We start from the raw sequence: 72,089 nt of genomic DNA, 5'->3' as shown, positions 1-72,089 counted from the left end.
CCTCCTAGCGCCCCTGTTTTCCCCCTGCTCTGCCTTCCCTGCTCTTCTGCCGCCGGCGTAATGCGCCGCCCCTGCTCACCGCCGGCCATCTTCTGCTCTCCCCGCCCACGCGTCGCTCCCCTGCTCCTCACCGCCCTAGCCCTTTGCTGCTGGCACCCCACCCGAGCGCCACGTCCTCCCTCGGCCGCCAACACCGCACGCCGGAGCACCTGCCGCCGCCGCATTTGCCACTGGCTCGCCTTATCCCTTCCTCTCTTCTGCTCCGTAGCGCCGGCAACTCCAAGTCAATCTATTTCCCCCGCTAATTTGCTCGCCAAACCCCTGTCCTCGGCCCGTTCCTCCCCTTTTCTTCTTCCCTGTGTCACCGGAGCCGCCCGCTTCTCTCACCGGCATACGCCGCAACCACTACACCTCGCCCAAATTCCGCCGACCCAGAGTCTCCACACCTCCTCCCCTTGCTCCCTGTCGCGATCCAGACCAACCCCGGCCCTCCCCCTCGCCGGATTTGCTCCACCCCGAGCCGCCCCTCCATTGGCGCTGCCGGGCTCGGCTCCACCGTCGACCGCCCGCCTCGCCACTCCTCCGACCAATTCATGTAAGGGAATCGCTCCCCCACGTCCCAGTGGTGCTCATGCGCGCGCTAGGCCCCCTTGTTCGCCGGTTGTTCACCGGGAACGGCGTTGCGCCGCCGCGGCCGCCGCCCCTTCTCGTCGTCGGCCGGATTTCTCCTCTGTCCGTTGGACCCCGTCTTGTCCCTTGTGTTTGCCCCTTTCCCCTGGTCATGCTTGACCGGCCCCTCACCGCCGGCAACCTCGCCGCCGGTGAGAACGCGCCGGAGGCCGAGCCTCCAGCCGTGTCGAGGCCGGGCAAGGGCCTTTTTGTGAGAAGAACATATCTTGCAGGGACCCCAGTGCAAATATTCGAGACCCCCCCCTTAAGCTTCTATTATTTCATGTGAATATGATTCCCTGTCTTGTAAAATTCATAACAATTCACAGAAAAATCTAGAAATAGTGAAACCAAGTTTGTTAGAAAGTGGATTTCAAACTCTATGACTTTTGTTAGTAGAGTTTAGTTTGAAACAAAATATTTCTACCTGTATTTTAAATCTAAAGTTAAGGGGTAAAATACACTTAATCTTGTTATTTCATGTTCTTTTGTTTTTCTTAGAGTATAGTATGAATGTTTAGTGATTTCTAGTTAACTTGTGTAAAGTTTCAAACTCAAACTTGTTTTAAATTTAACTTCTTTTATTTGAACTCTCAAATTTGAAATATTAAATAAACCTATTATATAACCTCTTCTAAATTAACACTATTGTTAATATCTAATGTGATGTTTTATAATCAAATTTTTGTAATCTTTTATTTAAAAGTTTTTAATTCAAATTTTGGTTCATTTCAAATTTAATTTAAATGTTTTAGTAAATTCTACCATAAATAGTATTTCAAATCCAAACCCTCTTTATTTATGCATGTTTGTGTGTTAATTGAATGAGTTATAATATTTGAAATGTGGATTGCTAAATTTAAATTTGCCTTGTTAACTTATTGCATTTCATATAGAATCAACGACACTCGACGACGGAGATTACGAACTGGTCTTAGGGCAAGACCAAAGCTTTCCAGAAGATCCAGCACAAGTCGTCGAAGGACTAACTGAAGTTCCGAACCCGAGTTCGGAAATCTCTGACTCCCCTGCCCCCACCCCCACTTCCGAAGGCAAGCCCCGGACATATCCCTTTACTTTATTTACACTGCTATCTATGCTTATTTATATTAAATGTTGCATTAAGTCTAGGAGTTGAAGTGAAACCCTAGATGCATGAATTCTAGGAACCCAATGTAATGCTCCCGAGTCCTTATCGGATAGATGCTCCGCTAATAGGGCCGGTAGAAGTCGAGTGATTTCCTGTCACTCGCGCGATATAGGAGTTGCATGTTTACATTCCTGCAACCACTATAAGGATAACGGACAGGGTCATGAGTTGTAACATGACCTGGAAGTTTACCCTGTCTGTTTTGATAAAAGTTTTAAGGCCGAAATGTATGGTAGTGGTGGCTAAGCGTTTGAAAAGTACTAGCCACATGCCGCGAAATATGGTAAAGCGGTAAGCCTAGTAACCGATCGGCCCGGCAAGTGGGTATATTTCCACCACTCGATCTTTACGTTATGTTCACACGCACCGACCTGTGGGAGTACGTTCTGCATGGCAGACAGGAATACGGGTTTTGTAGTCGCGCTACAGACGTATGTCCTGCACGAGTGATGTGCGTACGGTCCTGCAAGTCGCTTGTGGTGGCCTGCCCACGAGTCGGAATGAAAGGTAAACGGTTGCTTCGGAACGCCCTGCCGGTATTCCCAAGCGTGTGTGTTAGGTTTACCTTGCAAGGTTAAAAATTCGATTCGAATCGTCCGCCTCTCACGATGCTTGAGATTGCTTATCCCTTTTACCACATTGAGTAAGAAGTGGAACTAATGACAGATAATCTTGTTGAATGATAATCACTATCTTGCTTGCTTAGTGTAGGTGCTAATCTAGAATAATTACTTAACTAGAAGATGAAAGCTAAAACTTGAAAATAGTACATACTCTTTGTTACTTTTCAGCTGAAAATAAACCTAGAGCCTTTACAAAACCTGCATGGGTCTAGTTACGGGCTAAGTATACCCAGCCCCGGGTAAGCCTTGCTGAGTATTCGAATACTCAGCCTTGCTAATGTCTGTTTCAGGTATAACCTTTGAGAATCCCACGGACAACCTTGTGTGGCCAACGTCCGTTCCTTTTGGCTGGTCCGTGGAGTGGGACCCGTCCCCGGCCGGCACTGACCCTCCGGAGTGACACCAGGCCCTGGGCTAAGCTTGGTGTTCGCCTTCGCGACGTGTGTAGTCGCGTAAAAACTTTTTCTTCCGCTGTGAGTTTAGACAAGTTGTTACGCTTGTCAGTTTGAACATGGTTTGTATGAATTTACTTATCTTTGAACTCGGTTTGTAATAATGTATGTATGGTTGTAAATTAAAAAGTTGATGAGCTATTCTGTGATGTGAACTCGCCTTCGTGCGAGGTAAACCTGCTTCGATCCTGCTGAACCGTGGTTGAATCGGGCGGAGACCCGACAGACCAAAGGATTGTTCCGTTTGAAGTGCATTAAGCTGATTGCAGTTGTACGGCGATCAATAGCGCACTTGAGCCGGAATAATTCGAGCGGTTCTGCCACAGCTGGTATCAGAGCTGTAGGTTTATCTTTACATCTAGAATAGCTCTTAAAAGGTGTTTTCGGGATAAAAGTTTGCCAACAAATGAGTTTACAAAATACGTTGGATCCGTTAAGGTTGTGCTTAGAACGTAAAGCCCTAAGGGTTTATATGGGAAAGTATCAGGTGGCTAATGGTATCTATATATGTATAGATAGATCTGACTTGCAGCACTACTTTCTGTCAAAACTTAAATTCTTGCACAACCCAACCTTACTTCCTGTAACGACATCTACGTACGGAGGTAAGAAGGTAAGGATCCTCAGCCAACTGAGGGAGCTTGGCCTTCCCGTCGGTGATGCGAACCGAACGCTGTTTCTCAAGCAGTGGCCTACTTGAGATGCTGCCAATATACCAACTTAGGTTGATTATATTGGGAGTATATGGTTCGGCGCAGGGTATGGCGATCGCTGTTCATACCCCCGCATTTTGCGGTACCCCCCGTGAATACGTTGTTTCGATGACGTATGTTAACGTTGTCTGTACGGCGGTAATTGTACAGATGCTGTTTCTATAGTGAACAGTAATGCTTGGGGACGCTTTCATGTCGTGCTGCCATGAAAGGTTCATGAGATATATATATCTGTGTATTCTTCTGCAGGTACACTAACCACGTTTACGCTATTAGGATGCGTAGGGTTTACCGACTAGTTATATATAGTGAGAGACGTATGGTTATGCCACCGAAATTAACTACGTAAGTCCGAAAATATTCGGCAGTTGTTTTGGTTGTGAGGGCGAGTAGCGCGTGCATGCATCTTTTGCCAATAAAAGAATTTCATATATGATGGACATGTTGTTTGTTTTTTTTGGAATGGGGTAATGAAGAGTTAGGGACAGCTTTAAGTTGGGTATCTTATATGGGATCTTAGTCCTTCATCTGATTTCCAGCCTTTGCTGTTAACAGAATTGGTTATCTTGATCTGTTTATCTTGTACTTTCCTAACAAGATAACAAGTTTTACCATTTGCATCCTGGTCGCAGATGGCAGCACCTTCCAATGTTTTCTGGGATCCGGAAGGGCATCTCCACACTAATGCCCTTCACTGGGAGGGTTTTCCCCCGCTTGCTATGGGAATCTTTGCAGGCTTTCCATTATACAGAACCCCCTCAGTACGACGCTGTTGAACATGTGGAAGACGGAATCCATAGGGCCTATGTCAGGATGAGTATACCTCAGCATCCTTTCCGTTCACGATGGCAGCCTATTGAGATCAGCACGACGGGCTACAGAATTATGGACGCCATTGAAGCAGCGGCCCTAGAAGCCATTTATGCTTTTTGCAGCCAACACCCCGAGGAAGTTGTAGGACAACCTATAGGTTTGTTCGCCACAACAGATCCTAGTGAAGTGGAGCGAGACCTTAGAATAATTCCTGAAAGTCATAGGCTGGAAGGTCCACCAGAAGAAGTAGTGCAAGGAATGAGGCGTTATACGGGCGTGCAATACCACTATCACATGCTGCTACGCCGTGAGATAGGCCATCTGATTACTGCCGCACGAAGTTTCCACGGGGATGCGGCCAGATACTTCACCCAGGCAGACCAACTTCAAGCAGTGATAATTGAGAAGAATGGAATAATCGCTACTCAAAACGAGACCATCCATCATCGTGAAGATCAGATCAACGAGAGTGATCACATAATCACTCAGCGGGATACTGTTATTGAATTTCTACAGGCACAAGTTCAAGATCTGATCCTTGCAGTGGATGATGCTCAAGCTCAGATTGAAGAATTGCAGCAGCCCCCGATTCCTCCTGTTGCACCTGCAGCACCTGAAGCTGAAGAAGAAGATCCAGAGGAGATTGAAGGAGTCTCAGAACTTGATTCTGAGCATGGAGACCCTGTCGTCAGTCCCCATCATTCCTCTTCTGGAAGCCAGTCATCAGTGGGCAATTTTGATGACTTTTAGTTTTGGTTGACAGGGTGATGGTTTAGATGTAATAAATGTATAAAATGTAATATAAGTAGTGTGTAGAATATCTAGCTATAAAGCCACTTGTTGTATATGTGGCATGTACTTTTGGGTAAAAGTTTGTAACCTTGGGAGTGTACTGATGTAAGATAGTAGTATCTTTATAGTAATCCAAGTCCTGAGTTTCGGTTATCCTACTCAACATCTGTGTACCCGTTATAAGTAGATTGAATGGAGCATATGCATTACATTTCAGCTGGATAAATTGCATATTATCTGAAAATGGAGCAAGATTATGGTTGATAATGGATATCTTCTTTATTTCAGATGGTTGGAGCTACTCGAGGAACCCCGGAAGGATTCCGGGCAGGACAACCTGGTAGTTCCCAGCAACCACCACCGCCACCTCCAAACCTGGCCGAGGTTATGGCCCGGCAAACCGAGCTTCTAAATCAACTTGTACAAGCTCAGATGGGCCATTTCCAGCAGCAACCTCGAGGCCGAGGTGAACCTCTGTCGGCCAACTATCAGGACTTCCTCAGCACCCAACCTCCTTTATTCCACAAGGCCGATGAGCCTCTGGACGCAGATGCCTGGTTGCGGACTATCGAGTCTAAGTTCGCTTTACTGTCAGCTCCATGTTCAGAGGAGAACAAGGTGCTCTTCGCAGCCCAACAACTCCGAGGCCATGCACGTCTTTGGTGGGATCAGTTTCATGCAATGCAACCCGCCGAACACGTGGTCATTTGGGATGAGTTTCGGACTGCCTTCCGCGCACATCACATACCAGCTGGACTCATTGAGCGAAAGCTTAATGAATTTTTAAATCTAACCCAAGGTACCCGCACAGTTACGCAATATGCACAGGTTTTCAATCATCTGTGCCAATATGCGGGATCACACGCGGACACAGATGCCCGCAAATGTGATCGTTTCCGTCGAGGCCTAAACACCAAACTCAAAGAATGGCTGAATCTGGTGAAGGCCGAAAATTTCAATGAGTTGGTCAACATGGCCATTACTCAGGAAGATTGCATCGCCGCCCATAGAGCGGAAAAGAAACGAAAAGCACCCACAGGGCCTGCAACTCCACAGTCGTCACGATATCGGTTGGTTCCAAGCAATACTCTTCGAGCTCCGCCTCGAGGCAATGTACTTGGCAGATGGGTAGCCCGACCTCCCCAGCAAGCACAATTCAATCGACCACCCCTGCCCCAAACTCGACAACAACCCCAACAAGGTCTGCGGCCGAGCTTTCCGCCAGCTACTCCAGGAAACAACAATAATCGTTGTTTCAATTGTGGAAGCCCGTCCCATTTCATTAAGGATTGCCCTCAACCTAGGAAATCATTCCAAGGGCAAACATCTAATCCAAACTACAAGGGCAAGGGTAAGAGGCAAGTGGTGCAGGTCCGACAAGGGAGGGTGAATCTCACTACACTCTCCGAACTCCCTGAAGGGGCACCAATACTGACGGGTACATTTTCTATCAACCATTACCCCGTTATTGCTCTTTTTGATACTGGTGCCACCCATAGTTTTATCAGTATGGACTGTGGGGCTAGAGTGGGTTTGGAAATTTGTGATATAAATGAAGCTTATAGGATTATAACCCCAGGTGGTAAGACTCTGTCTAATCAAATCTGTAGAAAGGTACCGATTCAACTGGGTAGCCATCTAATCAGAACAGATCTATTAGTTTTTGACCTAAAGGGGATGGATGTTCTTTTGGGTATGAATTGGATGACCCAGCATCATGTGTCCTTAGATATTCCTTCCCGAACAATAGAAATAAATTCACCTGAGAGTGAGTCAACCATTCTCTATCTTCCACAACAGCAACACTTCACCCCTTGTACTTATGCTACCACTGGGGTCCAGTTAAAAGATATCCCTGTCGTCTGCGAGTATCCGGATGTTTTTCCGGACGATTTACCTGGAATGCCACCAGATAGAGATGTTGAGTTCATCATAGAACTCCAACCTGGTACAGCCCCTATTTCTAAGAGACCATACCGTATGCCTCCTAATGAGTTAGCTGAATTAAAAATCCAACTCCAAGATCTCTTAGACAAAGGCTTTATCCGTCCAAGTGCATCACCATGGGGTTGTCCAGCCTTATTTGTGAAAAAGAAAGATAATAGCTTAAGGCTGTGTGTTGATTATCGTCCTCTCAATGCGGTGACTATCAAAAATAAGTACCCTCTACCCCGCATTGATATTCTCTTTGATCAATTAGCCGGAGCTAAGGTGTTTTCTAAAATAGATCTTCGTTCCGGCTACCACCAAATTAAGATTCGGCCCAGTGATGTTCCAAAAACAGCTTTCTCCACTCGATATGGTCTATACGAGTATATTGTCATGTCGTTTGGTCTCACTAATGCCCCAGCTTATTTCATGTACCTCATGAATTCTGTTTTCATGCAAGAGCTCGACAAATTTGTCGTGGTCTTCATTGATGACATCTTGATCTACTCAAAAACTCTAGAAGATCATACTAAGCATCTCCATGTCATCCTTCAGCGATTAAGAGACCACCACCTATATGCCAAATTCTCTAAATGTGAGTTTTGGCTAGATACAGTCAAATTCCTGGGTCATACCATTTCTGGTGACGGAATATCCGTCGATCCCAGTAAAGTACAAGAAGTGATGGACTGGAAACCTCCGACCTCCATCCATCAAATTCGTAGTTTTCTCGGTCTAGCTGGCTATTATTGCCGTTTTATTCCTGACTTTTCCAGAATAGCCAAACCTATGACCGAACTACTGAAGAAAGGTGTAAAATTTTCCTGGGATCAAAAATGCGAAGATGCATTTCATATTCTCAGAAATCATCTTATGACTGCTCCAGTCTTAGCTCAACCAGATGTCTCAAAACCTTTTGACATCTACTGTGATGCATCAGGAACTGGACTTGGTTGTGTACTTATGCAAGACAACCGAGTAATTGCATATGCATCACGAGCACTTAGGGTACATGAACAAAACTACCCCACCCACGATCTCGAACTAGCAGCCGTAATTCATGCCCTAAAGATCTGGAGACATCATCTGATGGGTACGAAATGTCATATTTATACTGATCATAAAAGCCTCAAGTATATCTTTACCCAGGCAGATCTGAATATGAGGCAAAGACGCTGGCTAGAACTAATCAAAGATTACGACTTGGAAGTACATTATCATCCGGGCAAGGCCAATGTCGTTGCAGATGCTCTTAGTCGCAAAGCACATTGTTCTTGCCTATCCATTGAAGCATTCGACGAAACTCTCTGTTGGGAAATAAGTAAGCTCAACTTAGAGATCATTTCCCAAGGTGACTTAAACCATATCTCGGTTGAAGCCACACTCAGAGATAATATTGTTCTAGCACAACAACGTAATGAAGGGGTCAAAATCATTAAACAAAAGATAACCCAAGGTGAAGGGAAGTACAAATGCTTCCGAGTAGATCCTGAAGGAGTTTTATGGTTCAACGAACGTATTGTTGTACCAAAAGACCATAAACTCCAAAAGCAAATAATGGATGAAGCCCATTTATCTAAATTTTCTATACACCCCGGCAGTACGAAGATGTATCAGGATCTGAAACACAACTTTTGGTGGACTCGTATGAGGCGAGAGATAGCCAAATATGTGTCAGAATGTGATATCTGTCAAAGAGTCAAAGCCAGTCATTTGAAGACTGCTGGTATCCTTCAACCTCTACCCATTCCCTCGTGGAAATGGGAGGATATCAGTATGGACTTTATTGTTGGCTTGCCCAACACTTCTCGGAGGCATGACTCTATTTGGGTAATCGTTGATCGATTAACCAAGACTGCACATTTCCTTCCCGTGCATACCACGTATATTGCTAAGAAGTATGCCGAGATCTATTTGGATCAAATTGTTCGACTTCATGGAGTACCTAGAACGATCATTTCTGATCGTGGAGCACAATTTGTTGCCCGGTTCTGGGAACAGCTTCATGATGCTCTTGGGACTAAATTAATTCGAAGCTCTGCCTACCATCCTCAGACAGATGGGCAAACTGAGCGAATAAACCAAATTCTGGAAGATATGCTCAGAGCTTGTGTACTCCAATTTGACAAAAATTGGGATAAGTACTTGTCACTAGCAGAATTCTCTTACAACAATAGTTATCAGACAAGTATTAAGATGGCCCCCTTTGAAGCATTATACGGTCGCCGATGCCGAACTCCTCTGAGTTGGTCACAAACCGGCGAGCGTAAAATTTTTGGACCCGATCTGGTTATAGAAGCAGAGGATAAAGTCAAGCTTATCCAGGACAATCTAAAGGCCGCCCAATCTCGACAGAAAAGCTACGCAGATATACGAAGAAGACCATTACAGTTTTACGTCGGAGACTTCGTATATCTTCGAGTATCTCCCATCCGAGGTGTTCAAAGATTCGGTGTAAAAGGGAAGCTTGCTCCTCGATACATCGGACCCTTTAAAATCCTTGAAATTTGTGGACCTGTAGCTTACCGTCTCCAACTTCCACCTCAGTTAGCGGCCATCCATAACATCTTTCATGTATCCCAACTCAGAAAGTGTATTAAGATCCCCACCGAGATCATCGATTCTCAAGCTATTGAAATCGAACCCGATCTAACCTATACGGAATATCCCATCAAAATCCTTGACACTAAAGAGAGAAGTACCAGAAGAGAGACCACCAAAATGTATAAGGTTCAATGGAACCATCACACAGAAGAAGAAGCAACATGGGAAACCGAATCTTATCTTCAACACAACTTTCCCGATTTCTTCCAAACCAATCTTCGAGCTTGATCTTTCTGTCCCATCCTGCTTCAGAATCTCGGGACGAGATTCTTTTTAGGGGGGAAGGCTGTGACACTCAGGTAATTAGCTAGGTCATACCTCAGAATTTAAGTAAGCTTGTATGTTCAAAGTTTGGCAAAAATGTATTTTTACGTATGTAATGCTATGGAAGAAAGGATGTTTATATAATTAACATTAACTAAAGGTCCTTTTATGCAAAATGGATGGGGATGAGGGAAAAGTTTAAAAGCATAAGGGTTATTTTGCAAAAAGTGATATCAGTGGTTAAATTTCAAAAATATGTATGAAATTACCACAGGGTATATGAGTAAAAGTAATTTTACTTAAGGATTTACACAAAATGTGAAATTATTACTAAGTCCATGTTATCTCCAAAACTATTGCTCAAATGCAGGTGAACCTTAAAGGGAAGTTGTAGAGTTTGAAAAACCATGCACTTTTGATTTTTGGACCATCCTCATTTGAGCATTGGTTTAAAAGTTACAAGCCCTTTACAGTAAGGCCCCTGTCTTTCTCTGTTTTCTCAGATCAGTCCCTGGATCAGTTCATCCCCTTCTCCCTCCTGGCGCCCCTGTTTTCCCCCTGCTCTGCCTTCCCTGCTCTTCTGCCGCCGGCGTAATGCGCCGCCCCTGCTCACCGCCGGCCATCTTCTGCTCTCCCCGCCCACGCGTCGCTCCCCTGCTCCTCACCGCCCTAGCCCTTTGCTGCTGGCACCCCACCCGAGCGCCACGTCCTCCCTCGGCCGCCAACACCGCACGCCGGAGCACCTGCCGCCGCCGCATTTGCCACTGGCTCGCCTTATCCCTTCCTCTCTTCTGCTCCGTAGCGCCGGCAACTCCAAGTCAATCTATTTCCCCCGCTAATTTGCTCGCCAAACCCCTGTCCTCGGCCCGTTCCTCCCCTTTTCTTCTTCCCTGTGTCACCGGAGCCGCCCGCTTCTCTCACCGGCATACGCCGCAACCACTACACCTCGCCCAAATTCCGCCAACCCAGAGTCTCCACACCTCCTCCCCTTGCTCCCTGTCGCGATCCAGACCAACCCCGGCCCTCCCCCTCGCCGGATTTGCTCCACCCCGAGCCGCCCCTCCATTGGCGCCGCCGGGCTCGGCTCCACCGTCGACCGCCCGCCTCGCCACTCCTCCGACCAATTCATGTAAGGGAATCGCTCCCCCACGTCCCAGTGGTGCTCATGCGCGCGCTAGGCCCCCTTGTTCGCCGGTTGTTCGCCGGGAACGGCGTTGCGCCGCCGCGGCCGCCGCCCCTTCTCGTCGTCGGCCGGATTTCTCCTCTGTCCGTTGGACCCCGTCTTGTCCCTTGTGTTTGCCCCTTTCCCCTGGTCATGCTTGACCGGCCCCTCACCGCCGGCAACCTCGCCGCCGGTGAGAACGCGCCAGAGGCCGAGCCTCCAGCCGTGTCGAGGCCGGGCAAGGGCCTTTTTGTGAGAAGAACATATCTTGCAGGGACCCCAGTGCAAATATTCGAGACCCCCCCCCCCTTAAGCTTCTATTATTTCATGTGAATATGATTCCCTGTCTTGTAAAATTCATAACAATTCACAGAAAAATCTAGAAATAGTGAAACCAAGTTTGTTAGAAAGTGGATTTCAAACTCTATGACTTTTGTTAATAGAGTTTAGTTTGAAACAAAATATTTCTACCTGTATTTTAAATCTAAAGTTAAGGGGTAAAATACACTTAATCTTGTTATTTCATGTTCTTTTGTTTTTCTTAGAGTATAGTATGAATGTTTAGTGATTTCTAGTTAACTTGTGTAAAGTTTCAAACTCAAACTTGTTTTAAATTTAACTTCTTTTATTTGAACTCTCAAATTTGAAATATTAAATAAACCTATTATATAACCTCTTCTAAATTAACACTATTGTTAATATCTAATGTGATGTTTTATAATCAAATTTTTGTAATCTTTTATTTAAAAGTTTTTAATTCAAATTTTGGTTCATTTCAAATTTAATTTAAATGTTTTAGTAAATTCTACCATAAATAGTATTTCAAATCCAAACCCTCTTTATTTATGCATGTTTGTGTGTTAATTGAATGAGTTATAATATTTGAAATGTGGATTGCTAAATTTAAATTTGCCTTGTTAACTTATTGCATTTCATATAGAATCAACGACACTCGACGACGGAGATTACGAACTGGTCTTAGGGCAAGACCAAAGCTTTCCAGAAGATCCAGCACAAGTCGTCGAAGGACTAACTGAAGTTCCGAACCCGAGTTCGGAAATCTCTGACTCCCCTGCCCCCACCCCCACTTCCGAAGGCAAGCCCCGGACATATCCCTTTACTTTATTTACACTGCTATCTATGCTTATTTATATTAAATGTTGCATTAAGTCTAGGAGTTGAAGTGAAACCCTAGATGCATGAATTCTAGGAACCCAATGTAATGCTCCCGAGTCCTTATCAGATAGATGCTCCGCTAATAGGGCCGGTAGAAGTCGAGTGATTTCCTGTCACTCGCGCGATATAGGAGTTGCATGTTTACATTCCTGAAACCACTATAAGGATAACGGACAGGGTCATGAGTTGTAACATGACCTGGAAGTTTACCCTGTCTGTTTTTGATAAAAGTTTTAAGGCCGAAATGTATGGTAGTGGTGGCTAAGCGTTTGAACAGTACTAGCCACATGCTGCGAAATATGGTAAAGCGGTAAGCCTAGTAACCGATCGGCCCGGCAAGTGGGTATATTTCCACCACTCGATCTTTACGTTATGTTCACACGCACCGACCTGTGGGAGTACGTTCTGCATGGCAGACAGGAATACGGGTTTTGTAGTCGCGCTACAGACGTATGTCCTGCACGAGTGATGTGCGTACGGTCCTGCAAGTCGCTTGTGGTGGCCTGCCCACGAGTCGGAATGAAAGGTAAACGGTTGCTTCGGAACGCCCTGCCAGTATTCCCAAGCGTGTGTGTTAGGTTTACCTTGCAAGGTTAAAAATTCGATTCGAATCGTCCGCCTCTCACGATGCTTGAGATTGCTTATCCCTTTTACCACATTGAGTAAGAAGTGGAACTAATGACAGATAATCTTGTTGAATGATAATCACTACCTTGCTTGCTTAGTGTAGGTGCTAATCTAGAATAATTACTTAACTAGAAGATGAAAGCTAAAACTTGAAAATAGTACATACTCTTTGTTACTTTTCAGCTGAAAATAAACCCAGAGCCTTTACAAAACCTGCATGGGTCTAGTTACGGGCTAAGTATACCCAGCCCCGGGTAAGCCTTGCTGAGTATTCGAATACTCAGCCTTACTAATGTCTGTTTCAGGTATAACCTTTGAGAATCCCAAGGACAACCTTGTGTGGCCAACGTCCGTTCCTTTTGGCTGGTCCGTGGAGTGGGACCCGTCCCCGGCCGGCACTGACCCTCCGGAGTGACACCAGGCCCTGGGCTAAGCTTGGTGTTCGCCTTCGCGACGTGTGTAGTCGCGTAAAAACTTTTTCTTCCGCTGTGAGTTTAGACAAGCTGTTACGCTTGTCAGTTTGAACATGGTTTGTATGAATTTACTTATCTTTGAACTCGGTTTGTAATAATGTATGTATGGTTGTAAATTAAAAAGTTGATGAGCTATTCTGTGATGTGAACTCGCCTTCGTGCGAGGTAAACCTGCTTCGATCCTGCTGAACCGTGGTTGAATCGGGCGGAGACCCGACAGACCAAAGGATTGTTCCGTTTGAAGTGCATTAAGCTGATTGCAGTTGTACGGCGATCAATAGCGCACTTGAGCCGGAATAATTCGAGCGGTTCTGCCACAGATTCACGGGGGTACCGCAAAATGCGGGGGTATGAATAGCAATTGCCATACCCTGCGCCGAACCATTTACTCCCAATATAATCAACCTAAGTTGATATCAGCATCTCAAGTAAGCCGCTGCTTAAGAAACAGCGTTCGGTTCGCATCACCGACGGGAAGGCTAACTCCCCAGTTAGCTGAGGATCCTTACCTTCTTACCTTATCGTCGAAGGTGTTGTTACAGAATGTAAAGTTGGGTTATGCATAAATTTAAGTTTTGACAGAAAAGTAATGCTGGGAGTTAGAGTTATATATATACTATAACCACCTCTAGTTCCCTTATATGTCACCCTAAAGCTTTACGTACTAAGCACAAGCCTTAACGAACCCAATGTAGTTTTGCAAAATACTCTGTTGGTCAAGTTTTATACCAAAAGTATTTTCAAGGCATTTCATATCTCCAGTGTACACTTGTTAGCTCTGATACCAGCTGTGGCAGAACCAACCTGAATTACACCGGCTCAAGTACGCAGGTTGTCCGTGGTACTCTCGTAGGTTATACCTGAAATAGACATTAGCAAGGCTGAGTACTCTAATACTCAGCAAGGCTTACCCGGGGCTGGGTATACTTTAGCTCATAACTAGACTCATGAAGGCATTGTAAAGGCTCTGGGTTTATTTTCAGCTGAAAAGTAACAAAGAGTATGAACTATTTTCGAGTTTTAGCTTTCATTTTCTAGTTGAGTATTTATTCTAGATTAGCACCTACACTAAGCAAGCAAGGTAGTGATTATCATCCATCAAGATTATCCATCATTAGTTCCACTTTTTACTCAATGTGGTAAAAGGGATCAGCAGTCTCATGCATCGTGAGAGGCGGACGATTCCTGAATCGAGATTCAATTACAAGGTAAACTTAACACACACGCTTGGAATACCAACAGGGCGTTCCGCAGCAACCGTTTACCTTTCTTTCCGACTCGTGGACAGGCCACCACAAGCGACTTGCAGGACCGTACGCACATCACTCGTGCAGGACATACGTCTGTAGCGCGACTACAAAACCCGTATTCCTGTCTGCCATGCAGAACGTACTCCCATAGGTCGGTGCGTGTGAACATAACATAAAGATCGAGTGGTGGGAGGTATGTCCACTTACCGGGCCGATTGGTTACTAGGCTTACCGCTTTACCATATTTCGCGGCATGTGGCTAGTACTGTTCAAACGCTTAGCCACCACTACCACACATCTCGACCTTATCAACTTTTAACGAAACAGACAGGGTAAACTTCCAGATCATGATACAGCACATGACCCTGTCCGTCATCCTTATAGTGGTTGCACGAATGTAAACATGTAACTCCTATATCGTGCGAGTGACAGGAAATCACCCGACTTCTACCGGTCCTATTAGCGGAGCATCTATCCGATAAGGACTCGGGAGCATTACATTGGATTCCTACGATTCATGCATCTAGGGTTTCATTACAACTCCTAGATTTAATGCAAGATATAATATAATAGACATAGATTGCAGTGTAAATAAAGTAATGGGATATGTCCAGGGCTTGCCTTCTGGAGTAGGGGTGGGGGCAGGAGAGTCAGAGGTTTCCGAACTCGGGTTCGGGGCTTCAGTTAGTCCTTCGACGACTTGCGCTGGATCTTCTGGGAAGCCTTGGTCTTGTCCTAAGACCAGTTCGTAGTCCCCGTCGTCGAGTGTCGTTGATTCTATATGAGATGCAATAAATTAAATAAGGTGAAATTTAAATTTAAAAATTCACATTTCAAATATTATAACTCATCCAATTAACACACAAACATGCATAAAATAAAGAGGTTTCAGATTTAAAACACAATTTATAAAGATATGGTAGAGTTTATTGCAATAAGAACTAAAACATTTAAATAAATTTGAAATGAACCAAAATTTGAATTAAAAACTTTTAAATAAAAGATTATAGAAACTTGTTTATATATTAAACATTATAAAATATTATATTAGTGAATGATAAAAGATTCCAATTAAAGAAGGCTATACATTAGGTTTATTTCAAATTTGAAAGTTCAAATAAATAAAGTTAAATTTTAAAACAAGTTTAAGTTTGCAACTTTGTACAAGGTTATCTAGTGCTCAAAGAACATTTATGCCAAACTTCATAAGTAACTAAACATGAAATGACAAGGTTAAGTGTACATTACCCCTTAACCTTAGATTTAAAATACAGGTAAAAAATATTTTGTTTCAAACTAAACTCTATTAACAAAAGTCATAGAGTTTGGAATCTAGTTCCTAACAAAACTGGTTTTGCTATTTTTGGATTTTTCTATGAATTACTACGAATTTTACAAGACAGGAAATGCTTTCACATGAAATAACAGGCATCCTTTACAAACTAGTCCCTGCATTTTACAACTAACCCCCTGGAAAGAAAACACAGAGAGCAATCAGGTCCAGGGCCATGGCCGGCGGTGGGGGAGCACATGTCCGGCCAAATTCCGGCCGGGGAAGTCGCCGGCGGTGAGGGGGAAAAGGAGGGGGAGCACGAGGAGGTCTTAGGCTACCTGTGGGTGGTCTTGGGGAGGCTCGGAATGGTCGGAGACGAGCTGCCCACGGAGGGCCGGGCCGGCGGCCGGAGGCGCACGGCGGCGGGGAGGTTCCGGCGGGCGGAGGAGGAAAGGGCCGGGCTGGGAGGCTGCAGTGGGGCACGGGGGGCTGCTGGTGCAGTTGGTTTGGGAAGGAAATGAGTGGAGGGTCGAGGTCCACGGCGACCGAAGCTCGGCGGCGCTAATGGGGCGGCGGCGAGGTCTGTACGCACGCGGGGGAGACCTGGGGTGTCTTTTTATAGACGAACGGAGTGACGGCGAGCCGCTGGTGTCATAGAGCAGAAGAGAGGGGGAGATAAGGCTTGCCCACGGGGGTTTTGCGGCGGCGGCAGTGACTCCGGCGTGCGGCTCTGCACAGGCGCCGTGGCGCGCGGGCTGGGCGCCAACAGGGGAGGGGCTTGAGCGGTGGGCGACAGGAGGATGACGCGTGGGCAGGGGTGGCACAGAAGATGGCCGGCGGTGACCAAAAGCGGTGCATTACGCCGGCGGCAGAAGCACCAGACGTGCAGCGGCGCAGAACAGAGGAGCAGGACGCAGGGAGGAAGAAGGGGGGGGGGAGAACTAAACCAGGGACTGATTTGTGAATTCAGAGAAAAGCAGGGACCTCACTGAAAAGGACTTGCAACTTTTAAACCAGTGCTCAAATGAAGATGGTCCAAAAAGCAAAAGTGCATGGTTTTTCAAACTCTACAACTTCTCTTTAAGGTTCATCTGCATTTGAGCAATAGTTTTGGAAATTAAATAGACTTAGTAATAATTTCACATTTTATGTAAATCCTATGGATAAAAATACTTTTACATGTATACCTAGGGGTAAATTCACCTGTTTTTACAATTTAACCATAGATATCATCTTTTGCAAAACAACCCTTATGCTTTTAAATTTTTCCCTCCATATCCACCCATTTTGCATAAAAGGACCTCTAGTTAAATTTAATTACATAAAGACCTCTAGTTCCCGAAGCATCGCAATAGACATCAAAAGGCTGGGTATTATCTGGCTGAGCTAGCACTAGAGCGGTTGTTACAAGTTTTCTCAAGGTGTGGAACGCTTCATCACACTTGTCGTCCCAACGGAATTTAACCTCTTTCTTAAGTAGCTCAGTCATGGGTTTAACTATCTTGGATGGAATGAATCGGCGATAGTATCCCGCCAATCCAAGGAAATTTCGGATTTGATGGACTGAAGTCGGAGGCTTCCAATCCATAACCTCCTGGACTTTGGTTGGATCAACCGATATGCCTTCACTGGAGATAGTATGTCCCAAAAATTTCACACTATCCAGCCAGAATTCACATTTCAATAATTTGGCATAAAGGCGATGGTCACGTAGTCGTTGAAGAACGACACGTATATGATTAGCATGGTCTTCATTAGTCTTGGAATATATCAGAATATCATCGATGAAGACCACAATGAAGTTGTCAAGTTCCGGCATAAAGACTGAATTCATGAGATACATCAAATATGCCGGCGCGTCAGTAAGCCCAAATGACATAACTAGATATTCATATAATCCATATCTGGTCGAGAAAGCCGTTTTTGGAATGTCACAAGGCTTGATTTTGATCTGATGATAACCAGAGCGCAAGTCAATCTTAGAAAAGACCTTAGCTCCAGCTAGTTGATCGAATAAGATATCAATGCAGGGAAGAGGGTACTTATTTTTGATAGTGACCGCATTGAGTGGGCGATAATCGACACATAGCCTTAGGCTATTGTCCTTCTTCTTTACAAAGAGAGCAGGACAACCCCAAGATGAAGCACTTGGGCGTATGAAACCTTTGTCAAGAAGATCTTGGAGTTGAATTTTTAGTTCGGCCAATTCATTTGGAGGCATACGGTATGGCCTCTTGGAAATAGGAGTGGTGCCAGGTTGAAGTTCAATAATGAACTCGATGTCTCTGTCTGGGGGCATTCCAGGCAAGTCATCTGGAAAGACATTGGGATACTCACAGACTATAGGAATATCTTTTACTTTGATGTCTGTGATGGCATAAGTACAAGAGTGTAGATACTCCTGCTGAGGCAGATAGAGGGTAGTGGCTCCTTGATGTGGTGAATTAATCTCAATAACTCGGGAAGAGATGTCTAGCAGTACTCTATGTTCAGTCATCCAATTTGTCCCAAATATAACATCAATACCCTCTAAGTTTAGCAAAACCAAATCAGTTTTGATTACTTTGCTACCTAACTGAATTGGCACACTTTTAACCATTTGGTTAGAAGTAACCTTTCCTCTAGGGGTAGAAATCATATATGACCCCTGGGTAGGACAAAGATCAAGTCCTATTTGGGTACCACAGTTGTTACTAATAAAACTATGAGTTGCTCCTGAATCAAATAATGTAACAACTGGTTTGTGGTGAATAGAGAATGTACCCGACATGACGGGGGCTCCATTCGGAAGTTCTGCAAGGGTGGTGAAGTTAACTCACCCTTGCCAGACTTGTATCATCGGCCTCTTGCCCTTGTTCTGGTTACCCTGATTGGAACTCTGCCCTTGATTAGGTTTCTTGGGCCACGGACAATCTCTGATGAAGTGATCCGCACTCCCACAATTGAAACAGCGATAAGTGCTGCTTCTCTGTTTGACTTGTCGAACATTTGGCCGTGGGCCAGATTGTTGTGTTTCTTGTGGAGGTACGGGAGGTCTATATCCTCCTGGTTGTTGAGGCAGCCTGAAAACCAGTCTGCCAAATGGAGCATTCCGCTGTGCCGCTCTAGGTGGTGCATTCTGAAGGAATCGATACCATGAGATTTGAACACCCACGGGTCCAGTGGAAATTCTTCGCTTCTTTTCGGCATGGTGTGCCGTGATGCAATCCTCCTGGGTCAGGGCCATGTTAACCAGCTCGCTGAAGGTACTTGCCTTTATAAGGTTCAGACATTCTTTGAGCTTAGTGCTCAAGCCCCGACGGAAACGGTCCTGCTTCTTGGTGTCACTATCCGCGTGATAGCCCGCGTACTGACACAGGTGATTAAAAGCCTGTGCATATTGTAGTACGGTGCGGGTGCCTTGGGTAAGTGCCAAGAACTCATTTAGTTTCCGCTCCAGTACTCCTTCAGGTATATGGTGTGCTCGGAAAGCATTCCTGAATTCTTCCCAGGAGATAACATGATCATCAGCTTGCATGGCACAGTAGTTATCCCACCAGATACGGGCAGTTCCGCGTAGTTGTTGGGCAGCGAAGTGAGCCTTGCTACAGTCCGCACATGGAATCGTAAGAAGAGCAAACTTGGATTCAATGGTGCGAAGTCAAGCATCGGCATCAAGGGGCTCCTCCACTTTGCTAAATAGCGGGGGCTGGGTAGTGAAGAAATCTTGGTAGTTTGCCACCTGAGGTTCATCACGACCTCCTCTTGATTGCTGGCGCTGTTGGTTCTGCTGTGCTTGTACCAGCAAATTGAGAAGTTCGTTCTACCGAGCCATAACCTCGGCTAGATGTGGAGGTGGCGGTGGCGGTTGTTGAGAACCGCTGGCTGATCTGCCCGGAAGCCTTCCGGGGTTGCGCGCGTGACTCCAACCATCTGAAACAAAGTAGATATCCATTATTAACTGCATAGCCTCACTCCTAATTTCAGAAGGTACACCACTCAGATAAGCAATGCATATACTCCATTCAATCAACTCATTTCAGAAAATAAAGATATTGGACAAGATGATAAAACACAAGGCTTATATTACATCGCAGATTCTGGTTGTCCTTAACATCGCACATCCGAAAGATCCATACATAGGCCATCTATATTACAACAAATGGCACAAGGTCTAGATAAGCTACTTACTACCTAAGTTACTACACTTTACACGAGTTACATCTTAAGAGTCGATGATTTGGCAACTAGAAATCGTCAAAATTGCCTGCAGAAGACTGATTGCTAGATGTAGAGTAATCTGGCTGAGGATTGGGCTCCGGATCTCCATGCTCGGAGTCAAGATCTGAGACTCCCTCAATTTCTTCCGGATCTTCTTCCCCACCTTCAGGTACTGCGGGTGCAGCGAGAGGTACCGGTTGCTGCTGCAGTTCTTCAATGTGAGCCTGGGCATCGTCAGCCTCAAGGATCAGATCATGAATTTGTTCCTAGAGAAACTCAATGATTGTATTGCGCTGAGTGATGATAGCATCACTCTCGTTGATCTGATCTTCTCGATGAAGGATGGTCTCATCTCGTGCTGCGATGATCTCATCCTTCTGAGTCACCAAGGCTTGAAATTCCACTATCTGAATGACTTGACGGTCAGCATTCTGATAGTGACCTTGAGCCACACCAGTCAACTGACCCATGCTACGAAGCAACAAAATCTGATAATGGTGCGGAACATTCATGAACCTGGTGAAACTACGAATCATTTCTTCAGCCAGATCTCCCAACAAGTGACCAATATGGTCTATCTGAAAGTTCCATTCCGGATCACTGGAGTCTATAGCAGGGAACAGACCAATGGGATACCCAGCAACCTCCATTGGATGCTGGTTGCAGAAAATATTTATAGCCTCCAGAGCAGCAGTCTCGATGGTATCGACAAGATGATACCCTACCACATCAACTTCTATGGGATGCCACTAGGAGCGGAAAGGATGTTGAGGAATCGTCATCCTAACTCGGCATCGAGGAACACCTTCTTCTCGATACTCCACTCCGTCGTATTGGGGAGGCTCAGTGTAATGGAACAGACTTAATGATTCCCATAGAAGATGAGGAAAACCTTTCCAATGCAAGGCATTAGTGTGAAGATGCCCTGCATGATCCTAGGAAACGTTCGAAGGAGCGGCCATCTGCGACAAGAATGCAAATGGTAAGATATATTTACCCTGCTAAGAACTCACAAGGTAAATAGAATGAAACGATCAATTCCGATAACAGCAAAGGCTGGAAATCGGAGAGATACTTAAGGTACTCAACTAGAAGATTCTATTGGAACCATACTAAGAATGATCAACATGTTACCTATCCTTAGAAAAACAACAAATTTAAGCACTCACTTTGTTGGTTAATGTCTTATGAATACACATACTATTCGACCTCACAACCAAAACAATTGCCGAATATCTCCGGACTTACGTGGTTAGTTTCAGTGGCATAATACATACGTCTCTCACTAATAACTAGTCGATAAGTCCTATCCGTCCTTATTTCATGATCGTGGTTAGTGTACCTGCAGAAAACCACAATATATATCCAATGAACCTTTCATGCCAGCATGTCATGAAAGCGTCCCCAATCATTACTGTTCACTATAGAAACAGCATCTGTACCATTACCGCCATCGATTCACGGGGGTACCGCAAAATGCGGGGGTAATAATAGCAATTGCCATACCCTGCGCCGAACCATTTACTCCCAATATAATCAACCTAAGTTGATATCAGCATCTCAAGTAAGCCGCTGCTTAAGAAACAGCGTTCGGTTCGCATCACCGACGGGAAGGCTAACTCCCCAGTTAGCTGAGGATCCTTACCTTCTTACCTTATCATCGAAGGTGTTGTTACAGAATGTAAAGTTGGGTTATGCATAAATTTAAGTTTTGACAGAAAAGTAATGCTAGGAGTTAGAGTTATATATATACTATAACCACCTCTAGTTCCCTTATATGTCACCCTAAAGCTTTACGTACTAAGCACAAGCCTTAACGAACCCAATGTAGTTTTGCAAAATACTCTGTTGGTCAAGTTTTATACCAAAAGTATTTTCAAGGCATTTCATATCTCCAGTGTACACTTGTTAGCTTTGATACCAGCTGTGGCAGAACCAACCTGAATTACACCGGCTCAAGTACGCAGGTCCACTCTTGAGGGCAACAACGTACTTCAAACAGTATAATCCCTTGGCCTGTCGGGTAACGTCCCGATAAACCGACAATTTTGGAATGTTTGTGCATATTCATTTGGAGGCATACGGTATGGCCTCTTGGAAATAGGAGCGGTGCCAGGTTGAAGTTCAATAATGAACTCGATGTCTCTGTCTGGGGGCATTCCAAGCAAGTCATCTGGAAAGACATTGGGATACTCACAGACTATAGGAATATCTTTTACTTTGATGTCTGTGATGGCATAAGTACAAGAGTGCAGATACTCTTGCTGAGGCAGATAGAGGGTAGTGGCTCCTTGATGTGGTGAATTAATCTCAATAACTCGGGAAGAGATGTCTAGCAGTACTCTATGTTCAGTCATCCAATTGGTCCCAAATATAACATCAATACCCTCTAAGTTTAGCAAAACCAAATCAGTTTTGATTACTTTGCTACCTAACTGAATTGGCACACTTGTAACCATTTGGTTAGAAGTAACCTTTCCTCCAGGGGTAGAAATCATATATGACCCCTGGGTAGGACAAAGATCAAGTCCTATTCGGGTACCACAGTTGTTACTAATAAAACTATGAGTTGCTCCTGAATCAAATAATGTAATAACTGGTTTGTGGTGAATAGAGAATGTACTCGACATGACGGGGGCTCCATTCGGAAGTTCTACAAGGGTGGTGAAGTTAACTCACCCTTGCCGGACTTGTATCATCGGCCTCTTGCCCTTGTTCTGGTTACCCTGATTGGAACTCTGCCCTTGATTAGGTTTCTTGGGCTGCGGACAATCTCTGATGAAGTGATCCGTACTCCCACAATTGAAACAGTGATAAGTGCTGCTTCTGTGTTGGACTTGTTGAATATTTGGCCGTGGGTCAGATTGTTGTGGTTGTTGTGGAGGTATGGGAGGTCTATATCCTCCTGGTTGTTGAGGCGGCCTGAAAACCAGTCTGCCAAATGGAGCATTCCGCTGTGCCGCTCTAGGTGGTGCATTCTGAACGAATCGATACCGCGAGGTTTGAACACCCACGGGTCCAGTGGAAATTCTTCGCTTCTTTTCGGCACGGTGTGCCGTGATGCAATCCTCCTGGGTCAGGGCCATGTTAACCAGCTCGCTGAAGGTATTTGCCTTTATAAGGTTCAGACATTCTTTGAGCTTAGTGCTCAAGCCCCGACGGAAACGGTCCTGCTTCTTGGTGTCACTATCCGTGTGATAGCCCGCGTACTGACACAGGTGATTAAAAGCCTGTGCATATTGTAGTACGGTGCGGGTGCCTTGGGTAAGTGCCAAGAACTCATTCAGTTTCCGCTCTAGTAGTGCTTCAGGTATATGGTGTGCTCAGAAAGCATTCCGGAATTCTTCCCAGGAGATAACATGACCATCAGCTTGCATGGCACAGTAGTTATCCCACCAGATACGGGCAACTCCGCGTAGTTGTTGGGCAGCGAAGTGAGCCTTCTAGAGTCCGCACATGGAATCGTAAGAAGAGCAAACTTGGATTCAATGGTGCGAAGTCAAGCATCGGCATCAAGGGGCTCCTCCACTTTGCTGAATAGCGGGGGCTGGGTACTGAAGAAATCTTGGTAGTTTGCCACCTGGGGTTCATCACGACCTCCTCTTGATTGCTGGCACTGTTGGTTGTGCTGTGCTTGTACCAGCAAATTGAGAAGTTCGGTCTGTCGAGCCATAACCTCGGCTAGATGTGGAGGTGGTGGTGGCGGTTGTTGAGAACCGCTTGCCGGATCTGCCTGGAAGCCTTCCGAGGTTCCGCGCGTGGCTCCAACCATCTGAAATAAAGGAGATATCCATTATTAATCACATAGCCTTACTCCCAATTTCAGAAGGCACACCACTCAGATAAGTGATGCATATACTCCATTCAATCATCTCATTTCAGAAAATAGAGATATTGGACAAGATGATAAAACACAAGGTTTATATTACATCCCAGATTCTGAGTGTACTTAACATCACCCATCCGAAGGATCATACACAGGCCATCTATATTACAACAAATGGCACAAGGTCTAAGTAAGCTACTTACTACCTATGTTATTACACTTTACATGAGTTACATCTAGAGAGTCGACGATTTGACAACTAAAAATCGTTGAAATTGCCTACAGAAGACTGACTGCCAGATGAAGAGTAATCTAGCTGAGGATTGGGCTCCGGATCTCTATGCTCGGAATCAAGATCTAAAACTCCCTCAATTTCTTCTGGATCTTCTTCTCCACCTTCAGGTACTTCGGGTGCAGCGGGAGGTACCGGTTGCTGCTACAGTTCTTCAATGTGAGCCTGGGCATCGTCAGCCTCAAGGATCAGATCATGAATTTGTTCCTGGAGGAACTCAATGATTGTATTGCGCTGAGTGATGATAGCATCACTCTCGTTGATTTGATCTTCTCGATGAAGGATGGTCTCATCTCGTGCTGCGATGATCTCATCCTTCTGAGTCACCAAGGCTTGAAGTTCCACTATCTGAGTGACTTGACGGTCAGCATTCCGATAGTGACCTGGAGCCACTCCAGTCAACTAACCCATGCTACGAAGCAGCAAAATCTGATAATGGTGTTGAACATTCATGAACCTGGTGACACTATGGATCATTTCTTCGGCCAGATCTCCCAACAAGTGACCAATATGGTCTATCCAAAAATTCCATTCCGGATCACTGGAATCTATATGAAGCGTCCCCCCATCAGGGTAGACTTAAAAAGTGATGCTTTATCAGTCCCAGGAGGCTGATAACACTTTTATTACATCAGATGGTACATCACCGTACAACTCTTCGCGGTAATGGGCAGTGAAGCGCCACTATCGAGAGGATTACAACTAAAACGCACACTATTACACTAGCTACGAAAAGAGGGTCATCAGAGTCTTGCGCCATGCGGAACTTCAACGGTGGCCCTAACCACAGGCAAGACTGGGTGCAGGACGAAACCCTACTCGATGTCTTCGGGGATGTAGTCTGGATCTTCCACTGTAAAAGTAAGAATGGGGTGAGTACAAACGTACTCAGCAAGTCCAATCACACCCACGGGGGGGGGGGGAGGGTTATGACAGAAATCAATGCACAGGACAGTCCAAGGATAAGGTTATGGTTCATTTGCGGAAAACTCGGTTGTATGCAAAGGTTCGTTTAAAACATTTTCAAAACAAGTTTTCTAGTACCAAGGAGCACACGATGTTGATCCACACAGGATCCAAGTTTTAAGCTGCTACCGGACTCCCCGTCCGCCGTAGCACACGGCACAACTGCCAGACACTTTCCAAACAACCCACACCAGCCCAACCATTCCCGGAGAGAAACACTAGTTATGTGACCACACCATAACTTGCCCAATACCGTGGGCACCGCTATTCGAATAGATTTTAACTCTGAAGAGGTGTGCAACTTTACCCACAGGTGGGGTACCACAACACGATCACCTTAGTGTCGGTGCAGATCCCAACAAAGCCATTACCCACCTTAGCTAGACCTGGCTAGCCACCACGGGATCTATCAAGGGGTCATTCGACCTATCACCGAGGTTTAACCGGGGCATAAGTCACACAGAGCTTATCCCGTCTCCTTGATCACCCATCGCTCCCAGCTCTCCTGATGGCTATCAGACTAACTAGTGGGGTTAGGCTAAGCCGTTGCCCATACAACGGTCAAGTGGTTTGCACGACAGGAAGCTAGGTGAGACGACACATCAACTCGGTCCTTAGGGGTGACAAGATGGATATCTCCCTTCCTCGCTCAACCACACAGGTACGAGCACACCAACGGCAATTCACACAGAAATGCCATCCATCCCGTCTGACTCATCTTTCAAAATCATATTTTATCCCTTCCAACACGCACGCATTTCTTTATAAAACCAGGAGGGTCAAGGTATGGTTATCACAAACAAGGGTGGCTATCCTACCATGTTTCTAGCAAAACCATGCAATTTTATAAAAACAGGCCACTGGGTTATGTTTATAAAAACTAGGACAAAACATGTATAAAAAGGGCGGGATTGAACTTGCCATCGTCAAATCCTTGCGGAAGGTTCTGATCGAAGCACTGTCCCTCGGGCTCGGGGTCGCAGAACTGGTCCTCGTTCGCTTGGTCACAGTCGGGACCTTCCTTGTTCACTCCGTGTCCTACGACGCATTTAAACAAACACACAATCAAGCGAACATACCAAAAGCTTTTATTGGTGAGCTCGAATCGGAAATAATTTAGTTACGGAGGTAGGGGTAGTATTTTTGGGTGGTTTCTTAATGGCATGGCTAGAACTATACTAGAAAGGGCGTGGTAAAGTTTCGGGTCGATCGGAGATCGTTTCGCACATAAAATGACGAGGTAAAGAGGGGTTCAGGGGTTAAACAGGGGTCCAGGGGCTTATTCGTATTTATCCAGAAAGAGTAAGGACCTATTCGCGAATCCTAGAAACATTAGGGTCACGACAGGAAGTGGGGGGGCCTGTTTGGAAATAAGTTTATATAGTGGAGGGGTCTAGTTTGGGAAATGGCAAAGGGAAGGGGTTCTTTTTGCAAAGGGTCTAAAGGGTGGAGGGGCCTTTAACTGGATAGAAGGGAAGGGAGGGGCCTAAGGGCAAAATTACCCCTTTCTTCCTCCCCTTGCCAGCAGGAAACAGAGGAGGGAAGGGGAGGCTCGGCGCCGGCCAAATCCCGGCGGCCGGGGCCCGGGGGTGGCTCGGGGTTGAGGGAAAAGGGAAAGGGGAAGGAGGGGATCCCATCCCCGTCCTCACCTTGGGCCGAGGTGGAGCGAGGAGGCGCGCCCACGGTGGGTAGCGGGCGGCGGAGGAGCTGTGGACGGCGGCGGGGCTACGGGCTTGGGGAAGGGCTGGAGGTGGCGCGGGGGGGGGGGGGGGGCGATTTATAGGGGAAGGGCGGTGGGGAGGAGGGCCTCGGGTGGTGGCGGCCGTCGCGACGCGGCGTGGGGGTGAGGGCACCGGGCACCGCACGTGGGGGGGGGGGCGGCGCTGTGCGGCACAGGACGGGGAAAAGCGGCGGCGCGCGCGGCGGGCGGAACGCGGCAGCGGTGAGCGGCGCGGCACGCGCGGGAACAGGGCGCGCGCGTGCGCGCGCGGCGCGGTGTGTCGCGGGTCCGGGGCGAGGGCGCGGGCGACGGGCGGCGCGGCGCGGCGCACGGCCACGCGCTGCGCGTGCGCGCGCGTCGTGGCGTGGCCGGGGCAGAGCCGGCGCACGGCGCTCGGGCACGCGGCAGGGGGAAGGAAGTAAGGAGAGAAGGGAGGGCGGGGAAAGAAGAAAGAAGAAAAAGAAAAGAAAAGGGGAGAAAGGAAAAGAAAGAAAGAAAGAGAAAAGAGATTGGGGAAAAAGAAAAGAAGAGAAAGGAAATGGGAGAGGGAAAAAAAAAAGAAGGAGAGAGAGAGGGGCGCGTCGGCGCCGATCGCGGCGGCGACCGCGGCCGGTCGGCCACGCGCGCAACATTCGCGCGCTGCACGAGGAGAAAAGATTCGCGCCGGCTTTGATCGCGGAAAAGCGGTCGCGCGTGATCGTCGGCCACTGTGCGGTGCAGGATGGGACAGCGACCCAGTTAGGGTTAGGGTTTTGACGTCGGACACGAATTACTCTAGCGCGTGATTTAATTTAGTGAATTTTCAGGGCGTCACAAACCTACCCCACTTAAAATGAATCTCGTCCTCGAGATTCGACTGGTTCTCGAACAGATGGGGAAACTCCTTCTTCAGAGCCTCCTCGTGTTCCCAGGTTGCTTCCTCTACTCCGTGTCTGCTCCATTGAACTCTGCATATCCGTACTTTGGAGTTTCTTGTCCTCCTAATGACAGTGTCTAGAATTTTGACCGGTACTTCCTGATATCGCAGATCCGGCTGCAGATCTATTGTTTCCACTGGCACGTGTTCTTCCTCGGGTACTCTCAAACACCTCCTTAATTGCGAGACATGAAACACTGGGTGTATATCTGACATTTCTTCTGGTAACTCCAGTCGATATGCTACTGCTCCGAGTCTCTTTAGAACCCGATATGGTCCGATGTATCGAGGGGCCAATTTTCCTTGTACCTGAAACCTTTGGGTCCCGCGAATAGGTGAGACCTTGAGGTAAACAAAATCTCCGGGGTTGAAACTTATTTCCCGCCTTTTCTTGTCTGCGTAGCTCTTTTGTCGCGACTGAGCTGCTTTCAATTTCTCGCGGATTTCCGCTACTTTTTCTTCTGCTTCTTTTATGAGGGTGGGTCCTACTAGGGCACGTTCTCCAACTTCTGACCACATTAGAGGAGTTTTGCACTTCCTTCCATAGAGGGCTTTGAATGGCGACATGCCCAAGCTGGCTTGGTAACTGTTGTTGTACGAGAATTCTGCATAAGGCAGACTCTGCTCCCAATCCTTTCCGTAGGTCAGGACACATGCTCTCAGCATATCCTCCATAATTTGATTTACCCTCTCAGTTTGACCATCCGTCTGTGGGTGATATGCGGAGCTGAAATCTAACTTGGTGCCCATGGCTTGATGTAAGCTTTTCCAGAACCTAGAGGTAAATTGGGTCCCTCTATCTGAGACAATCCTGCTAGGTACTCCGTGTAGCTTTACTATGTTTTCCACATAGAGTTTTGCCAGCTTTTCTCCACCGTAATTAGTTCGTACGGGTATGAAATGTGCCGATTTAGAGAGTCGATCCACTATTACCCATATGGATCGGGGTATACCCACTACAAAGTCCATTCCTATCTCATCCCATTTCCACACCGGGATAGGCAAGGGTTGCAATAATCCCGCCGGTTTTTGATGTTCGGCCTTGATCCTTTGGCAAGTATCACAATGAGCCACGAATCTTGCAATATCCGCCTTCATTCCATTCCACCAATATTTTTGCCTTATATCCATATACATTTTGGTGGATCCTGGGTGGATGGAGTAGGCCAAGTTATGGGCTTCGTCCATGATTATCTGCCTGAAGTCTCCGTTCCGGGGTACACAAATCCTATCCTCGTACCATAACGTTCCCTTATAGTCTACTCTGAAACCTGGTGCTTTGTTTTCTCCGGTTTGTTTGCAGATCTTCATTAACTCCTGATCCGAGCTTTGGGCCTCTCTAATCCTATCCTCTAGTGTCGATTGGACGTTTAGCACTTGGCTGGAACCTCGAGGAACCATGTGCACATTTAATCGTGCCATTTCCTCGCGCAGATGGTCATTTTTGGGCCCATAGGATTTTCGACTTAAGGCATCGGCTACTACGTTTGCCTTCCCGAGGTGATACTGAATTTCCAAATTGTAGTCCTTGACCAACTCCAACCATCTTCTTTGCCTTAGGTTTAAATCCGGCTGGGTGAAGATATACTTCAGACTCTTGTGGTCGGTGTAAACCTCACACTTATTTCCAATCAGGTAGTGTCTCCAAATCTTAAGGGCATGCACTACGGCTGCCAGTTCTAAATCATGGGTCAGATAATTCCGCTCATGAGTCCTGAGTTGGCGGGAAGCATATGCAACGACTTTCCCGTCTTGCATCAGCACACACCCTAATCCTTGTCGGGATGCGTCACAATAAATGACAAAGTCCCGATGAATGTCCGGTAGGGTCAGCACTGGGGCGGTTGTCAACCTTTGCTTCAATTCTTGAAAACTTCTTTCACAAGATTCTGTCCAGGCGAACTTCTTCTCCTTCTTAAGAAGTTCCATCATAGGTCGAGCTATCTTAGAGAATCCCTCAATAAATCTTCGATAGTACCCGGCCAGTCCAAGAAAACTTCTGATTTCACTAACATTGGTCGGTCGCTGCCAGTTGGAAACTGCTTCGACCTTCTCTGGGTCCACTGCCATGCCTTCCGCGGTCAGAATGTGACCAAGGAAAGCTACTCTCTCCAGCCAGAATTCACACTTGCTAAACTTGGCATATAGCTTATGTGTTCTCAGCTTTTCCAATACTACCCGTAGATGTTGCTCATGTTCCTGAATACTCTTGGAGTAGATAAGTATGTCGTCGATAAAGACTATGACAAACTTATCCAGCTCATCCATAAATACTTTGTTCATGAGATTCATAAAATAGGCAGGGGCATTGGTTAGTCCGAAGGACATTACAGTGAACTCAAACTGCCCGTATCGGGTGACAAAAGCTGTCTTGGGGATATCACTTTCCCTAATCTTGAGCTGGAAATATCCTGACCTTAAATCGATCTTGGAAAAGTACTTGGCTCCTTTTAGTTGATCGAACAGGTCATCAATCCTGGGAAGGGGGTACTTATTCTTAATGGTAACTTGGTTCAGTACTCGGTAGTCTACACATAGCCTCATACTCCCATCTTTCTTCGTGACAAACAGCACTGGGGCTCCCCATGGCGACGAGCTTGGTCTAATGAAGCCAGTTTGTTGTAGTTTTTCTAGTTGCCTCTTTAATTCTGTTAACTCAGAGGCCGCCATCCTATAGGGTCTCTTGGCTATAGGGGATGTTCCGGGGATAAGGTCTATGACGAACTCTATATCCCTGTCCGGCAGCATACCGGGAAGCTCTTCGGGGAATACATCTGGGTATTCGTTTACTACCGGGACTCCTAAGGGCTTGGCTTCCACGCTAAACACCATTGGGTCAAACTTACTATCCCGAGTATGGCAGATCACTTGAACTCCTTCGGGGTTTGTTAGGTGTACCACTTTGTCGGTACAGCCTATGAGACCATTGTGTCGACTTAACCAGTCCATTCCAAGGATCACGTCTATTCCCCCAGACTTAAGTACTACCAAATCTGCTAGAAAGTCTACCCCACTTAAATTGATCCTTACCCGTGGACAACCTAATTGACAATTGATGTCGCCTCCAGGCGTCCGGGTTAATAGGGGGTGTTTTTAGTAGTACTGTAGGTATTTTGTGTTTCTCCACATAGCTCGAGGATATAAACGAGTGCGATGCTCCAGAATCAAATAATACTGTTGCCAGAGCTGAGTTGACTAGGTACTCACTGAGCACTACGCCCTGAGCTTCTTGAGCCTCCTGCGCGTCGATGTGATTGACGCGGGCTCGTCCAAATGATTGCTGGGACTGCTTTGTCTGCTGACTGTTGTCATTGTTGCGGATGGGTACTCGGTTGGCACCGGTCAGGGCTGGTCTGGGTCCATTTACCGTGTTGGAGAAAGCTGATGTGGCCGGCTTATTCTTGGCATAAGGGCAATTGGCGATGAAATGCCCCGTCTCACGGCAGTTGAAACAGGCCCTAACATTGTTGTTGTCGGAGGCGACCAGGCTTGCATTGCTCTGCGGGGCCCTCATGGTATTCTGACTCTTAGGCTGTGAGTCAGGGGCCCGTGGTCCTGTCACTTGGGACTAAGTCCTATATTGCATTGGGGCCTGAGACCTTGGTGCAGTGTAGCTGAAGCTCCTCGGTTTTTGGAAACGGTCCTGTTGGCGGGCCTTACTTTCCAGGAATTTGCGTTTCTTGTCCTTCCTCTCTTCGGCCTTGGCCCTTTCCGTAAGGATAGCCTTATTCATCAGGGTATTAAAGTCAGGATAGATTTGTGGGGTAAGCAAGGTTCGGAGTTCTGGGCTTAATCCCTTCTTGAACATGTCTTGTTTCTTATCGTCGTCGTTTACTTCCTCCGGCGCATATCGGGCCAATTCTATGAACCGGTGGGTGTACTCTTCCACCGTCATGCTTCCTTGTTGTAGTGCGCGGAATTCATCCGCCTTGCGCTTCATGGTGGCCGAAGGGATGTGATAGCGGCGGAACTCCCTCATGAATTCTCCCCAAGTGATGGTAGAGGCATCTTCGGCTGCAGCACAGTAATTTTCCCACCAAGCTAATGCGGTTTCGGTGAGTTGGTGGGCCGCCAGAAGGACTTTGTCTCGGTCCTGGCATTCGAATGGTTCGAGCTTCCTCTGGATCACTCGTAACCAGTCGTCTGCATCCAAAGGGTTGCAGGATCCGGCAAAGGTGGGCGGCTTGGTCCTTAGAAAGGCCGTCAGCTTGTCATTCATATTCTGCCCTCGTGGTTGCCGGTTAATGAGGGCATTGGCCAGAGTCTCCAGTATAAGGGTCTGGTTGTGGATTATCTGCGCCAAGTCTCCGAGGGGTGGGGGCGGTAGTAGTTGCTCTCCTTCTAGATTTTCTCCTCGGTTCTGGCTGACTTCCTGTTCTTCCTGAGGGAGGTCTTGTTCAACAGGCTGTGCTCCGGCACCAGCGGCTGCGGGGTTCCGGCTACGGGAGGCCCTCGCGATGTTCCGGGGGGTCACCTGTTGATCGGGTAGATTGGGGTTACGTCTATGTGATATTTAAGTTGTTTAATTCGTATATATATAAGGCAGAATCTTCCTTCTGCCGGTACTCATATAAACAATCAGCACACAACAAACCAGCACACAACATCACAAACAACAAGCACAAACCATTTTATTACTGCAAGAGGGGTACAACTTGGGGGTACGACTAGGTCTCGTGCTACTCGGTCAGGATCTTGTCTAAGGGCACGTCTTGAGCAGAAGGGGCTGAGGGGGTGCATCACTAGGACGGCGTCGGTTATTCTACTTGCGTGGCGTGCCTTCTTCCGGGGCGGGAAGGGTGAGAGATCCTCGCTCGCCGTCCTCTGAGTTCCCATCGGTCAAGGGTTGCGTTGCAGCATCCCCTTCGTCGGCGGCAGCAGAACTTTCAGGGTTCTCGGGTGGGGCTTGTGTGCTTCCAAAGAGTGGTCCCCATCCTATGACGGGCGTCCCGAGTAAAACATGGTCTTCTCCGATTGCCGGGACTGGTGTTCCACTCTGGGTCCACTCTTGCATGCGCCGGTCTCGGGCTTGTCTGAGGCTCTCTTGGGCGACTGCTTCGCTACTGACCGCGGCTGCGGCTCTTGCCTCGGCGTGGGCGGCTCGGATCTGCTGTAATCTCACTGCGAGCTCCGCTTGCTCGGCTCGATGGGTCTGCTCCCTTAGAAGGTTGGCTTGCTCATCAAAGAGTTGGTCCAGGGCGGCTAGGTAAGTGGCCACTTGGTACAGGGGGCCTTCTTTGTGGCGACGTCGTTCCAGGTTTCTCATGCGTGCTTCCCAGACTGGGGTTCTGATGGCCGGCGGGAAGAACTTCGCTGGCGTGGGGATGAGGTGTTCTTCAACAATCCGGCACAAATAACGGAGTGCTTTTCTGATGGCCAAGGGGTAGGTGTCCTGGTGTCTAAACCCTGTGGCAGTCACTCGCCAAGGCTGGATGTCGGGGTAGCGGTTGCTCCTGGCGATGACCAGGATCACCCTGCAGCGGAGGGTACCGTGGTGCTCGTACTCTCGGCTGTAGTACCTTGGGCGTTCTGTAACGCCAAGGCCTTCCAGGGTGTTGATCAAAAGGCCGGGAAAGCCAGGTGCTGCTTGGCAATCGCCCTGGGTCCATCCTTCCTCAGCCATCTGAAACAAGGGCAGGGTAAACAGTCTAGCACAGATACAAAAGAGAGTAGATAACATTTATTATTGCAATGGGGTACATTTTTCATGGATACGGGGTTATTAGGGTAGGGGAGTGCTAATCCTATCATGGGGATTCCTCCTCGTCCCTGATAGGGCGCTTTTTTATTGGGAGGCACCGATCCATCTCATCTTCGGTCTGACTACCTTTGTCCCAATGGGTTTTCTCGGGTTCTTCTTCCTCTTCCTCTATCCATCCACCTGTTCCGCTGCGGTTTTCGTATTCCTGCATCTGGGCTTGGAGGGCGGCTAAGGAATACTCGGCGCTTGCGGCTCTTGTCCGTTGTTCCTCCAGCTCCTGGGTTATCTTTTCAATCCCATGGATTAGCTGCCTCAGTTGCACCGCCTGTTCGTGGTAAAGTGCATCCAAGCCAGTAAGGTAGATGGATAGGTGGGAGACCGTATCTTCTAGGTCTTCTTCTTCTCGTCCAAGTCCCCTCATTTGGGCAATCCAAGTGCGTCCTCTTCCCTCAGCGGGTGGGAAAAATCCCATAGGGGTCCGCTGAAGGTGGTGCTTGTAGAGCACACGCAGTCGTCCCAGGGCTTTACGGGCGGCCTTTCGGTAGGTGTCAGGGAAGCAGAAACCAGAGGTGGAGATGAACCAAGGGTCCATGTCAGGGTAGCGGGTGCTCCTCTCCACAAGGACCATCATATCGCACCGAAGGGTGCCTCCGGAGATGTATTCTCGGTAGGCATACTCTGGTGGTTCCATAACCCCAACGCGTTTCAGGCTGAGTAATAATAACTTAGGAAGGCCGGGCTCTGCGTGGCAGATTCCGTTAGCCCATCCATTGCCAGCCATCTGGAACAGGGCAAAGACCAGCGGTGAGTGTTTGTGCAGAAAAATATCTAAGTCAGAACAAGTCCTAGGGTCTGAAACAGGGTCTCGCTTCTAGGGTTACGTCCTACGGCCAGCCTACGGCTCTGATACCACCTGAAGCGTCCCCCCATCAGGGTAGACTTAAAAGTGATGCTTTATCAGTCCCAGAAGGCTGATAACACTTTTATTACATCAGATGGTACATCACCGTCTATCAACGAAAACTACACTATCGCGAGGATTACAACTAAAACCCACACTATCGTGAGGATTACAACTAAAACCCACACTATTACACTAGCTACAAAAAGAGGGTCATCAGAGTCTTGCGCCATGCGGAACTTCAACGGTGGCCCTAACCACAGGCAAGACTGAGTGCAGGACGAAACCTTACTCGATGTCTTCGGGGATGTAGTCTGGATCTTCCACTGTAAAAGTAAGAATGGGGTGAGTACAAACATACTTAGCAAGTCCAATCACACCCAGGGGGGGGGTATGACAGAAATCAATGCACAGGATAGTCCAAGGATAAGGTTATGGTTCATTTGCGGAAAACTCGGTTGTATGCAAAGGTTCGTTTAAAACATTTTCAAAACAAGTTTTCTAGTACCAAGGAGCACACGATGTTGATCCACACAGGATCCAAGTTTTAAGCTGCTACCGGACTCCCCGTCCGCCGTAGCACATGGCACAACTGCCAGACACTTTCCAAACAACCCACACCAGCCCAACCATTCCCGGAGAGAAACACTAGTTATGTGACCACACCATAACTTGCCCAATACCGTGGGCACCGCTATTCGAATAGATTTTAACTCTGCAGAGGTGTGCAACTTTACCCACAGGTGGGGTACCACAGCACGATCACCTTAGTGTCGGTGCAGATCCCAACAAAGCCATTACCCACCTTAGCTAGACCTGGCTAGCCACCACGGGATCTATCAAGGGGTCATTCGACCTATCACCGAGGTTTAACCGGGGCATAAGTCACACAGAGCTTATCCCGTCTCCTTGATCACCCGTCGCTCCCAGCTCTCCTGATGGCTATCAGACTAACTAGTGGGGTTAGGCTAAGCCGTTGCCCATACAACGGTCAAGTGGTTTGCACGACAGGAAGCTAGGTGAGACGACACATCAACTCGGTCCTTAGGGGTGACAAGATGGATATCTCCCTTCCTCGCTCAACCACACAGGTACGAGCACACCAACGGCAATTCACACAGAAATGCCATCCATCCCGTCTGACTCATCTTTCAAAATCATATTTTATCCCTTCCCACACGCACGCATTTCTTTATAAAACCAGGAGGGTCAAGGTATGGTTATCACAAACAAGGGTGGCTATCCTACCATGTTTCTAGCAAAACCATGCAATTTTATAAAACAGGCCACTAGGTTATGTTTATAAAAACTAGGACAAAACATGTATAAAAAGGGCGGGATTGAACTTGCCATCGTCAAATCCTTGCGGAAGGTTCTGATCGAAGCACTGTCCCTCGGGCTCGGGGTCGCAGAACTGGTCCTCGTTCACTTGGTCACAGTCAGGACCTTCCTCGTTCACTCCGTGTCCTACGACGCATTTAAACAAGCACACAATCAAGCGAACGTACCAAAAGCTTTTATTGTTGAGCTCGAATCGGAAATAATTTAGTTATGGAGGTAGGGGTAGTATTTTTGGGTGGTTTCTTAATGGCATGGCTAGAACTATACTAGAAAGGGCTTGGTAAAGTTTCGGGTCGATCGGTGATCGTTTCGCACATAAAATGACGAGGTAAAGAGGGGTTCAGGGGTTAAACAGGGGTCTAGGGGCTTATTCGTATTTATCCGGAAAGAGTAAGGACCTATTCGCGAATCCTAGAAACATTAGGGTCACGACAGGAAGTGTGGGGGGCCTGTTTGGAAATAAGTTTATATAGTGGAGGGGTCTAGTTTGGGAAATGGCAAAGGGAAGGGGTTCTTTTTGCAAAGGGTCTAAAGGGTGGAGGGGCCTTTAACTGGATAGAAGGGAAGGGAGGGGCCTAAGGGCAAAATTACCCCTTTCTTCCTCCCCTTGCCAGTAGGAAACAGAGGAGGGAAGGGGAGGCTCGGCGCCGGCCAAATCCCGGCGGCCGGGGCCCGGGGGCGGCTCGGGGTTGAGGGAAAAGGGAGAGGGGAAGGAGGGGATCCCATCCCCGTCCTCACCTTGGGCCGAGGTGGAGCGAGGAGGCGCGCCCACGGTGGGTAGCGGGCGGCGGAGGAGCTGTGGACGGCGGCGGGGCTACGGGCTTGGGGAAGGGCTGGAGGTGGCGGTGGAGGCCATGGGGAGACGGGCTGCGCGGGGGGGGGGGGGGGGCGATTTATAGGGGAAGGGCGGTGGGGAGGAGGGCCTCGAGTGGTGGCGGCCGGCGGGCAGTGCGGGGCGCCATTAATGGCGCTCCGGCTGCTTGCGGCCGTCGCGACGCGGCGTGGGGGTGAGGGCACCGGGCACCGCACGTGGGGGGGGGGGGGCGGCGCTGTGCGGCACAGGACGGGGAAAAGCGGCGGCGCGCGCGGCACGCGCGGGAACAGGGCGCGCGCGTGCGCGCGCGGCGCGGTGTGTCGCGGGTCCGGGGCGAGGGTGCGGGCGACGGGCGGCGCGGCGCGGCGTACGGCCACGCGCTGCGCGTGCGCGCGCGTCGTGGCGTGGCCGGGGCAGAGCCGGCGCACGGCGCTCGGGCACGCGGCAGGGGGAAGGAAGTAAGGAGAGAAGGGAGGAGGGGGAAAGAAGAAAGAAGAAAAAGAAAAGAAAAGGGGAGAAAGGAAAAGAAAGAAAGAAAGAGAAAAGAGATTGGGGAAAAAGAAAAGAAGAGAAAGGAAATGGGAGCGGGAAAAAAAAAGAAGGAGAGAGGGAGAGGGGCGCGTCGGCGCCGATCGCGGCGGCGACCGCGGCCGGTCGTCCACGCGCGCGACATTCGCGCTGCACGAGGAGAAAATATTCGCGCCGGCGTTGATCGCGGAAAAGCGGTCGCGCGTGATCGTCGTTCACTGTGCGGTGCAGGATGGGACAGCGACCCAGTTAGGGTTAGGGTTTTGACGTCGGACACGAATTACTCTAGCGCGTGATTTAATTTAGTGAATTTTCAGGGCGTCACACTATAGCAGGGAACAGACCAATGGGATACCCGGCAACTTCCATTGGATGCTGGTTGTAGAAGATATTGATAGCCTCCAAAGCAGCAGTCTCGATGGTATCAACAAGACGATACCCCACCACATCAACTTTGATGGGATGCCACTGGGAGTGGAAAGGATGTTGAGGAATCATCATCCTGACTCGGCATCGAGGAACACCTTCTTCTCGATACTCCACTCCGTCGTATTGGGGAGGCTCAGTGTAATGGAACAAACTTAAGGATTCCCATAGAAGACGAGGAAAACCTTCCCAATGCAAGGCATTAGTGTGAAGATGCCCTGCATGATCCCAGGAGATGTTCGAAGGAGCGGCCATCTGCGACAAGAATGCAAATGGTAAGATATAATTACCCTGCTGAGAACTCACAAGGTAAATGGAATGAGACAATCGATTCTGATAACAGCAAGGGCTAGAAATCAGAGGGATACTTAAGGTACTCAACTAAAAGATTCTATTGAAACTACACTAAGAATAACTAACATGTTACCTATCCTTAGAGAATCAACAGATTTAAACACTTATTTTGTTAGTTAATGTATTATGCATGCACGTACTATTCGACCTCACAACCAAAACAATTGCTGAATATCTCCGGACTTACGTGTTTAGTTTCAGTGGCATAATACATACGTCTCTCACTAATAACTAGTCGATAAATCCTATCCGTCCTAATTTTGTGATCGTGGTTAGTGTACCTGCAGAAAACCACAATATATATCCAATGAACCTTTCAAGCCAGCATGTCATGAAAGCGTCCCCAATCATTACTGTTCACTATAGAAACAGTATCTATACCATTACCGCCATACAGACAACGTTAACATACGTTATCCAGACAACGTATTCACGGGGGTACCGCAAAATGCGGGGGTATGAACAGCGATCGCCATACCCTGCGCCGAACCATATACTCCCAATATAATCAACCGAAGTTGATATATTGTCAGCATCTCAAGTAGGCCACTGCTTGAGAAACAGCGTTCGGTTCGCATCACCGACGGGAAGGCTAACTCCCTAGTTAGCTGAGGATCCTTACCTTCTTACCTCATCATCGACGATGTGGCAGAACCAACCTGAATTACACTGGCTCAAGTACGCGAGTCCTCTCTGGAGGGCTACCTCGTGCTTCAAACGGTATAATCCTATTGGCCTGTCGGGTAACATCCCGATAAACCACCGAACGCAGGATCCAACAAGGTACCTCACCCGAAGGTGAGTCCAGAGATATAAACGCCAATACATTTTACACCACAGGCAGATATAATATAAAAATTTTACAAAGCATCAGTAGCTCCTACTGAGGGGAGATTATTACAAAACAGGTTTAAGTTATAAGTCAAGCAGCGGAGTTTAAAAGCGTAAACATTGTACACGTCGTTATTACAGATATTATGCTAGCCCTGGCATAATATCACTCGGCAGAATCTGTGTTGGCCGGGGACGGATCCCACTCCACGGACCAACCATCAGGCAAGGGGTAGGGCCACGGTGTAATGAACGCTGGCTCATCAGGGGAATTACCTGAAGTAGATCAACAAAAGCAAGGCTGAGTATACTAATACTCAGCAAGACTTACCCGCTCATGGTATACTTAGCCATGTATCTAGACTTATGCAGGCTTTTTAGGCTTTGGGTAAGGTTTTTGGCTGAAAAGCAACAAAGAGTAGATCCTTAATTTCAACTTTTAGTTTTCAGGTTCTAGTTGATTATCCATTCTAGGTAAGCACTTATAACTACTCAAACATGGTAGAATCTTTAGTCAAACATCATCTTTGGTAATCACATAGTTGCTCTTGTTACTCTATGTGGCAAAGGGGGTAAGCAGTCTCAATCATCGTGCGAGGCGGACGATTCCTGAATCGAAATTCAAAACCTTGCAAGGATAAACCTAACACACATGCTTGGAACACCAAAGGGTCGTTCCTAAGCAACCGTTTGCCTTTCATTCCGACTCGTGGATCAGGGCCACCACAAGCGACTGCAGGACCATACGCACTTCCAAAGTGCAGGACGTACGTCTGTAGCGCGACTACAAAACCCGTACTCCTGGTTGCCCAGCAACACGTATTCCCACACGTCGAACTAAGTAACCAAAAGAAGCAAATACATGTGGTGGGGGGTATGTCCACTCCTCGGGCCGATTGGTTACTAGGCTTACTGCTTACCATATTTCACAGCATGTGGCTAGTACTTTCAAACGCTTAACCACCGCTACCACACACTGCGGCCTTATCCAGTTCAACAACACAGACGGGGTATCACCTCAACCATGATACCGAATAAAACTCGCGTCCGTCATCCTTATAGTGATAACATGAAAGTAAACATCACAATTCCTATATCGCGCGAGTGACAGGAAATCACTCGACTTCTACCGGTCCTATTAGCATAGCAGCTACTCGGACTCAAGTACTATTATTCAATACATTGGTTCCTAGGATTCATGCATCTAGGGTTTCAAACAATTTCTATAAACTTAATGCATAGAATACATAAATAAATATAGAGTGCAGTGTAATAAAAATAGTAGGTTATGTCCGGGGCTTGCCTTCGCTGGTGGGGTTGGGGTTAGTCAAATTATTTTCTTCCGAACTTTGATTCGGGGCTTCAGAGAAATCCGCGACGAGATTCTCGGGGTCTTCAAAATAATCTCCTTCTTGTTCCGGGATCAGCTGATAATCTCCGTCAGCGAGAGCGGTCGAGTCTATATGAGATGCAAAGGTACCAGTTATGGAATGCATATACTTTTATGTTATTTCACACTAAAGTTGCAATCCAAACAAAAGAACATTACATTGAAGCAAATAACCTGACTATCCTGCACTGGGCAGTCATTTATCGAGTACTAACTATCTTACTTAGATACATTAAATAGCAAACTCAACTACGTTAAGTATCTAACTAGTGGCATGGGGCAACTGGTTGGGGTGGTTCTTAACAACTAGATTAAATGGCCTTATTCATTGATTACATTAATTGTTTATATGGACTTTAAGTTACTATTATATTATGGACTATATAGATTATGTCCAATTTGTTTGACACCTAACCCTTGGTTGGAAATTTAATCACATGTTACATTATTAAGGAACAGTACCCTAAAATATTTCCATAATTTTTGAGCATTTAAATGTGTAACTATTAAATATACAAAGTGAACTACACATTATTTCTAATTTAATATTTGTACATTAAGGAAATAGTACTGGAATACTAGGATAATTATTTTTCTTCAATTCTACATGTTAAAAGAAAATTAACACAACTGGTTTCATAATTTTATCATTTTTCTATGAATTACTATACATTTCCTAAGCTTACAAGGAACTAAACTTAACAATTAAATTAGATTATCAAACATTCCGAAACTGATGTTGATCCTTTAAGTAATGTTGTAGATATTTATCTAAGGATTCCAGCAAAATTTGGTTTGCATCTTTATGAATTTTCCTCTAATAGTTATAGCATTTCTAAGTTGGTAGCATAAATTACACAAGAGGTCCTTCGGTTACTATTTCTCTGAGTCTACTCCTTTGCACAAAACCCCCTATACTTCTATTTCTTCTAACCCGCAGTCCTTCCCCCAATTCCCCCCCGGTCAAGGTAGAAGCCCGGCGTTGACCGACTTGCTCCGGCGACGGCGAGCGCCGGTGGTGAGGGCAGAGGGGCGGGGAAGCAACTAGGGTTCCTTGCGCACCTGTGCGAGCTCGGGATTGAAGGGAGATGGCTTGGGGCGGTGGCGCGACGGAGGCCTGCGGCTGGCGGCGAGGTGGAGCGGTGGGAGCAGTACTTCAGTGCCTTTGGAGGACGGTGGAGCGGTCGGGGAGCTGTCTGGGAATGTGGTGGAGCTCAGGCCGGGGTCAACAGGGGTTAGGAGAGGTCGGAAGAGGGAGCTCCACGGTGGACAGACACGGCGGCGACGGAAAAGCTCGGGGAGCTCGTCGGGAAGCCAATGTAAGGCCTTAGGAACCTAATTGATAGGTCGGGGAGCGTCGTAGGGGTGATGTGGTGCAGGCTAGAGCACGGTGGTGGCGTGAAACGGCTTGGGCCGGGCTGCCCACGGCGATGCCGAGCACGGCCGGAGTTGGGAGAGAAGAGCAACGCGGGATGTGGGTTGCAGCTCAGAAATGGCAAGGGAAAAACGGGAAAATAGGATGTAGAGGTTCTGGCGGTGCTTGTGCGCATGAACATTAAGGGCTTCAAGGCTTGCTCGGGGGTCCTCCACGGCGGTGATGCTGTGGCGACCGGCGGACGATCGGGGCACCCTGGCGTGCGCGCGGGGCGACACCGGGGAGGGGCTAGTGCGGTGGGAGGACTCTTAGGCGACGCGTGGGCACGTGCAGCAGCTGGAGGTGGAGCTCGGGGTGCTGTGCCGGAGGTCAGCGGCGGAGGCAGTGCGGAGCAGAGGAGGAAGCGGCGGTGGCAGAGGTAGAAGAAGCAGAGAGGTGTCAGGGGGACTTGTTTATGATTTTCGAAAAGTTCAGGGACCTTTCTGTAAACTAAAATTTCCCATTGATACAAAATCCTAATGAGAAAAATGTCTGAAGCAAAGTTGTAGAGAATTTCAAATCCTACAAGAATGCCTCAGGGTTCAAATCCAAAATCTCAAAGGATATAGTTTTATTTTAAACTTTTGAACTCAACTCAAATTATAAACTTTTTGTTATAATTCAAACAAAATGCTTTAATGTTTAGGGTCTTTTTGTAAGATTTTCCTGCAGTAATCATGACTAGCTCTTTTTATACTTTAGCCCTTAAGTAAATCTGAGTTTTATTTTTATCTTTCAACCATTTCACATGTAAACCCTTATACCTTTGTGTTAATTACACATAGGTCCTTAGTTTCCAATAAAGGTCTATTCCTCTTAGGTTTTAACCTAGTATTTGTACTTTTCTTTTCTATAGTCATTTGAATTTGACATTTAAGAACATTTTCACACAATTGTACATAAGGTCTTATAAAATTCATAATTTACAAATACACCCCTAGTTCTCTGTACAAACCTTAATACAACACACTAATACCTAGTGTCTATATTCTAATTACAGGAATGTTACAGCCTTCCCCCCTTAAAAAGAATCTCGTCCCGAGATTCCGAAGCTGAGCGGAAGCGGATGATTAGATTTGGGGATTGGCTTGAAGGAAGTCTGGGAAATTCCGTTGAAGATAAGACTCTGTTTCCCAAGTCGCTTCTTCCTCGGTGTGATGATCCCATAAGATTTTGTACATCTTAACTGCCCTTCTTCTGGTGAATCTTTCCTTGGTATCCAGGATTCGAAGAGGTTGTTCGATGTACGATAGATCGGGTTCAATCTCGAGGGTACATGTCTCAACGATTTCTGTGGGTACTTTGACACACTTCTTAAGTTGAGAAACATGGAAGACATCATGGATAGCAGCCAATTGAAACGGAAGGCGAAGTTTGTAAGCCACTAGGCCACAAACATTGAGAATTTCAAAGGGTCCGACATATCGAGGTGCTAACTTCCCCTTTATGCCGAAATATTGGACGCCTTTAGTAGGAGATACTCGGAGATAGACAAAATCTCCTACTTGGAATTGCAGAGGTTTCCTCCTCTTATCTGCGTAGCTCTTCTGTCTAGACTAAGCGGTTTTAAGATTAGATTGGATAATCTTAACCTTATCTTCGGCTTCAATGACTAGGTCTGGTCCAAAGATTTTGCGTTCACCGGTCTCTGACCAACTCAAAGGAGTTCGACATCTGCGACCGTATAACGCTTCAAAAGGAGCCATCTGAAGACTAGCTTGATAACTGTTGTTGTAAGCAAATTCAGCTAGAGCAAGGCACTTGTCCCAACTTGTACCATAGTGAATAATACAAGCTCGGAGCATGTCTTCAAGAATTTGATTAACTCGCTCAGTCTGCCCATCAGTCTGTGGATGATACGCAGAGCTTCGAATTAATTTGGTCTCTAGAGCTGATTGCAATTGTTCCCAAAATCGTGCAATAAATTGGGGCCCTCGATCAGAGATGATGGTTTTTGGAACCCCATGTAATCGAACAATTTGGTCCAAATAGACTTTGGCATACTTCTTAGCAGAGTAAGTGGTATGTACAGGAAGAAAATGAGCTGTTTTTGTGAGTCTATCAATGATTACCCATATGGAGTCATGCTTTTGAGATGTGTTGGGAAGACCGACAATAAAATCCATGCTAATGTCTTCCCATTTCCATGACGGAATGGGTAATGGCTGAAGTGTACCAGATGCCTTAAGATGACTGGCTTTGACTCTCTGGCACGTATCACACTCAGATACATATTTAGCAATTTCTCTTTTCATTCTGGTCCACCAAAAATGTTGCCGTAGATCTTGGTACATCTTGGTGCTACCAGGATGAATAGAGAACTTGGATAAATGTGCTTCATCAAGGATTTGCTTGCGAAGTTGATGATCTTTAGGTACAACAATGCGATTGTTGAACCACAGGATTCCTTGATGGTCAGTGCGAAAACATTTATATTTGGCTTCTCCTAGAGATAGCTTGGATTTGATAATTTTGATACTCTCATCATGAAGTTGGGACATGATGATTTTATCTCGAAGATTAGACTCAATAGATAGCAGATTCAGACTACCTTGAGGAATGATCTCTAAATTGAGTTTTCTCATCTGATGGCAGAGAGTGTCACTGAAAGTTGCTACGGATAAACAGTGACAGTGTGCTTTACGGCTAAGGGCATCCGCAACCACATCAGCCTTACCCGGATGGTAGTGGACCTCAAGGTCATAGTCTTTAATCAATTCTAACCAACGCCTTTGCCTCATATTTAAGTCAGCTTGAGTGAAGATATACTTGAGGCTCTTATGGTCAGTGTAGATATTACACTTAGCACCCATAAGATGATGTCTCCAAATCTTGAGAGCATGGATAACTGCTGCCAATTCAAGATCATGTGTAGGATAATTTTGCTCATGAGTCCGAAGTGCTCGGGATGCATAAGCAATAACCCGGCTGTTTTGCATAAGAACACAACCAAGGCCAGTTCCAGAAGCATCACAATAGACATCAAAAGGCTGAGTATTATCTGGCTAAGCTAATACAGGAGCAGTCGTCAGAAGTTGTCTCAAGGTGTGAAATGCTTCCTCACACCTATCATCCCAACGGAACTTAACTTCTTTCTTAAGTAGTTCAGTTATTGGTTTGGCTATCTTGGAAAAATCCGGAATGAATCGGTGATAATATCCCGCCAATCCAAGGAAACTTCGTATTTGGTGGACTGAAGTTGGAGGTTTCGAGTCCATAACCTCTTGGACTTTGGTGGGATCAACCGATATGCCTTGACTAGAGATAGTATGTCCCAAAAATTTCACACTATCCAGCCAGAATTCACATTTCGAGAATTTGGCATAAAGGCGATGGTCACGTAGTCGTTGAAGAACAACACGTAAATGATTAGCATGGTCTTCTTTAGTTTTGGAGTATATTAGAATGTCATCAATGAAGACCACGACGAATTTGTCGAGTTCCGGCATGAATACTGAATTCATGAGATACATAAAGTATGCCGGTGCATTGGTAAGTCCAAATGACATAACCAGATATTCATAAAGTCCATATCTAGTCGAGAAGGCCGTTTTTGGAATATCACAAGGCCTAATCTTGATCTGATGATAACCAGAGCGTAAGTCAATCTTAGAGAAGACCTTAGCTCCGGCTAATTGATCGAACAAAATGTCAATGCGGGGAAGAGGGTACTTATTTTTGATAGTAACCGCATTGAGTGGACGGTAATCGACACATAGCCTTAGGCTATCGTCTTTCTTCTTGACAAAGAGAGCAGAACAACCCCAAGGTGAGGCACTTGGACGTATATATCACTTATCAAGAAGATCCTGGAGCTGAATTTTCAGTTCTGCTAATTCATTTGGAGGCATGCGATACGGCCTCTTTGAAATAGGAGCAGTGCCCGGTTGAAGTTCAATGATAAACTCGATGTCTCTATCTGGTGGCATTCCAGGCAAGTCATCTGGAAAGACATCGGGGTATTCATATACTATAGGGATATCCTTGACTTGGATATTTGTGATGGTATAAGTGCAAGGATGCAGACATTCTGGCTGCGGCAGATAAAGGGTGGTGATCCCATAGTATGGTGAATCAATTTCAACAACTCAGGAAGAAATATCTAGCCGTACTTGATGTTTCGTCATCCAGTCGGTCCCAAGTATAACATCAATACCCTCTAAACTGAGTAAAACCAAATCAGTTTTGATCTCTTTACTACCTAACTGAAGTGGCACATTTCTACTCATTTGGTTGGAGGTGATTTTTCCTCCCGGGGTAGAGATCATATATGAACCTTGAGTGAAACAAGAATCAAGTCCTATCCAGGTACCACAGTTGTTACTAATAAAGCTATGTGTTGCTCCAGAATCAAATAAAGTAACAACTGGTTTATGGTGAATAGAAAATGTACCCGACATGACGGGAGCTCCATCTGGAAGTTCTGCCAGAGTGGTGAAGTTAATCCGTCCTGGCCGGACTTGCATCACCGGCTTCTTGCCCTTGTTCTGGTTACCCTGAATAGAGCTCTGCCCTTGATTAGGTTTCTTGGGCCACGGACAATCTCTGATGAAATGATCCGCGCTTCCGCAATTGAAACAGCGATAATTGCTGCTTCTCTGTGGCACTTGTTGAACAGTTGGCCGTGGGCCAGACTGTTGTAGTTGTTGCGGAGGAGCAAGAGGTCTATACCTTCCCTGCTGTTGGGGCGGCCTGAAAACCAATCTACCTGTTGGGGCATTCCGCTGCGGTGCTCTAAACGGTGTATTGGGAACAACCCGATACCTCGGTGGTTGAGCACTCGAGGGTCCAGTAGGAGTTTTCCTCTTCTTCTCAGCATGGTGTGCTATGATGCAATCTTCTTGAGTTAAGGCCATATTAACCAGCTCACTGAAAGTATTAGCCCTCACAAGATTCAGGCGTTCCTTGAGCTTGGTGTTAAGGCCTCGACGAAAACGATCTTGTTTCTTGGCATCATTATCCGCATGATATCCCGCATACTGGCACAGATGATTAAAGTTTTGTGCATACTGCAGGACTGTACTAGTGCCTTGAGTAAGAGCCAGGAATTCATTCAATTTTCGCTCCAGCAATCCCTCCGGAATATAATGTGCTCTAAAGGCTGCCCGAAATTCATCCCAGGTGATAACATGCCCTGCAGGTTGCATGGCGTAGAAATTATCCCACCAGATCCGAGCAGCACCACGGAGTTGCTGGGCGGCAAAGGAAGCTTTGCTTGAGTCCGCACAAGGTATTGTCAATAGAGCGAACTTCGATTCAATGATATGGAGCCAAGCATCGGCATCCAAGGGTTCTTCAGCTTTACTGAGGAATGGAGGCTGGGTACTGATGAAATCCTGGTAACTGGCCACGGGAAGATTGCGGTCATCACGACCTCCGCGGAACTGTTGATGTTGCTGATTCTGTTGTGCTTGAACCAGCAAGTTGAGCAGTTCAGTATGCCGAGCCATAACCTCGGCAAGGTTAGGGGGTGGCGGTGGCGGTTGTTGGGAACCGCTAGCCTGATCTGCCCGGAAACCTTCCGGGATTCCGCGCGTGGCTCCAATCATCTGAAACAAAGGAGATGTCCATCATTAACCATATAGCCTTACTCCCAATTTCAGAAGATATATGAATTAGATAAACAATACACATACTCCATTCAATCATCTCATTACAGAATCATAAAGATTGTGAACAAGATGATAAAATAGGAAACTTATATTACAACACTGATCTTGATTGTTCTCCACCTCACACATCCGAAAGATCCCTACGCAGGCCATCTATGTTACAACAAATGGCATGAGATCTAGCTAAGTTACACACTACCTAGGTTATTACACTCCCATATGTTACATCTAGCTAGTCGACGATTTACGACACTAGAAATCGTCGAAGTTGCCTATAGACGACTGACTGCCAGAGGGAGAGTGATAGGGACTAAGAATAGGATCCCCACGCTCAGAGTCAATCTCTGAAACACCCTCAATCTCTTCTGGATCTTCTTCTTCTGCTTCAGGCATTATGGGTATAGCGGGAAGTATCGGTTGCTGCTGCAGTTCCTCAATGTGAGCCTGGGCATCATCAGCCACAAGTATCAGATCATGAATTTGTGCCTATAGGAACTCAATAACAGTGTCGCGCTGAGTGATAATATGATCACTCTCATTGATCTGATCTTCTCGATGAAGGATTGTCTCATCCCTTGCTGCGATGATTTCATCCTTTTGAGTCACCAAGGCTTGTAATTCTTCTATTTGGGTTACTTGATGGTCAGCATTCCGATAGTGGCTTTGAGCCACTCCAGTTAACTGACTCACACCATGACGCAGTGGCATCTGGTAATGATGTTGCACATCCATAAACCTGGTAATGATACGAACGGTTTCTTCAGCCAGATCTCCTAGCATATGACCAAGATGGTCTGTCCGAAAATTCCATTCCGAATTATCAGGGTCAATGGTAGGAAATAAACCAATAGGATATGCGGCAACTTTAGTCGGATGCTGATTGCAGAAAAGTTTGATAGCTTCCAAGGCAGCAGTTTCAAGGGTATCAACCAGATGATATCCAACCACTTCCACTTCTATGGGATGCCATGAGGAGCGGAAAGGGTGTTGAGGAATTGTCATCTTAACCCTGCACCGAGGAACTCCTTCCTCACGATATTCTACCCCATCGTATTGAGGAGGCTCTGTATAGTGGAACAGACTTAAGGATTCCCATAGGAGACGAGGGAACCCTTCCCAATGTAAAGCATTGGTGTGGAAGTGCCCCTCCTGATCCCAAAAGGCATTGGAAGGAGCAGCCATCTGCGACAACAATGCAAATGGTAAGATATATTTACCCTACGAAAAGCGCACAAGGTAAATGGATTAAGATAGCTAATACTGATAACAGCAAAGGCTGGAAATCAGATGGATACTTAAGAGCTAAAGATTGCTATTTACCCCAACTAAGAAGTACCAACATGTTACTTATTTCTTAAAACAAAATTAAGCATTCATTGGATTAAGGAATTATGCATGCACGCACTAATCGATCTCACAACCAAAAATAACTGCCAAGTAATCTTGGTCTTACGTGGTTAGTCTCGGTGGCACAATATAAATACGTCTCTCTCTATTAACTAGTCGATAAGTTCTATCCGTCCTAGTTGCGTAATCGTGGTTAGTGTACCTGCAGAAAACCACAATACATATATATATATCCAATGAACCTTTCATGCCAGCATGTCATGAAAGCGTCCCCATTCATTACTGCTCACTATAGAAACAGCATCTGTACTATTACCGCCGTACAGACAACATTAGTATACGTTGTCGAAACAACGTATTCATGGGGGTACCGCAAAATGCGGGGGTATGAACAGCGATCGCCATACCCTGCGCCGAACCATATACTCCCAATGTAGTCAACCAAAGTTGGTACATTGGCAGCATCTCAAGTAGGCCACTGCTTGAGAAACAGCGTTCGGTTCGCATCACCGACAGGAAGGCCAAGCTCCCTCAGTTGGCTGAGGATCCTTACCTTCTTACCTCACGATCGAAGATGTCATTACAGAAAGTAAGGTTGAGTTGTGCAAAAATTTAAGTTTCAACAGAAAAGTAATGCTGGAGGTTAGATTTATATATATATAGTACAGCCACCTCTAATTTTCCCTTATAACATTACCCTAGGGCTTTACGTACTATACATAAACCTTAACGAACCCAACGTAGTTCGCAAATACTTGATTAATCAAATTTTATACTATAAATTACTTTTAGGGCTAATTATATCTCCAGGGTACACTTGTTAGCTCTGATACCAGCTGTAGCAGAACCAACCTGAATTACACCGGCTCAAGTACGCGAGTCCTCTCTGGAGGGCTACCTCGTGCTTCAAATGATATAATCCTATTGGCCTGTCGGGTAATGTCCCGATAAACCACCGAACGCAGGATCCAACAAGGTACCTCACACGAAGGTGAGTCCAGAGATATAAATGCCAATACATTTTACACCACAGGCAGATATAATACAAAAATTTTACAAAGCATCAGTAGCTCCTACTGAGGGGAGATTATTACAAAACAGGTTTAAGTTATAAGTCAAGCAGCAGAGTTTAAAAGCGTAAACATTGTACACGTCGTTATTACAGATATTATGCTAGCCCTGGCATAATATCACTCGGCGGAATCTGTGTTGGCCGGGGACGGATCCCACTCCACGGACCAACCATCAGGCAAGGGGTAGGGCCACGGTGTAATGAACGCTGGCTCATAAGGGGAATTACCTGAAGTAGATCAACAAAAGCAAGGCTAAGTATACTAATACTCAGCAAGACTTACCCGCTCATGGTATACTTAGCCATGTATCTAGACTTATGCAGGCTTTTTAGGCTTTGGGTAAGGTTTTTGGCTGAAAAGCAACAAAGAGTAGATCCTTAATTTCAACTTTTAGTTTTCAGGTTCTAGTTGATTATCCATTCTAGGTAAGCACTTATAACTACTCAAACATGGTAGAATCTTTAGTCAAACATCATCTTTGGTAATCACATAGTTGCTCTTGTAACTCTATGTGGCAAAGGGGGTAAGCAGTCTCAATCATCATGCGAGGCGGACGATTCCTGAATCGAAATTCAAAACCTTGCAACGATAAACCTAACACACACGCTTGGAACACCAAAGGGTCGTTCCTAAGCAACCGTTTGCCTTTCATTCCGACTCGTGGATCAGGGCCACCACAAGCGACTGCAGGACCATACGCACTTCCAAAGTGCAGGACGTACGTCTGTAGCGCGACTACAAAACCCGTACTCCTGGTTGCCCAGCAACACGTATTCCCACACGTCGAACTAAGTAACCAAAAGAAGCAAATACATGTGGTGGGGGGTATGTCCACTCCTCGGGCCGATTGGTTACTAGGCTTACCGCTTACCATATTTCACGGCATGTGGCTAGTACTTTCAAACGCTTAACCACCGCTACCACACACTGCGGCCTTATCCAGTTCAACAACACAGACGGGGTATCACCTCAACCATGATACCGAATAAAACTCCCGTCCGAGTGACAGGAAATCACTCAACTTCTACCGGTCCTATTAGCATAGCAGCTACTCGGACTCAAGTACTATTATTCAATACATTGGTTCCTAGGATTCATGCATCTAGGGTTTCAAACAATTCCTATAAACTTAATGCATAGAATACATAAATAAATATAGAGTGCAGTGTAATAAAAATAGTAGGTTATGTCCGGGGCTTGCCTTCGCTGGTGGGGTTGGGGTTAGTCAAATTATTTTCTTCCGAACCTTGGTTCGGGGCTTCAGAGAAATCCGCGACGAGATTCTCGGGGTCTTCAAAATAATCTCCTTCTTGTTCCGGGATCAGCTGATAATCTCCGTCAGCGAGAGCGGTCGAGTCTATATGAGATGCAAAGGTACCAGTTATGGAATGCATATACTTTTATGTTATTTCACACTAAAGTTGCAATCCAAACAAAAGAACATTACATTGAAGCAAATAACCTGACTATCCTGCACTGGGCAGTCATTTATCGAGTACTAACTATCTTACTTAGATACATTAAATAGCAAACTCAACTACATTAAGTATCTAACTAGTGGCATGGGGCAACTGGTTGGGGTGGTTCTTAACAACTAGATTAAATGGCCTTATTCATTGATTACATTAATTGTTTATATGGACTTTAAGTTACTATTATATTATGGACTATATAGATTATGTCCAATTTGTTTGACACCTAACCCTTGGTTGGAAATTTAATCACATGTTACATTATTAAGGAACAGTACCCTAAAATATTTCCATAATTTTTGAGCATTTAAATGTGTAACTATTAAATATACAAAGTGAACTACACATTATTTCTAATTTAATATTTGTACATTAAGGAAATAGTACTGGAATACTAGGATAATTATTTTTCTTCAATTCTACATGTTAAAAGAAAATTAACACAACTGGTTTCATAATTTTATCATTTTTCTATGAATTACTATACATTTCCTAAGCTTACAAGGAACTAAACTTAACAATTAAATTAGATTATCAAACATTCCGAAACTGATGTTGATCCTTTAAGTAATGTTGTAGATATTTATCTAAGGATTCCAGCAAAATTTGGTTTGCATCTTTATGAATTTTCCTCTAATAGTTATAGCATTTCTAAGTTGGTAGCATAAATTACACAAGAGGTCCTTCGGTTACTATTTCTCTGAGTCTACTCCTTTGCACAAAACCCCCTATACTTCTATTTCTTCTAACCCGCAGTCCTTCCCCCAATTCCCCCCCGGTCAAGGTAGAAGCCCGGCGTTGACCGACTTGCTCCGGCGACGGCGAGCGCCGGTGGTGAGGGCAGAGGGGCGGGGAAGCAACTAGGGTTCCTTGCGCACCTGTGCGAGCTCGGGATTGAAGGGAGATGGCTTGGGGCGGTGGCGCGACGGAGGCCTGCGGCTGGCGGCGAGGTGGAGCGGTGGGAGCAGTACTTCAGTGCCTTTGGAGGACGGTGGAGCGGTCGGGGAGCTGTCTGGGAATGTGGTGGAGCTCAGGCCGGGGTCAACAGGGGTTAGGAGAGGTCGGAAGAGGGAGCTCCACGGTGGACAGACACGGCGGCGACGGAAAAGCTCGGGGAGCTCGTCGGGAAGCCAATGTAAGGCCTTAGGAACCTAATTGATAGGTCGGGGAGCGTCGTAGGGGTGATGTGGTGCAGGCTAGAGCACGGTGGTGGCGTGAAACGGCTTGGGCCGGGCTGCCCACGGCGATGCCGAGCACGGCCGGAGTTGGGAGAGAAGAGCAACGCGGGATGTGGGTTGCAGCTCAGAAATGGCAAGGGAAAAACGGGAAAATAGGATGTAGAGGTTCTGGCGGTGCTTGTGCGCATGAACATTAAGGGCTTCAAGGCTTGCTCGGGGGTCCTCCACGGCGGTGATGCTGTGGCGACCGGCGGACGATCGGGGCACCCTGGCGTGCGCGCGGGGCGACACCGGGGAGGGGCTAGTGCGGTGGGAGGACTCTTAGGCGACGCGTGGGCACGTGCAGCAGCTGGAGGTGGAGCTCGGGGTGCTGTGCCGGAGGTCAGCGGCGGAGGCAGTGCGGAGCAGAGGAGGAAGCGGCGGTGGCAGAGGTAGAAGAAGCAGAGAGGTGTCAGGGGGACTTGTTTATGATTTTCGAAAAGTTCAGGGACCTTTCTGTAAACTAAAATTTCCCATTGATACAAAATCCTAATGAGAAAAATGTCTGAAGCAAAGTTGTAGAGAATTTCAAATCCTACAAGAATGCCTCAGGGTTCAAATCCAAAATCTCAAAGGATATAGTTTTATTTTAAACTTTTGAACTCAACTCAAATTATAAACTTTTTGTTATAATTCAAACAAAATGCTTTAATGTTTAGGGTCTTTTTGTAAGATTTTCCTGCAGTAATCATGACTAGCTCTTTTTATACTTTAGCCCTTAAGTAAATCTGAGTTTTATTTTTATCTTTCAACCATTTCACATGTAAACCCTTATACCTTTGTGTTAATTACACATAGGTCCTTAGTTTCCAATAAAGGTCTATTCCTCTTAGGTTTTAACCTAGTATTTGTACTTTTCTTTTCTATAGTCATTTGAATTTGACATTTAAGAACATTTTCACACAATTGTACATAAGGTCTTATAAAATTCATAATTTACAAATACACCCCTAGTTCTCTGTACAAACCTTAATACAACACACTAATACCTAGTGTCTATATTCTAATTATAGGAATGTTACAGAAGATGTCGTTACAGAATGTAAAGTTGGGTTGTACATAAATTTAAGTTTTGACAGGAAAGTAATGCTGGGAGTTAGAGTTATATATATACTATAGCCACTTCTAATTCCCTTAAATGTCATCACCCTAAGGCTTTACGTACTAAGCACAAGCCTTAACGAACCCAACGTAGTTTTACAAAATACTCTGTTCGTCAAATTTTATACTAAAAGTATTTTCAAGGCATCTCATATCTCCAGTGTACCCTTATTAGCTCTGATACCAGCTGTGGCAGAACCAACCTGAATTACACCAGCTCAAGTACGCGAGTCCACTCTTGAGGGCTCTAACGTACTTCAAACGGTATAATCCATTGGCCTGTCGGGTAACGTCCCGATAAACCACCGAATACAGGATCAAACAAGGTACCTCGCACGAAGACGAGTCTAGAGATACAATTGCCATCACCTTTTACATCACAGGTAGGTATATTACATGAGTGTTAAAAAGTAGCATCAGTTCCCAACTGATGGAAATTATTACAAAACAGTTTAAGTTTCAAGTCATGGCAGCGGAGTTTAAAACACGAGCACTGTACACGTCGCCAGTTCAGATATCATGCTAGCCCTGGCATGATATCACTCGAAGGGATCTGTGTTGGCTAGGGACGGGTCCCATTCCACGGACCAACCTTCGGGCAGAGGGTAGGGCCACGGCTTAGGCAGAGCAGGGTCGTCAGGGGGATTATCTGAACAAAAAGTCACAAGGCAAGGCTGAGTATTCTAATACTTAGCAAGGCTTACCTGTTCATGGTATAATTAGCCATGTAACTAGACTTATGACGGCTTTTCGGTTTCTTGGGTAAAGTTTTCAACTGAAAAGCAACAAAGAGTAGATCCTTATTTTCAACTTTTAGCTTTCAAGTTCTAGGTGATTATTCATTCTAGATAAGCACCAATAGCTATTCAAGCATGATAGAATCTTTAGCCAATCATCATCTTTGATAACCATAAAGTTATTCTTGTTACTCTATGTGGCAAAGGGATCAAGCAGTCTCAATCTCCACGAAAAACGGACGATTCCTGAATCGAATTTCAGCCTTGCAAGGGCAAACCTAACTCACACGCTTGGAACATCCAGAGATTGTCCCGAAGCAACCGTTTGCCTTTCATTCCGACTCATGGATCAGATCCACCACAAGCGACTGCAGGACCATACGCACATCCAATGTGCAGGACGTACGTCTGTAGAGCGACTACACGACCGTACTCCTGGTTGCTCGGCAACACGTATTCCTACATGTCGAATCAAGTAACAGGAAAAACCAAATACGAGTGGTGGGAGGTATGTCCACTCCTCGGGCCGATTGGTTACTAGGCTTACCGCTTACCATATTTCGTGGCATGTGGCTAGTACTTTCAAATGCTTAACCACCGCTACCACACACTGCGACCTTATCAAATTCACCAACACAGACGGGGTATCATCTCAACCATGATACTTCACATAAATCCCGTCCGTCATCCTTATAGTGATTGCAGGGATGTAAATATTGCAACTCCTATATCGCGCGAGTGACAGGAAATCACCCGACTTCTACCAGTCCTATTAGCGTAGTAGCTACTCGGACTCAAATTCTAGTATCCAGTACATTGGTTCCTAGGAAAATGCAACTAGGGTTTCTCATACAATTCCTAAGAACGTAATGCATAGATAGTTATAAATAATATAGATTGCAGTGTAAATAAATAAAGTAGGGGTTATGTCCGGGGCATGCCTTCTTGAGTGGGGTTGGGGGTAGGAGTGTCAAGGTTTTCCGATCTTTGGTTCGGAGCTTCAGTTAGATCTTCGACGGCGTTCCCGAGGTCTTCAGGTGATTCCGCTCCTTGTTCCGGGATTAGTTCATAGTCTCCGTCAGTGAGAGTAGTCGAGTCTACATGATACGCAAAGTTATAAGTTAAAAGATGCATATTATTTTATTTTATTTCGCGATAAAGTTGCAATCCAATGAAAATATAATTTACTTTTTACACATATCATTTATTTCTCTACTAGTCAGTCATTTATCGGGTATTAACCATTTTATCTAGTCACATTAAGTAACAGGGTTGGTTATCTTAAATATTTAACTAATGGCATGAGGTAACAGGTTGAGTTAGTTTTGAATATTTAAACTAATTGTTAATAACTTTATCTATTTACTTTGCTAATTATTTATACTAACCCTAGGTTATTATTTAACCATGAACTTATTTTATTTAGATAAGAGTATAACATTATCATAGCATGTTTTATTTGTTCTGGTTGTTTTACACCTGACCCTAGGTTGAGAATTTAAGGATAGGTTACACTACTTAAGAACAATACCTCAAAATATTTTCATGATCTTTGAACATTTAAATCCACAGATATTAAATATTCAAGGTTAAATAGATATTATTCATAAATAAATAGTAGGTTAATTATTTTTCCTAAGTACTACATGCCAAAACAAGATTAACACAATTGGTTTCACATTTTTACCATTTTTCTGCTAATTACTATACATTTCCTTAGCCTACAACTAACCAAACTTAGCATTTAAATTAGAGCATAAACCACTTAGAAACTGAAAGTCAATCTATAAGGAAAGTTTTAGATCTTAAAATGAGGATCCCAACGAATTTTAGTTTGCATTTTTATGATTTTTCCCTGAATTGATATGAAATTTCAAAGTTGACAGCACAAATAACACAAGGGGGTCCTTTTGGCACTATTCATATGTGTCTTGGCTTTGCAGACAGCCCCCTGAGTTTTTGAGTCTTTCTACAGTGTGCGCGGAAGCTACAGCATGGCAGGTCAACACGGCCCCTTCGCCTGTCAGCGGGAATTGACCCAACAGTGACAACACGACTTCCACTGTTCATATCACTGACAGCAGGCACTGTGCTAATGAAACGGTACATGACCATACCCTGTAGAAGATATGCACATCAACTTCCCGATCAAGGACTACAGGGAGGAGCCGAAGAGGAAGATTTCCGAATCTGTGGCATAAAGGCTCCAATGTGTACGTTATCTAATATGTCGCCGGGTCCACCTGTCGTGGCCCCGCTCAGTGTATGCGCTCCCCTTGAGCCTATAAAAGGGAAAGCGCGCTCGTTAGAACACAAGTTCTAGAGGACTCAGAGACTCCCAAGCTCATGAGCTCTCGGAAGCTTTAAGTTCTCACAAACAATACAACACACGGTGGACGTAGGGTTTTACGCTCCGGCGGCCTAAACCACCCTAAACCCTTGCGTGCTTTCCATGTTCATTCACCCCTTGATCTAGTGTTCTTTGACTTCCCCCAAACTCATCCTAGACTAGGATTAGGCAGGTGCATTCCGCCACCCGGCTAGAGATTTCCTCCGACATTTGGCACGCCAGGTAGGGGGAGAGTTTGGTTTGCTCAAGATCAAGGCCCTTGGTCACAATGCCTCAGTTAGCTGAGCTCCATGACCACCCGATGGGGGAGGAAGTGGCATCATCAGCGTCCCTTGCCTCTCGCCATCCTCCATCCAGGGTTGTGGCACCTTTTGCACCACAGCGAGCTGCGGGGCAGTCCTCCCGGGCCGTGTCGCAGCCTACACAAAATGGGCCATTGATGGCGGCCAGGGAACTGCTCCACAACCCGCCAAGCGCGGCGGCCGCGCCTGACGCGCTGAGGCAATGGCGTGATGACGTCAACTACCTCCTCAACCTGGCACAGGTTTCCCCAAGCTCAGCAGGGGGATCTGTGCCCAGGCAGCGTCGTCGCCAAAGCAGCGCATTCGGCTCCGTGCACTCCCCATCAGTAAGGAGTGCATGGACCGAGGACCTGTGGGCAGGGCTCAACCGCAGACGTGCGCGAGAGGATTCCCACATTACCATCGAGCGGGCGCGTGTGCGCCACCTCAGCACCGAGGGTCGGAACCTCGAGGCCGAGCTTGACACGGCTGTGCCAAAGCTGCAAGGACTCGCCCAGGCACCGGTGGCTAGGGTGGGCTGCGCAACGCTCACAGACCACCTCCGAGCGGTGGCCTGGCCATCCAAGTTTCGGCCACACCTGCCGGAAAAGTACGATGGGTCAACTAACCCGTCGGAATTCCTGCAGGTCTACATCACCGCCATCATGGCGGCTGGGGGTAATGATGCCGTAATGGCAAGTTACTTTCATGTAGCCTTGACCGGGCCAGCCCGGACATAGCTCATGAACCTCACTCCGGGATCCATCCAATCCTGGGGAGAGCTCTGCGCACAGTTCATGGCGAACTTCGCCAGTGCGTACCAGCAGCATGGCGTGGAGGCCCACCTCCACGCCGTGAGGCAGCAACCCGAGGAAACACTCTGGGCCTTCATCTCCCGTTTCACCAAGGTATGTGGAACCATTCCATTTATTTCCGATGCATCTATTATCATGGCTTTCCGTCAGGGGGTCCGTGACGAGAAGATGCTGGAGAAGCTGGCAACACACCAGGTGGAAACTGTCACCACCTTGTTCACCTTGGTGGACAAATGCGCTAGGGCTACAGAGGGCCGGGCATGGCACTCTGCCCCCCAAGGAGGGTCCGCCCAGATGGGGGGCTCCAGTGTCGCTGCTCCTGGCAGCGGCAAGAAAAGGAATAAGAAGAACCGCGGCATGGACAAGCCGCGAGCTGGGGGCCAGAACTCGCGCGGCAAGCGCCTGCGCCAACAGCGCACTGACCCCAGGTCATGCCCTGTTCATCCTAGGGCCCGCCACAGCACTACTGAATGCCGCAAGATCAAGAAACTCGCGGAGCACCTCAGCAAGAGGCGTGACTAGGCCTCCAAGGATGGCTCCTCCCCGCCATGGCGGTCCGGCAAGGAGAAGGTCTCCGATGCCGATGCAGCTGCGATGGAGAGGGAGTTGGGGTACCAGACCTCAAACAAGGACCTTAAGGGTCTCTTCCACCAGTCCGACTCCGAGTCTGGGGGGACGAGTGCTGCAAGAAGTTGTACGTCATGTACAGCGGCAGCTCGAAGCTCGTCTCCCGGCGGGACGTCAAAACCCTTCACCGAGAAGTTTTCTCGGTGAAGCCGGGGACACCAAAGGCAGCGCCCCACCAAAGGTGGAGGAGCACCACCATCTCCTTCGGGTCATCTGACTGCCCGGAGAACATGGCGGGGGCTGGGGTGCTACCCCATGTCACCGCCCCCACCATTGCCAACATCAAGCTCCACCACGTGCTGATCGACGGAGGCACCGGCTTCAGCGTCATCAGCTATGCAGCGTTCAAATAGCTGCAGATTTCGGAGTCCAAGTTGGTCCCGTCTCACCTGTGGCAGAACCAACCTGAATTATACCGGCTCAAGTACGCGAGTCCACTCCAGAGGCTCCAACGTGCTTCAAACGGTATAATCCCTTGGCCTGTCGGGTAACATTCCGATAAACCACCGATACACAGGATCAAATAAGGTTACCTCACACGAAGGTGAGTCCAGAGATACAATCACCATCATATTTTACATCACAGGGAATTACACTACAAGAATTTCCAAAAGTAATTTCAAACTTAGAGAAAACAGTATAAACTATTAAAGTTTTGGCTTTTGGCAGCGGAAAACATACGCGATGATCTACAGCACGTCGTCAAGACGGATATCATGCTAAGCCTGAGCACGACATCACTCAATATCACCAGTGCTGGCCGAGGACGGATCCCATTCCACGGACCAACCTTCTGGGAGAGCACAGGGCCAAGGCAAGGGAAGAGTAGAGTCTTCAAGGACTATACCTGAAAAACATAAAACTAGCAAGGCTGAGTATACTAATACTCAGAAAGGCTTACCCGGGATTGGGTATACTTTAGCCCATAACTAGACTTATGAAGGCTTATAATGGTTCTGGGTTTAGTTTCAGCTGAAAAGCAACTAAGAGTGGATCCTTAATTTCAACTTTTAGTTTTCAGATTCTAAGTGATTATTCATTCTAGATGAGCACCTATAGCTATTCAATCATGGTAGAATCTTTGGTCAAACATCATCTTTGATAATCATATGATTGCTCTTATTACTCAATGTGGAAAAGGGGGTAAGCAGTCTCATGCATCGTGAGAGGCGGACGATTCCTGAATCGAAATTCAACCTTGCAAGGTAAACCTAACTCACACGCTTGGAACACCACAAGGTCGTTCCGAAGCAACCGTTTACCTTTCATTCCGACTCGTGGATCAGATCCACCACAAGCGACTGCAGGACCATACGCACTTCCAAAGTGCAGGACGTACGTCTGTAGCGCGACTACAAACCCGTACTCCTTGTTGCCCTTGCAACATGTATTCCCACACGTCGAACATAAGGGCCTGTTCGGATCCAATGGAAAGAGAAAGAGAAAGTGCAAAACTTTTGCTCTTTTGCACTTTTTTTGCACTTTTGGATCCAAACACCCCAAAGTGCAAAAGGGCAAATGCTACCGTAATTTTGCTAATTATGGATTAATTAGGCTTAATAGATTCGTCTCGTCATTTAGTCCTCATCTATGTAATTAGTTTTTTAATTAAACTATATTTAATACTTCTAATTAGCGTCCAAACATCTGATGTGATAGGAGCAAAATTTTTGCCATTTGCCCTTTTGCCATTTGCCCTTGGATCCGAACAGCACCTAAGTAACCAGAAGAAGCAAGACGAGTGGTGGGAGGTATGTCCACTCCTCGGGCCGATTGGCTACTAGGCTTACCGCTTACCATATTTCGCGGCATGTGGTTAGTACTTTCAAACACTTAACCCGCACTTCCACACGCTGCGACCTTAACAGATTCAACAACACAGACGGGGTATCACCTCAACCATGATACCTCATCAAACTCCCGTCCGTCATCCTTATTGTGATAACAGGAATGTAACAGGAATGTAAATATTACAACTCCTATATCGCACGAGTGACAGGAAATCACCCGACTTCTACCGGCCCTATTAGCATAGCAGCTAGTTGGACTCAAGTGCTAGTATTCAATACATTGGTTCCTAGGGAAATGCAACTAGGGTTTCAAGCAATTCCTAAGAACTTAATGCATAGAATACGTAAATAGATATAGATTGCAGTGTAATTAAAATAGAGGGTTATGTCCGGGGCTTGCCTTTACTGGTGGGGCTGAAGTCAGAAATGTCAATATCTTCCGAACTTTGGTTCGGGGCTTCAGATAACCCGTTGGTGATGTTCACTTGGTCTTCAGAAACATCCTTGGCAGACTCCTAGGAGACCTCGTAGGTACTGTTGCCGAAGTAGTCGTATCTACATGTAATGCAACATTACATTTAAGTATGCACACCAAAACTATTCTACTTCACAACAAAGTTGCAATTCAACATTCATTTAACATATTATTTACCTAACAACCAAAAAGATTGAACTAAACTTAGATAGGGCTTTAAGGAAACACTAATTAGAATCGGCTACTTGTTGAGGGTTACAACAGAGCTGATTGGAAACAACAGAGGTTTAGCCGATGGAAAGGTGCATCGGTTTCCTAGGTGATCGATGAAAGCATCGATTATACTAGCAGAGGGATGATTCCTAAAGCAGTTGTTTTAACTGAGATGTGCTTAAGTGTTATTCTAGGTAACTAAGTGTGGTTATATCGACTCGATTACGTCAGCACAACAATTGAGTGACGTATAGCCGAAAGGAGTGTGGTTAAGGGTATGTGGCCGATAGATATATAGCCGATCTCTCAGTCGATAAATCGGCTGATAGAAGTATGTGGACAAGGATGGGGAAACTAAGGATTGATCGGCCATATTTGACCGATGCGGAAAACGACTAGAATCGGATTGGATCGGCCGAAAGCAAGAACCCTAAGATCGTGTGTGTACCTCAGATAGATCAGCTACATGGCAGCTGATGTAGGACAGGACAACAGAAACGTTACCGGCAGTAGCCGATACTAGAAAGGTAACAACCGTATCAGCTAATCAACCGATGGTAGGAACATATCAAAAGAAAAGCATCGGTTGACCGTGGTTACATAGAAACATCATAGACTTAAAGAAAATGGATGCTAAGTGGTTGGGTTGATAACCTGATACTGAAGCATAACTGTCGAGACGTATTAGCTAAGCAATAGATGCACACAGACTGACAAGGATCTATATACGACAAGGAACTTAAGGAAACAGCAATCAAGACGAGGACAATATCTTGATGGTAGGGATATGAGCGTTCGTGTCATGGATTAACTAATTATCACACTTCCCCACTTGAAGCATACATCCTATAATCTATACTCAGCTACAACACATGCATATCACAAAAGACACAAATAAAGCATTCATTTCCTAATATTTAACCTAGATTACAAATCAAAGACTTCAATTCAAGAGCACAACATAAAACTTGTAAACGTTCACTGATTTGAAATAAAGAAAGCTTTGGAAATTTTACAAATAACATCCTAGAACTTTTTACAACAAAACAATTAAGTCCCTGGTCGGGAAAACAGATAGCAGAAAATTAACGACGATATTCCGGCAAAGGAGTCGCCGGCATTAGAAAGATTCAATGACTCAGGGCAAACCTTGGTTGTGGAGAAGAACAAACGGAAGTGAATTCCCGCGGTGAATAGGATTGGCGACGACAAGAGCTCGACGATGACGAGATTCCGTGGACGACGAAGAAGTTTGTCGGGGATGGTTGCCGTGGGTGGAAGATGGCCTGTTGTCTTGTACACGCACGCGCTTGCTGAATCGAGTCGAGCCGGTCACCGGTAGAGCACTCTCGCTCGTATCCGCGGACGTGCTAGTCCAAATCCGTCCGGACCTTCGCTTTTGCCTCACCGCGCCACACTCGCCCTCTCTACCTCCGCGAGGGCCATGGTCTGCTCGCACCTGACCACCTCCAAACCCTCCACGAAAAGTTCACAGTGCCGCCTGATCTCGTCCACTGCTTTCTCCTTAACGGCTTTCGACGTCTTCTATGCGCGACTCTACTGCTCCCTGGGCGGTTCCGCCTGCAGCCGCCGCATTACAACTCCTCTCGCATCGCGCGCGACCTTCCTGCACATCGTCGCCCTGCACGCTGTGCAGCTGCTCCTCCGCTTCCAGCTGCCGAACTCGGGTTCGCCCGGCCTTGCCGCGTCACTCCCGCGCTTGCACACGCGTGTTCGCGCCACCTAGGCCTACTCTTGCCCCGGCCGAGCCACTCGCGCGCGCGCCAACCGCGCCTACAGCGCACTCCGCGCGCGCTCTGCTCAACACCTGCACACGCCACCGGCTTCCGCTGCGTTACCGCGCGCACGCTCGCGCCACCCGCTCGCTCCTGTGCTCGTACCTCCTGCTGTACCTGTAGTACCTGAAGGCGAAGAAGAAGACCCAGAGGAAATCGAGAGAGTTTCTGATCTCGATTCCGAGCACGGAAACCCAGAGCCTAATCCTTAGCCAGATCATTCCTCTTCTGGCAGCCAGTCCTTCGTAGGCGACCTCGACGATTTTTAGTCCATCTAAATCGTCGATCTTTCAGATGTACCTAGTGTATAATGTTGTGACATAGGTAGTGAGTAGTCTACCTAGACCTAGGGCCACTTGTTGTAATATATGTGGCATGTGTACGTATGCCTGATCCGTGGTAATCGGACCACCCAGGTGTAATATGCTAAGGACAAGCAGTGTCTGTTTCATAATCTAAGCCTTATGTTCTGCCATCTTGTTCAATATCTTTGCATCTAGAATGAGTTGGTTGAACGGAACATGTGAATTACATATCTGTTTGGCAGCAGTATATCATCTGAAAATAGGAGTAAGAATATGGTTGATAATGGATATCTCCTTTGTTTCAGATGGTTGGAGCTACTCGTGGAACCCCGGAAGGTTTCCGGGCAGACCAAGCTAGCGGTTCCCAACAACCACCACCAGCCCCGCCAAATCTAGTGGAAGTCATGGCACGACAGAAAGAACTCCTTAACCAGCTAGTATAGGCCCAGATGAACCAGTCTCATCACCCATCTCGAGGCCGTGATGAACATCCATCAGCTAGTTACCAAGATTTTCTTAGCACTCAGCCCCCACTGTTCCATAAAGCAGACGAGCCCCTTGATGTTGACGCATGGCTCCGCACTATAGAGTCTAAGTTCACATTGTTATCTGCACCATGCTCAGATGCGAATAAGGCCCTCTTCGTAGCCTAACAACTTCACGGCACCGCCCACATATGGTGGGACCATTACTACTCCATGCAGCCGGCTGGTCATGTTGTCACATGGAACGAATTCTGAACCGCTTTCAGAGCACACCACATTCCAGAGGGACTCATTGAACGAAAGCTCAATGAATTCCTAACCTTGACTCAAGGAACCCGCACTGTCATGCAATATGCACAGGTTTTCAATCACCTGTGCTAGTATGCGGGGTATCATGCGGACACAGACGCCCGCAAATGAGATCGCTTCCATCGAGGCCTTAACACCAAGCTTAAGGAACGTCAAAATCTGGTAAGGGCTGATAACTTCAATGAATTGGTCAATATGGCCAGTACCCAAGAGGATTGCATCTCAGCCCACCGGGTAGAAAAGAAATGGAAGACACCCACGGGACCCTCAACTGCGCAACCGCCAAGGTATTGGTTGGTCCAAAACACTGCTACCCGAGCCCCGCCTCGAAACAATTTACCAGGCAGATGGGTAGCCAGGCAACCTCAGCAGGCTCAATTCAATCGGCCACCGACACCACAACCCCAGCAGCAACAGCAGCAAGGCCCACAGTCAAGCTTTCCGCCATCCAACCAAGGAAACAACAACTATCATTGTTTCAATTGCGGCAGCCCGTCCCATTTCATTAAGGATTGCCCTCAACCCAGAAGATCTTTCCAAGGGCAAACATCCAACCCGAACAACAAGGGCAAGGGCAAGAAGCAGGTGGTACAAGTCTGCCAGGGGAGGGTGAACTTCACGACTCTATCCGAACTCCCCGAGGGTGCGCCAATAATGATGGGTACTTTCTCTATAAACCATCAACCCGTGATTATACTTTTTGATTCTAGTGCCACCCATAGTTTTATCAGTCCAAAGTGTGGAACAAAAGTAGGCCTGATTTCTATCCTACTAATGGAGCCTATATGATAGCAACTCCTGGCGGTAAAATTTCCTCACGTCAAATCTATAGGAAGGTACCAATTCAGTTGGGTAGCAACTTGATAAAAACAGATTTACTGTTATTAGACCTAGAAGGAATGGATGTTCTTCTAGGTATGGATTGGATGACTAGGCACAGAGTGTCATTAGATATCTCTTCCCAAGTATAACATTCAGGTAATTAGAAATATAGACACTAGGTTTTAGTGGGAAATATGTATGCTTGCTATGGTATATGTGAGTAGTACAAAAGACTAGGGGTATAATTGTAATTTCTGTAAAATATAGGTCCTTGAGTGTAAATTGGGTGAAATGGGAGATAGCATTAAAACCTAGGATAAATATAATACTAGGTGTCAAATTTATATTACCATAGGAAAGAAAGTGTAAAAGATAGGTTAAATCCTAAGGAAAATAAGCCTTTAAGTAAAAACAGGGACCTATGTGTGATTAAAACAAAAATTATAGGGCCTTTTATGTAAAGTAGTTGAAGTGTAAAAGTAACTTTCATGTTTACTTAAGGGCTAACATGTAAGAATACAAGTCATCATGACATCCCATGAAAACTTATAAACATATCCAAAATTTCATCAAATCCACTTTGGTAAGGACAAAAGAATTCAAATTCTACCTTTAATCAAAAATTTAATATGTAAAGCTATAAACTTTGGCTTTTTGAACTTGAACCTTAAAGCAATATTGTAGAGTTTGAAAAACTCTACAACTTTCATTTCGGGCATTTCCTCATTAGATCTTTACATCAGTGGGAAATTTTAGTTTACCGAGAGATCCCTGAAATTCTTAGAATTCACCAACAAGTCCCCCGGACCCACTTCCCTCTCTTCTTCTTCCCCGAGCACATGCCCTGCTCTGTTTCCTCTCCTACCACCGGCAGTGCTTCGCCCTGGCCGCCGCTTTGCCGCCGCCGCCGCGCCACCTCCTGCTAGGGTGAACCCCACGCGTCGTCCTCCCCCTGCCCCGACCCTGTTCCCCTACCCTGCTGCCCTCTCGCGCGCGCACCACGCATTCCCGAGCCGTCCGCCGGCCGCCACGCCCTCGCCGCCGTTGACAGCTCCTGCTTGCACCATAGCATCACTTCCAGCCTTAAAACATGCTCCACGACCACTCTGTGACCTTGTTTACTCGTTGCCGCACTTCATTTTCCCCAGCATTTCCTTTCCCGAGCTCAACTTCCTCACCGGACCTCCGCCGCCCCTATTGCCCACCGTCGCCAGCCGCCTCGCTCCCTCTGAACCCCAATCCAGAGCTGCTAGAGCACCGCCATGACCCACTGGTGCTCTCCAGCCCTATCAATTTCACCCTCTCGCACCCGAGCTTCGTCTTCCACAGCTCCGGCTACCTCGAGTTCCGCCGCCGCCTTCGGTTCACCGTCGGCAGCCCACTCCGAACCCTCCCGCGCCATGACAACACCCCAGGTAGACTCCTCTCGGCCCCGTGAAGCTCGACAACCCTCCCAATTGGTCCCCTAGTGCACCACACCGACTCCCCGACGATTGCTGTCGATCTCCACCCGCCGCCGCCCCTGCCCGCAGTGGAGCACCTGCTCCTGACCCTGCTCGACCCCAATTGAACTCACCATTAGCTTCGCCACGTCACCCTGAAGCTCCTCGACTACTTCCCCGCCACCCTCCATTGCCCCAGCCCGCAGAACATCGGCTGCTATCGCCGCCGGTAAGAACCCGAAGCCCACCCCACCGTCGAGCACCACCCTCCTGCCCATCTCCCACCAAATTAAGCACGGGGAAAGCATCCCTACACCCTTGTGATGCTCATGCGTGCCCTAGTGGTCCGTATTAGCCGGCCCCTCGCCGGGACCGCGAGCACCCTGACATGGCCGCCGCAATCCATCGCCGCCGGCCATGCTCCGTTGCTTGTCTTGGTGCACATCACCCACCCGTGAACTCAGTAGGCATGTAGGTCACGTAGGACCAGATCATCCCCGGCCAAACCCTCGCCGCCGGCGAGAACATGCCGGTCAAACACCTCGGCCACCGTCTTGACCCGACAAGGACCTCGTATTAAAAGAATTGAAAGTCCAGGGGGTTATCTGCAAGGCTTAAGACTCATGTGAATAGTGCCTTAGGGATCCCCTGATGTTAATTGTGCTGTCCACTTTGAAATTCCATATCAAATCAAGGAAAAATCACAAAAATGCAAACTAAAATTTGTTAGAATCCTCATTTTAAGATATACAACTTTCCTTATAGGTTGACTTTCAGTTTCTGAGTGGTTTGTGCTCTAAATTAAATACTAAATTTAAGTAGTTGTAGGCTAAGAAAATGCATAATAAATGGCAGAAAAATGATAAAAATGTGAAACCAATTGCATTAATCTTGTTTTGATATATATTACTTAAAAAAATTAACCTACTATTTGTATAATAAATTCTTAATGTGTGAGTTTAATTATAAATAATACCTATTTAACCTTGTATATTTAATATCTGTGATTTTAAATGTTCAAAAGTCATGAGAATATTTTGAGGTACTATTCTTGAGTAGTATAGCTTATCCCTAAATTTCCAACCTAGGGCCAAGTGCAAATCAACCTAAAACAATTAGAACATGCTATGATAAGTCCATAGTTTAATAATAACCTAGAGTTAGTATAAATGATTAGCAAAGCAAATAAATAAAGCTATTCAATATAGTTATTTTAGTATTTAAAACCAACTCAACATGTTACCCCATGCCATTAATTAAATAATTAGGGTAACCAACCCTGTTGTTTAATGTAACTAGATAAAATAATTAATACCCGATAAATGTCTGCCTAGTAGAGAAATATTTTCGTTGAATTGCAACTTTATCGTAAAATAAAATAAAAGAATATTCATCCCTTAACTTATGACTTTGCATATCATGTAGACTTGACTACTCTCGCCGACGGAGATTACGAGCTGATCCCGGATCAGGAAGTGGAAGTTTCTGAAGACCCCGGGAACACCGTCGGAGATCTAACTGAAGTTTCAAACCAAAGTTCCGAAAACCTTGACACTACTACCCCCAACCTTACGCAAGAAGGCAAGCCCCGGACATAACCCCTACTTTATTTACACTGCAACCTATATTATTTATATTTATCTATTCATTACGTTTTTAGGAATCGTATGAGAAACCCTATTTACATTTTCCTAGGAACCGATGTATTGAATACTAGCATTTGAGTCCGAATAGCCACTTTGCTAATAGGACCGGTAAAAGTTGGGTGATTTCCTGTCACTCGCGCGATATAGGAGTTGTAGTGTTTACATTCCTGTAATCACTTTAAGGATAACAGACGGGAATTATGTGAGGTATCATGGTTGAAATGATACCCCGTCTGTGTTGGTGAATTTGATAAGGTCGCAGTGTGTGGTAGCGGTGGCTAAACGTTTGAAAGTACTAGCCACATGCCGTGAAATATGGTAAGCGGTAAGACTAGTAACCAATCGGCCCGAGGAGTGGACATACCTCCCACCACTCGTATTTTGGTTTTTCTTGTTACTCGATTCGACGTGTGGGAATACGTGTTGCCGGGCAACCAGGAGTACGGCCGTGTAGTCGCTCTACAGGCGTACGTCCTGCACATTGGATGTGCTTATGGTCCTGCAGTCGCTTGTGGTGGATCTAATCCACGAGTCGGAATGAAAGGCAAATGGTTGCTTCAGAACAATCTCTGGATGTTCCAAGCGTGTGAGTTAGGTTTACCTTGCAAGGCTGAAATTTGATTCAGGAATCGTCCGTTTCTCACGGAGATTGAGACTGCTTGATCCCTTTACCACATAGAGTAACAAGAGCAACTTTGTGATTATTAAAGAGGATGTTTGGCAAAAGATTCTACTATGCTTGAATAGTTATAGGTGCTTATCTAGAATGAATAATCACAAAGAACTTGAAAGCTAAAAGCTGACATTAAGGACCTACTCTTTGTTGCTTTTCAGCTAAAAACTTTACCCAAAACCCAAAAAACCGTCGTAAGTCTAGTTATATGGCTAAGTATACCATGAACGGGTAAGCCTTGCTGAGTATTAGAATACTCAGTCTTGCCTTGTGATTTTTATATTCAGGTAATCCCCCGAACGACCCTGCTCTGCCCATGCCATGGCCTTACCCGCTGCCCGATGGTTGCACCATGGAGTGGGACCCGTCCCCGGCCAACACAGACCCCTCCGAGTGATATCATGCCAGGGCTAGCATGATATCTGAACTGACGACGTGTACCGTGCCCGTGCTTTAAACTCCGTTGCAAGACTTGAAACTTTAAATGGTTTTTGTAATAATTTCCATCAGTTGGTAACTGATGTTACTTTTAAAATGCTCATGTATTGTATCTGCCTGTGATGTAAAAATATGATGGCTTTTGTATCTCTGGACTCGCCTTCGTGCGAGGTACCTTGTTGATCCTGCATTCGGTGGTTTATCGGGACGTTACCCGACAGGCCAAGGGATTATACCATTTGAAGCATGTTGGAGCCCTCAACAGTGGACTCGCGTACTTGAGCTGGTATAATTCAGGTTGGTTCTGCCACACCAAGCTGTGGAGATAGATTCACCTAATCAGAAAACTACTATTCTCTATCTTCCACACCGGGGGTACAGAAACTCTTGTGCCTATGCGGTAGAAGGGATTAAGTTAAAGGACGTCCCTATTGTTTGCGAATATCCAGACGTCTTTCCAGATGATTTGCCTGGAATGCTCCTGGACGAGGGTATTGAATTTGTCATAGAACTACGACCCGGCACAGCCCCCATATCTAAGAGGCCCTATCGTTTGCCACTCAATGAGCTGGCAGAATTGAAAATCCAACTCCAGGACCTCCTTGATAAGGGTTACATTCGTCCGAGTGCTTCACCATGGGGTTGTCCAGCCCTATTCGTGAAGAAAAAGGATAATAGCTTAAGGCTATGTGTAGATTATCGTCCCCTCAATGCGGTAACCATAAAAAACAAGTATCCTCTGCCCCGCATTGACATTCTGTTCGACTAGTTAGCCGGAGCCAAAGTATTCTCTAAGATTAATCTTCATTCCGGCTATTATCAAATCAAGATCAGGCCGAGTGACATTCCAAAAACAGCCTTTTCCACCAGATATGGACTCTACGAATATCTGGTCATGTCGTTTGGTCTTACCAATGCTCCAGCATATTTCATGTATCCTATGAACTCTGTCTTCATGCAAGAACTCGATAAATTCGTAGTGGTCTTCATTGATGACATTCTGATCTACTCTAAAAATTCGGAAGATCATGCGAAACATCTCCATATTGTTCTTCAAAGATTGAGAGACCACCACTTGTACGCTAAATTCTCCAAATGCGAGTTTTGACTAGATACCGTTAAATTTCTAGGACATACCATCTCCAGTGATGGTATATCCGTTGATCCCAGTAAAGTTCAAGAAGTATTGGATTGGAAATCACCTACGTCAGTCCATCAGATCCGTAGTTTTCTTGGTCTAGCTGGCTATTATCGTCGTTTCATACCTGACTTTTCCAGAATAGCCAAGCCTATGACTGCGACTAAAGAAAGGAGTTAAATTCTCCTGGGATCAGAAATGCGAAGATGCATTTCACACCCTTAGAGCACATCTCACTACTGCCCCAGTTCTAGCTCAACCTGATGTTTCAAAACCTTTTGACATCTATTGTGATGCTTCGAGAATCGGACTTGGTTGTGTGCTTATGCAGGACAGCCGAGTGATTGCTTATGCATCGCGAGCACTCAGGACTCATGAATAGAACTATCCTACCCATGATCTTGAACTCGCAGCTGTCGTCCATGCACTCAAAATTTGGAGACATCATTTGATGGGTACAAAGTGCCATATCTATACTAACCATAAAAGCCTCAAGTACATTTTCACGCAAGCAGATCTAAATATGAGGCAAAGACGCTGGCTAGAACTTATCAAGATTATGATCTAGAAGTATACTATCATCCAGGCAAGGCCAACGTTGTTGCGGATGCACTTAGCCGCAAGGCGCATTGCTCTTGCTTATCTGTTGAGGCTTTCAATGAGACTCTTTGTTGGGAGATGAGAAAGCTTAATCTAGAGATCATTCCCCAAGGTAGCTTGAACCATCTCTTAGTTGAAGCTACGCTTAAGGATAACATCGTTCTGGCACAACAGCATGACAAAGAGGTCAGAATCATCAAGCAGAAGTTAGCACAAGGAGAAAGAAAGTATAAGTGCTTTCGAATAGATCACGAAGGGGTTCTATGGTTTAACGAACGTATCGTTGTACCCAAGGACCATTAGCTTCGTAAGCAGATATTGGACGAGGCCCATTTGTCCAAATTCTCCATGCACCCTGGCAGTACCAAGATGTACCAGGATCTGAAACAGAACTTTTGGTGGACTCGTATGAAATAAGAAATTGCCAAGTATGTCTCGGAGTGTGATATTTGTCAAAGAGTTAAGGCTAGTCATCTAAGGACTGCTGGTATTCTTCAACCTCTACCCATTCCCTCTTGGAAGTGGGAGGATATCAGCATGGATTTCATCGTTGGCTTACCTAATACCTCCCAAAGACATGACTCCATTTGGGCGTTGATCGATTAACCAAGACTGCCCATTTCCTTCCCGTGCATACTATGTATAATGCCAAAAAGTATGCCGAGATCTATTTAGATCAAATCGTTCGTCTTCATGGAGTACCTAAGATGATCATTTCTGATCGTGGAGCACAATTCATCGCTCGGTTCTGGGAGCAACTTCAACATGCTCTTGGAACTATGTTAATCCGAAGCTCCGCATATCATAACAGACAGACGGACAAACTGAAAGGGTAAATCAGATTCTGGAAGATATGCTTAGAGCCTGTGTACTTCAGTATGACAAGAATTGGGACAAATGCTTGTCATTGGCAGAATTTTCGTACAACAACAGTTATTAGACAAGTCTCAAGATGGCCCCGTTCGAAGCATTGTACGGTCGCCGATGCTGAACTCCTTTGAGTTGGTCACAAACCAGCGAACGTAAAATCTTTAGACCGGACCTTGTCACTGAAGCAGAGGAAAAGGTGAAGACTATTCAGAACAATTTAAAAGCAACCTAATCTCGACAGAAAAGCTACGCTGACATACGATGAAGACCATTATAGTTCCAGATTGGGGATTTTGTGTACCTTCGAGTATCTCCGACTCGAGGTATTCAACGGTTCGGCGTAAAAGGGAAGCTTGCTCCTCGATACATCGGACCCTTTGAAATTATCGAAGTTTGTGGACCCGTAGCTTATCATCTTCAACTTCCTCCTCAACTAGCGGCCATTCATAATATATTCCATATATCTCAACTTAGGAAGTGTGTCAAAGTTCCTACTGAGATCATCGATCCCCAAGCCATTGAAATCGAATCTGATCTAACCTATACGGTAAAGAGTGCTAGACACTAAAGAGAGAAGCACTAGAAGAGAAACTATCAAGATGTTCAAAATTTAGTGGGATCATCATACTGAAGAAGAAGCGACTTGGGAAACTGAATCCTATCTTCAATGAAATTTCCCAGATTTCCTTCAAGCCAATTCCCAAATCTAATCGCCCAATTCCATTCTGTTCCGGAATCTCGAGATGAGATTCTTTTTAGGGGGGAAGGCTGTGACATTCAGGTATTTAGGATTATAAACACACTAGATTCTAGTATAAAGTGTGCATGTTTGATCTTGTGTATGTGTGTTCAAATTTGAATGCAA

This window comes from Panicum hallii, chromosome 9 (genome assembly GCF_002211085.1).
Source record: "Panicum hallii strain FIL2 chromosome 9, PHallii_v3.1, whole genome shotgun sequence".
Lineage (NCBI taxonomy): Eukaryota > Viridiplantae > Streptophyta > Magnoliopsida > Poales > Poaceae > Panicum > Panicum hallii.
The sequence above is the reverse complement of the archived record's forward strand: the minus strand, read 5'-3'. Positions refer to the sequence as shown.